The following is a 72,089-nucleotide window of genomic DNA, read 5'->3' on the forward strand; positions in this document are numbered from 1 at the left end:
TCAAACTCTCTGCCATGGTCACTCCTGATTCTCTTGATGACACAGTCTTTTTCTCTTTGAAGTCTTAGACTCAACTCCTTGAATACTTCAAAGGTGTCTGATTTCTCTCTGATAAAGTTGACCCAGGTAAATCTGGAGAAATCATCCACAACAACATAGGCATACCTCTTTCCTCCAAGGCTTTCAACTTGCATAGGCCCCATCAAGTCCATGTGAAGTAGTTCCAGCACCCTGGAAGTGGTCTGATGTTGAAGCTTCTGGTGGGACATCTTGACTTGCTTTCCAATCTGACATTCACCACAGATTCTGCCCTCTTCTATTTTCAGATTGGGAATGCCTCTAACAGCACCTTTGTCAATGATTTTCTTCATGCCTCTTAAGTGCAGATGTCCAAATCTTTGATGCCATATTTTGACTTCATCTTCTTTGGAGAATAGACATGTGGAGGAGTAACTGGTTTCTTGAGGTGTCCATAGGTAACAGTTGTCCTTTGATCTGCTGCCCTTCATTAGAACTTCACTCTTCTCATTTGTCACCAAGCATTCTGACTTTGTGAAGTTTACATTGAATCCTTCATCACACAACTGACTAATGCTGATCAAGTTCGCAGTCAGTCCCTTCACCAGCAGTACTTTGTTCAGACTAGGAAGTCCATCATGGACTAGCTTTCCCATTCCAGTGATCTTTCCTTTAGAGCCATCTCCAAATGTCACATAGCTAGTGGAGCAAGGTTCAATGTTCACCAGGAATTCTTTAACTCCTGTCATGTGTCTGGAACAGCCGCTATCTAGGTACCAATCTTCCTTAGCTGATGCTCTAAGTGAAGTATGAACAACAAGACTAACAATCTTGTGTTTTGGAACCCACATCATCTTCCTTCCGCTGCTGCTACTTTGAGTTCCATGATGTGGATGGCCATGTAGATGATAGCAAAAGGGCTTTATGTGACCATACTTGCCACAGTAGTGACACCTCCACTTCTTTCTTTTGCTCTTTTTCTGCTGCGTTCCATGATGTCGAGACCGATGTTGTGACATCGTGGCTCCAGTGCTGTTTTTGGCAGGAACAAATTCTGTCATGGTTATTCTGCCAGCAGATTTATGATTAAACCCAAGTCCTCTCTGGTTTCCAACATTCTTCCCAAGCTGTAGCACCTCATCAAGCATATCTGAGCCTTTATTCAGCATCTTGATTGATTTTGTCATGTTTTCCAGTTTAGAGTTCAGAAAACCAACTTCTCCTTTAAGCTCAGAGATCTCCTCTTCATGTGCCTCCTTCTCAGCCTCCAGATTTGCAATGACCTTCTTCAGTTGTGCTTCTTGCTGAAGAATCTTCTCACTTTTGATGCATAGTTTTCTATAGGATATAGCAAGCTCATCAAAAGTGATTTCAATATCACTTGAATCTTCATCAGATTCAAATCTCCCAGTGAGTGCATTCACATCTCTGTCAGAATCACTTTCTTGTTCACTCTCTGTATCATCAGACCGACATACAGAAAGTCCTTTCCTCTGCTTCTTGAGATGGGTGGGACATTCAGCTTTGATGTGCCCATAGCCTTCACACCCATGGCATTGAATTCCTTTGCTGTGACTGGAATTTTCATCTGACTTTTTGTGGTATTCACTACCTTTCCTGATGTCGAAAGGGATGTTCCGGACATGTGGTTTCTGCCTCCTGTCCATTCTGTTCAGCACTTTGTTGAACTGTTTTCCAAGGAGCACAACTGCGTTAGTCAGACCTTCATCAGTATCCAGGTCATACTCATCTTCTTCTCCTTCATCATTGGACACGAACGCCAGGTTCTTGCTCTTCTTTTCAGTCCTATCCGAGAGTCCTAGCTCAAAGGTTTGAAGGGAACCAATGAGTTCATCTACTCTCATGTTGCAAATGTCTTGGGCCTCCTCTATTGCAGTGACTTTCATGTCAAATCTCTTAGGCAAAGATCTGAGGATCTTTCTCACCAGCTTTTCATCTGTCATCCTTTCTCCCAAGGCAGTGCAAGCATTGGCAATCTCAAGAATGTTCATGTGGAAGTCATGAATACACTCTTCCTCCTTCATCTTCAGATTTTCGAATTTTGTAGCCAATAGTTGCAATCTGGACATCTTCACTTTGGAGGTTCCTTCATGAGTGGTTTTCAGGATCTCCCATGCATCCTTGGCCACTGTGCATTTGTTGATCAGTCTGAAGATATTCTTGTCAACTCCATTGAATAGGGCATTCAAGGCTTTGGAGTTTCCAAGTGCCAATTCGTCTTCTTCTTTTGTCCAGTCTTCTTCTGGCTTCAATTCATTAGTGGGCTTTCCTTCTGTGTCCAACATCTTGGGATGTTCCCAGCCTTTGATGACAGCTTTCCAGGTTCTGCTATCCAGTGATTTGAGGAAGGCCACCATCCTTGCTTTCCAGTATTCATAGTTGGTTCCATCCAGAATTGGTGGTCTGTTCACTGGTCCTCCTTCTTTCTCCATGTTCATCAGAATTTATCTCCCTAGATCTCACTCAGTGATTTAGAGTGCCCGCTCTGATACCAATTGAAATTCTGATACCAATGACAGATGTCGTACCGGATGTCACGACATCACGCTTCAGAACATGCAGATTATATTTGACAGTATGAACAGATTAAACAAGTAAATAACACAAGAGAATTGTTAACCCAGTTCGGTGCAACGTCACCTACATCTGGGGGCTACCAAGCCAGGGAGGACATCCACTAAAATAGTGTTAGTTCGAAGATCTAACAGCCACTGTTTACAACCTTCTCACCTAACCACTACCCATGCAACCTCTACCTAAGAGCCACTCTTAGATATGAGAACCCCTCTCACTCCCTCTCAATCACTCTCCCGTGTTTACAAATAAATCAAAGACACACCAGAGATTGCTCTCTGAACAATAGAGATCAACTCTACACACTCAGGTCCAACACTTGATGTTAGGGTAACATCAAGGTGGCTCACAAAACACTCAAGTCCCAAAACTCACAAAATAACTCTTCAATCTCAGACTTGGTACAAAACTCGTGCAGCCTTCATGTTTATATAGCAGTGTGCGTATCTGGGCTGCAACAACTTGCGCTGGATAAGATCTATCATTCTCCTGAAAATCTGCACTTAAAGATCTAAAAGATACAGTTTGATCTTTTAGTTTTTATCTTTAATCTTTAATCCCTGAACGAACTATTCAAGTTTGTAATTCGAACTTTAATTATCTTTTAATTCGTTCCTAAAGATAGATCGCCTAAATCTGTTGCTAACTGCACATTAATCTGTTAAAGATATAACAGATTTATGTGTCCATTATTTTCGGGCAGGATGTCCTGGACATCGTATCCGACATCGTGGATCCTGCAGCTTCAATTCTTCATTTGACATTTTATCTTGCCTTGTGCATTGTGCAGCCCAATCTGATTCCTTGACATAACGTTGGACATTATGTGCAGCAACTCCAGCTTTCCTTCATTGTCTAAGTGCTTATGTTTTAACAAAATTTTAGCAACCTTATAAAATGATAAGAAGATAGCACATAAAATTTCAAAAAAAATTCAAAGTCTAACTATGGAAGCTAAAAATGGTAGGTTGAGAAAGGCATCCTCCTATAGGCAAAAGTGCCAAAATTAATTAAAGTGCGCTAAGCAGTCCATAATTGCGCTAAGTGCATGAGCACGAACAAGGCCACCTATTTAAGCCTGAAATCAGATTTTGTGAAAGGAGTTTGGGCTGAGAGCTGAAGCTTTGCATGTCTAGTGATTCTAGAGAGAGAAAGGTCCAAGTTCCAGAGAGTTTTGAGAGATTTTGTTGTGTGAAGATCTGCAGAGACTAGAGCTTGAACCAGGAGCTGCTTTGAGAACTTAAGATGAGTTTATGAGTGATTGTGACATCCTAGAGGTGAAGGAGACATCCTCACCACTTTTATTTTTGCAATCTTTCATCTTGTTCTTCTCTTTGTTGTAAGGAAGGCTTCCTGGTTATGGAAAGCTAAATCCTCTGTTGAATCTTCCCTGTAGGTACCTGATGTAAATATATTTCTATCTATTTAATGATGTTTTGTGTGTTCTTTGTGCTATTTGCTTTTCACTCCAGTATGCTTTTACCTTGATCACGTAGATGCATGCTTTGTTAGGGTCATTCAACATGCAAACTGGTCTGATTCTAAAGTCCTTGATAGTAATGGGCTAAGTTGTTGTACTATCACGAGGAATTGGGGTGCGATAATTTAGTTGTGTATGTGTGTCTTAATGCGGTCCTGGTTGAGTTTAGACCAACAAGAGGAATCTGCGGATGACGCTTGATCAGGATTAGGCTAAACTATCATAAGGAATCGGGATTTAGCATCTCAAGAGACACCATAGGAACACATGAGCATTGTTAGATAGAGAATATCTTTTTTGCATCAGGCACCTATTAGGAAGGCCAACGTGTTTTCTACTTGTTTTTACACATCATTTCTCTCGCGTGATTTTCTTTCTTTTTGCATAGATAGTTTATACACCTGTTCATATTCACACTTATCTTTACACACCAGACACCTATTTGCAGAAATAGCTTACCAAATAACACAAGTTCCCCGAGACTTTGATACTTGGTTCTTACCATTTTATACTACTTGTGCGATCCGGTGCACTTGTCGGAAGTGAACACCCGTTTGTAGTGTTATAAGTATTTTTTATTAAGTATAGGTAATAAATACTTAGTACTTCCATTTTGTGTGTTTAATAATCATTTTCTCTCAATTTCAGGTTATTTAGACAAGCTTTGAAAAGTTTTGTTTTTCACCTTCTCGCTAAACCAATCTGCTGGCTTAGCGAGCGTCCGCTAAGCGCAACACTCATGGGCTAAGCGCGAGGAAGACTCTGGAAGAAGATGAGTTGTACAGGTTCGCTAAGCGCACCGCTTCATCTCACTAAGTGCACCACTTCATTCCATCTGCTAAGCGAGAAAGGCACGTGCTAAGCCAAAATTCATTAATGTGCGCTAAGCGGTCATACCCGAATCAAATAAACATGAAAATGCAGTAACTAGGAAGTGATCCTAGGTCGTTTCCCAACGAGCAATGATAAACCAAATGTTCACAATATACTTGCAGTAACAGTAACGATTGGGGGGGGGTTGTTTGTTTTGTGACTTAGAGAACAGAACAAGTAAACTGGAATACGAAACTAATAATATTAAAAACTGATTGTTTCCTCTGATTCAGAAGCCATTCTCTTGTCCCGAGTTATGGAGAATTCGTCCCTAACAGTTAACCACTTAATCCAACCCTATTTCTATTTACTAAGCGAAAATCAACTTAGGGTTGTCAATACGTGATTAGGCAACACATACACCAGTTAGCCCTTCGTCCATTAAGCATGAACGCAAGTTAGGCTCAAAGGCAATTCATCGAACACGAAGCGTGCACAGATTAATGTTAACGAATTTGGGTTAACTGGTGAAGGGAAAACTGCCAGGAAGCCACATTATAAACGAAACCTCAAAGAGAGTTGAGCTTCATCCTTAAAAGGAAACAACACCTGAATATTTAGCCTTCCATAGATTCAAACAGAAAACGTAAATGAAACTAAAAGCAGAAACATAAACTAAGCAGAAACGTAAACGAAGCAGAAATGTAAATGAAGCAGAAACGTAAATGAAGGCAGAACAAGTAAACTGGAATACGAAACTAATAATATTAAAAACGGGTTGTTTCCTCTGATTCAAAAGCCATTCTCTTGTCCCGGGTTATGGAGAATTCGTCCCTAACAGTTGACCACTTAATCCAACCCTATTTCAATTTACTAAGCGAAAATCAACTTAGGATTGTCAATACGTGATTAGGCAACACATACACCAGTTAGCCCTTCGTCCATTAAGCATGAACACAAGTTAGGCTCAGAGGCAATTAATTGAACACGAAGCGTGCACAGATTAGTGTTAACGAATTTGGGTTAACTGGTGAAGGGAAAACTGCCAGGAAGCCACATTATAAACGAAACCTCAAAGAGAGTTGAGCTTCGTCCTCAAAAGGAAACAACACCAGAATATTTAGTCTTCCATAGATTCAAACAGAAAACATAAATGAAACTAAAAGCAGAAACGTAAACGAAGCAGAAACGTAAATGAAGGCAGAAGAAGAAACAAGAACGAAATTGTAATTAAAAGCAGAAAATGGAAAATTGCATTACGTGAACAGTAGCATTAGAACAGAAAAACGTAAAAACCATAAACCCTATGCTCTGAATAATAGTCTAACAAAATAGCCTTCCACAAATCCCAAGGCTGCTATTTAAAAAGAGTCACTCAAAGTCACTGGGCCCTATTACAATATTCTGGCCCAAAACGAAATAAACAATGAACCACATAAAATAAAATTGCAATCTCCTAATTAGAAATTAACTAAGGTAAGCGCTGCTTTATTTGCCCTCTTCAAGTCCACAACCAAAATCCAGATTAAGCCCAATGTTTCATTAATTCCTCAAATTTGATTAAAACATCAAATTAGCTAAATGAGCCCAAATAATAGAACTGCCTAATTAATTTGACAATTAAGACTAATCAGTAATTAAAATGGGGCAAAAAGGGTTTAAGAAATAGAAGAAAATGATGGCACATCACGGTCCATAATTGCGCTAAGTGCACGAGCACGAACAAGGCCACCTAAGCCTGAAATCCGATTTTGTGAAAGGAGTTTGGGCTGAGAGCGGAAGCTTTTCATGTCTAGTGATTCTAGAGAGGGAAAGGTCCAAGTTCCATAGAGTTTTGAGAGATTTTGTTGTGTGAAGATCTGCAGAGACTAGAGCTTGAACCAGGAGCTGGTTTGAGAACTTGAGATGAGTTTTTGAGTGATTGTGACATCCTAGAGGTGAAGGAGACATCCTCACCACTTGTATTTTTGCAATCTTTCATCTTGTTCTTCTCTATGTTGTAAGGAAGGCTTCCTGGTTATGGAAAGCTATATCCTCTGTTGAATCTTCCCTAGGTACCTGATGTAAATATATTTCTATCTATTTAATGATGTTATGTGTGTTATTTGTGCTATCTGCTTTTCACTCCAATATGCTTTTACCTTGATCACGTAGATGCATGCTTTGTTAGGGTCATTCAACAGTGGAAACTGGTCTGATTCTACAGCCCTTGATAGTACAGGGCTAAGTTGTCGTACTATCACGAGGAATCGGCGTGCGATAATTTAGTTGTGTATGTGTGTCTTAATGCGGTCCTGGTTGGGTTTAGTCCAACAAGAGGAATCTGCGGATGACACTTGATCAGGATTAGGCTAAACTATCATAAGGAATCGGGATTTAGCATCTCAAGAGACACCATAGGAACACATGAGCATTGTTAGATAAGGAATATCTTTTTAGCATCAGGCACCTATTAGGAAGGCCAATGTGCTTTCTACTTGTTTTTATACATCATTTCTCTCGCTTGATTTTGTTTCTTTTTGCATAGATAGTTTATACACCTATTCATATTCACACGTATCTTTACACACCAAACACCTATTTGCAAAAATAGCTTACCAAATAACACAAGTTCCCCGAGAGTTTGATACTCGGTTCTTACCATTTTATACTACTTGTGCGATCCGGTGCACTTGCCGGAAGTGAACACACGTTTGTAGTGTTATAAGTATTTTCTATTAAGTATAGGTAATAAATACTTAGTGATGCAATCCTACCCCGCAAGGGTATTGGATATAAGACTCCAAGTAAATTGGGCCAGAGATGCAAGAGAAGGCCCTAGGGTTCTTATGAGTCTTAGGGTAGATTTTGGGCCCATGGGCTAAGTATGAGCCCACTTATCTTTGTAAATATTAGATTAAGGTTTCATTATTTTTGGGCTTTGTATTTAGGGATCCATAATGTAGGTAGGGTACCTTAGAAATATAGGATTTTCCAGCCCTTGTATTTTAGGGCACCTAGACTAGTTTTTGTATAAGGGGTAGTTTTGAAATTTCACATGCACTAAGTGAATATTTGATGTGTGTGGTTGGAAATAAATTTAATTGAATTGGTAGAAGCCCAATCCAATTAAATTTTAGAGGGGGAGGTGAGCATTTGCTAACTACACCTCATTGCCACATCATATAGTCACACTTTGTACATGTCCTTCATGCTTTACATGCCTCATGACACCTAAGCACACTTAGTGGAGAATCTTGGAATTGATCTTGGATTAGTGGGCTGAACCATAACTAAAATTCACTAATCATAATTAGTGAAATTTTGGCTACACAAATTCAATTTCAAATTCAAGTGAAATTTGAATTGAAATTCAAATTTCCCTCCAATTTTTGTGACACTTAGGCTATAAATAGAGGTCATGTGTGTGCATTTTTTTCAACTTTGATCATTTGAATATTAACTTCAGATTTCAGAGCTCTTTTAGAGCACAAAATTTCGTGCTTTTCTCTCCTCTCCCTTCATTCATTCCCTTCTTCCTCCAAGCTCTTATCCATGGCCTCCTATGGTGGTGAGCTTCTTCTAGACTCATCTTCTCCTTGAAGTGGCATCTCCTCCCTCTCTTCCTTCTCCATTCCGCTGCCATTTATCTTCCAAGAAGCAAAGGAATCCATTGATGGAGAAGATCCTAGGCCTACAAGCTCCAATGGAGCTTACATCACTTAGTACTTCCATTTTGTGTGTTTAATAATCATTTTCTCTCAATTTCAGGTTATTTAGACAAGCTTTGAAAAGTTTTGTTTTTCACCTTCTCGCTAAACCAATCTGCTGGCTTAGCGAGCGTCCGCTAAGCGCAACACCCATGGGCTAAGCACGAGGAAGACTCTGAAGAAGATGAGTTGTACAGGTTCGCTAAGCGCACCGCTTCATCTCGCTAAGCGCACCGCTTCATTCCATCCGCTAAGTGAGAAAGGCACGTGCTAAGCCAAAATTCATTAATCTGCGCTAAGCGGTCCATAATTGCGCTAAGTGCACGAGCACGAACAAGGCCACCTATTTAAGCCTGAAATCAGATTTTGTGAAAGGAGTTTGGGCTGAGAGCTGAAGCTTTGCATGTCTAGTGATTCTAGAGAGAGAAAGGTCCAAGTTCCATAGAGTTTTGAGAGATTTTGCTGTGTGAAGATCTGTGGAGACTAGAGCTGGAATCAGGAGCTAGTTTGAGAGCTTGAGATGAGTTTATGAGTGATTGTGACATCCTAGAGGTGAAGGAGACATCCTCACCACTTGTATTTTTGCAATCTTTCATCTTGTTCTTCTCTTTGTTGTAAGGAAGGCTTCCTGGTTATGGAAAGCTAAATCCTCTGTTGAGTATTCCCTGTAGGTACTTGATGTAAATATATTTCTATCTATTTAATGATGTTTTGTGTGTTCTTTGTGCTATCTGCTTTTCACTCCAGTATGTTTTTACCTTGATCACATTGATGCATGCTTTGTTAGGGTCATTCAACAGTGGAAACTGGTCTGATTCTAAAGTCCTTGATAGTGCAGAGCTAAGTTGTCATACTTTCACGAGGAATCGGGGTGCGATAATTTAGTTGTGCATGTGTGTCTTAATGCAGTCCTGGTTGAGTTTAGTCCAACAAGAGGAATCTGCGGATGACGCTTAATCAGGATTAGGCTAAACTATCATAAGGAATCGGGATTTAGCATCTCAAGAGACACCATAGGAACACATGAGCATTGTTAGATAGAGAATATCTTTTTTGCATCAGGCACCTATTAGGAAGGCCAACGTGTTTTCTACTTGTTTTTACACATCATTTCTCTCGTGTGATTTTCTTTCTTTTGTACAGATAGTTTATACACCTGTTCATATTCACACTTATATATACACACCAGACACCTATTTGTTGAAATAGCTTACCAAATAACACAAGTTTCCCAAGAGTTTTATACTTGGTTCTTACCATTTTATACTACTTGTGTGATCCGGAACACTTGTCGGAAGTGAACACTTGCACCAGCAAGGACTGAGCCGATACCAGCTTAACCATAACCTCCAGTAGTGGATCCACCTCCTTCTCCTGAGTTTGAAATATTGTCTCCTCCACCAGCTCCACCTCTGATAATCGTCTTCAATGAATCTTCTGATGAAGGTGCTGCCCCTCCTGATTCACCATCTTGCAACATAGATGATGGTTCTGACTTTTCTGATTGGATGAACTGCTGATCTTTCTGATTTCTCATCTGAGGAAGTTGTGGCTCTCACCGATTCTCTAGTTTGTACACTGATGTCCTTTTCGGATTATTATTATTATTATTATTATTATTATTATTATTATTATGGTTTTAGTATAGTATTTCCTTTATGTCTACATACACTGCTAGTTTTATTTATAATTAGTTGATTTTCTCATCCTGAAGCATTTTGAACAGTTTAACTTGATTTTTAATGATACGGCAATGAAGCACTTTTATTGATTTGTGAAAATGGTTGTATGCTTTTATTTTGAATTGAATGCATGATTGTGATGTAGTTTGTGTTCCTTTTCAGGAGTTTGAACAAGTGTGTATGTTAGACAAAGAAAGAACAAGAATCTGAACTTGCAATTAGAATTGTTAGTCAGTAGATAGATTGATTGAGAAAGAAAAGCTTGAACCAAAACCGGTGAGAATGTGATCTTACACTGTGAGTGAACGACTAGCTGTGAGTAATAATCTTTGCATGAATCTCTGAATTTTGGAATGAAATGTACAAATGAGGACATGATGAAGGCCATGATTGTGCATATACAAGCCTTTTAACCAAAAAGCTTACCTTGAATGATAATTGTATCCTTTGCACCCTTTATGAGCTGAATGATATTGTCAAAAATTTGAACCCTGAACTTAAATAATTATCTCCAGATACCTTGCTTAGATTCTAGGAGAGCATATGGTTCAAGGCAAATTTACCCCAAATTTGGGGGAGTAAAGTTAATAGGGATGTAAAGAAAAGGGTAAAGCATCAGCACACACAACAAATAAGTTGTATGTTAAAAAACATTGTGCTGTTATAATAAGGTCAGAAGCAAAGTAATAGGAAAAGATAGTGAGAAAGATACTTGTATGGAAAAGATCACTTGGATAAGTTTAGGATTTGTGCTCTCTTAGAATCTAAATCTTTGAATCCTAGAAAAACCAATGAATTTTTGTAGTCAAGCCTCACTACAAGCCTGGGAAAATCCTTCTGATTCTATTTATACATTTCTGAATTTATGGCACGAGATGAAATTCAAAGATTGGATCTCTTGTTAGTTGTTATTAATGAATAGCTTAAACACTTGTGCTTGAGTGAAACAGTAGCCGTGAGACTGTGGTTTAAGCTACTTTCCTTAATATCCATCTTATGATTAACTTCATCTAATGGTACAGCTTACATTTTATTCTTCTCTTTGAATAACTGCATATTTTGTGAAAGACAAGTGATGAGTACATAATGCTTCATTTTTCTTATCATGCAATCAGTAATTTTTGCTGCTTACACCTTTGTACATGATCCCTGCATGTTATTGTCCCTTGAGGACAAGTGAGCTATTCTCTTTTTGCTTGAGGACAAGCAAAACTGTAAATTTGGAGGAGTTGTTAGTCTATGAATACGACTAACTTTTGTGTATAAAACCTAAATTGTATCAAACTTCCCCAGTTTATGGTTATTTTGTAGTGTTATAAGTACTCTCTATTAAGTATAGGTAATAAATACTTAATACTTCCATTTTGTGTGTTTAATAATCATTTTCTCTCAATTTCAAGTTAATTAGGCGACTTTGAAAAGTGTTGTTTTTCACCTTCTCGCTAAGCCAATCTGCTGGCTTAGCGAGCGTCCGCTAAGCGCAACACTCATTTGCTAAGCGCGAGGAAGAATCTGGAAGAAGATGAGCTGTACAGGTTCACTGAGCGCACCGCTTCATCTCACTAAGCGCACCACTTCAGTCCATCCACTGAGCGAGAAAAGCATGTGCTAAGCCGAAATTCACTAATGTGCACTAAGCGGTTTAGAATTGCGCTAAGCACATGAGCACGAACAAGGCCACCTATTTAAGCCTGAAATCAGATTTTGTGAAGGAGTTTGGGCTGAGAGCTGAAGCTTTGCATGTCTAGTGATTCTAGAGAGAGAAAGGTCCAAGTTCCAGAGAGTTTTGAGAGATTTTGCTGTGTGAAGATCTACAGAGACCAGAGCTTGAAGCGGAAGTCGTTTTGAGAGCTTGAGATGAATTTGTGAGTGGTTGTGAGATCCTAGAGGTAAAGGAGACATCCTTACCACTTGTATTTTTGCAATCTTTCATCTTGTTCTTCTCTTTTTTGTAAAGGAGGCTTCCTAGTTATGGAAAGCTGAAATCCTCTGTTGGATGTTCCTTGTAGGTACTTGATGTAAATATCTTTCTATCTATTTAATGATGTTTTGTGTGTTCTCTATGCTATCAGCTTTTCATTCTAGTATGCCTTTACCTTTATCACGTAGATGCATGCTTTGTTAGGGTCATCCAATAGTGGAAACTGGTCTGATTCTGATGACCTTGATAGGACAGGGCTAAGTTGTCGTACTATCATGAGGAATCGGGGTGTGATAATTTAGTTGTAGTATGTTTGTCTTAATGCAGTCCTGGTTGATTTTAGTCCAACAAGAGGAATCTGAGGATGATGCTTGATAAGGATCAGGCTAAACTATCATGAGGAATCGGGGTTTAGCATCTCAGGAGACACCATAGGAACACATGAGCATTGTTAGATAAAAAATATCCTTTTAGCATCAGGCACCTATTAGGAAGACCAATGCGTTTTCTACTAGTTTTTACACATCATTTCTCTCGCGTGATTTTCCTTTTTGCATAGATAGATTACATACATGTTCATATTCACACTTAGATTTTCACACCAGACACCTATTCACTGAAATAGCTTACCAAGTAACACAAGTTCCTCGAGAGTTCGATACTCGGTTCTTACCGTTTTATACTACTTGTGCGATCCTGTGCACTTGCCGGAAACAAACAGGGTGCTATAAAGCGGATTCTTTCCTTTTGATTACAATGATTATAGTTCTGATTTCAAGGAAAGAATGCAATGAGCAATGCCACCAAATGTGAAAAGAAAAATAAGCATGGATGTATGTGAATGATGCATTGTTGAAGTATTACGAATTTTACACAGGACATAGGGTTGAATCAATTCAGATTAAAACAACATTGTTCCTTACATCTTGTCAGAGTCAAAGTGAAACTGGAAATAAAACATGGATATCAATAGTCCTTAATTTTGTAAATTATTTAGCTCAATCATGTATTGGCAGTAGATAAAGAAGTGATGTAACTCGATCCACCTTCTACCCCAACTTTTGCAAGCTGGTTACTTCCATACTTAACCTTGACTTGATGAAAACCCATTTTTAAGAGCATGTGCTTGGTTCAACCCCATAATCCAAGGAATGGCGATTTTGATCGCCAATACTTTGACAACATATCATAGAGTTGAATGACTATGGCATACTTATGCTATGCATGTGTCGCAACGTGCCCTTTTGCGGGCGAGCGAGGCGAGGCTCACGGGTGCACTTTCCAAAGGAGGAAAGATGCGCGGAGTCGCCACCAACGTTTATTTGTGGAAAACGTCAGGAAAACCGAAGGAAACCGGTCAAAATGAAAATTCTAAGTTCGGGAGTTGTATTTACGTTTGAGGAAGGTATTAGCACCTTTCACGTTTGTCTCAAAGGACAATAGCCTATTTTTTAGAATTGTGGAAATTGTATTGCCTTAACTTTTATTTCTTTTTATTTTTTGAGGTCGACAAAAGCGGGGCTTTTGCTCCTACGTACCCTCCTTTGGAGAGGAAATCAGACCTACGTAGTTCTTTCTTAAGAGTGAATCAAGCGATTCTTTTTACTTGAAAGGTGATCATTTTAAGGCGTTGGACCTTAAAAACGATCCATTTACTTGATAAGGAAAACTGAGATAATAAACTTTCGAATCCTTTTTTAGTGATTTTTTGTGGATGAGCTTGACTTGGCAAATTGATTATAGCCTTAGTTTCGCTTTAGTTATTAGTCAATTCAATTAAGAATGAGAAATCCCAAAGAGAAAACGTCCGATTGATTTTTTCACTTCATTTTACCTAAAGATATTTTTTATTATTATATTATTATTTTACCTCTTTTTTTATTTCCAACGTGGTTAAGGCACGACCGAACGGTCGGAATTCATTTTAACCGAAATTAACGGATGATACAATTCAAATGATCGGTGGAAATTTATTTTATTTTTTTATTAGGCGAGAAATGACTTAAATAAATGATTGAAGCACGTCGAAAGGGGGTATAGAAAGCGAATGAAAATGAGAATAAAAATACATGAAACAAAATGTGAACCACCACGGGTACATAGAATGAATTGAAAAGCTCGGTTTGGGGTACTGACCAGTTAAAGACTGAAGAAAATGAAGAACGAACGATAAATGTCGAAGAACGGTTGAAAATCTTCGCGTAATTACTCACGGAAACGTTACGGAAAAGTTACGAAAGCGCCTTGGCTTGGATTTTTTTCACGAAAACAATTTTCCTCAGCAATTTCGAGAGAATAAGAAGTGCCAAGAAGGCTGACCCCTTCTCCCTTCATTCCTCCCCCTATTTATAGCAAAATAGGGGAGGAGCTTGCCACCCAGCTTGCCCAGGCGAGCAAGGTTGCTTCCTCCAGAAGCAACAGCCTTCTGGAGGAAGAATCTAGAAGGTCCAAGTGGGCCTGATTGCTATTTGTACCCCCTTTTTTTCTAAATGCACCCCCCTTTACCTTTTTTTGGTAATTCTTTTTCCATAACGTTACGAAACTTTACGAATTTCGTAACGATACTTATTTTCCTTCCACAAGGTTACGAATCCTTACGGATTATGTATTTACTCTTTTTTTAGCTTTCGAAGAAGTTACGAAAACTCACGGATTGCGAAAAATACCTCTTTTCGATTTCCGTCACATTACGGAATTTTCACGGATCGCGTAAGCCTGCTTCCTTTTGATTTTCGGCACGTCTCGGGACTTCACATATTGTGCAACAAAGGGTGCCAAGTATCTTGAAGCGGCCAATCAAAGGTTGTATATCATCAAATAATAATCCCCAGACGAAATTAGGGTATGACAACATGTAATTATGAGATCGACATGAGATGCCCTAAGAACCATCATTTTCCTAGTTAACCATGCATTAGGTACCATGTTCACATGATTTTCAATCATTTTTAAGAGGAATGAGTGTATAATCCCAACATGGTTGGTTTATAGCCATCATCATGGTACCCAACACATGTAACTAAGAATATGGTGTAAACTTTCATGACTTTCTTTTGTTCTTTGTTTTGTTTTTGTTTTGTTTTTTCTTTTTTTTGCAGAGGAAAATGCAAGGATTATGCATGAGTGAACATAACATGCGAACAATAAAAATAGAATGTATGCAATTGGCAGAATAAAAGCATGCTAAATGAAGATGTATGACAATGCAATGACTTATGCAAATGCAATGTATGAATATGATAAATGATAAATGTAGGAATGATATGTCCATTACGATGCCATGAAGAAATGCATGATGCAATCAAGGAACATGCTAGAGTGAGTTTGCTATGTGCCCCCTAATTCAGGAACCTAATGGAAAGGATCTAAAAGTCCACTTCTTGTGATAATCCCCAAGGTCGGTTTCATGTAACTTTATTGGCTTCTAGAGATGTCATCCTCTTAGGTAATACATTGTGGCGATAGGGACTATTAGTGACAATGCATCACTAAAAGAGGAAAACTCTAGATGAGGCTTCAATGTTATCAAGCGAGTCGGAGACCCAACATGACCACAGATCGACCTCCACTCCTTATGGCTCACATAGACCCAGGTATAGGGCCTAATATCTCAACATGTGTGCAAGGTGTAGGTGCCATGTGTGCATAGAAAAATATTTCTAACTATGAATGTAATCGATAGACAAACACACACCAAACACAACAACATAACAAAGGTTATATACAAATATGGACAAAACAAAAGATAAAAGGGGAGAGGGAACATAAATAAAGAAGAAGTCATGATAAAAAAACATTGCACACTGATTGAATGGCCTAACTCTCTAACAAGTCCCCAGTGGAGTCGCCAACTGTCGCAACCTACCCTTCAGCGGGAGGGTGAGGCGAGATAAAAAAAGTGTGTCTTCTCAAGAAGAAAACGCGTAGAGTCGCCACCAACGTTTATTCAAGGAAAACGTTAGAAAAACCAAAAAGACGAAGGTTTGCAAATTTTGAAAATGAGGGTTCGGGAGTTTTTAACGCATAGGGAAGGTATTAGCACCCTCACACGCCCGTCACAAGGGACGACATCCTTTAATCGAGTGTGCAAAACATGACTTCAAAATTATGTATTTTCCCTTTCAATATTTTTTTTTGGATCGACAAGGGTGTTGCCCTTGTTCCTACGTATCCTCAGGTGCAATAAGGAATTCACACCTATGTAGTTCTTTAAGTCTGAAAGTTTGTGTGTTACATTGATTTTATGTTTTTTTGAAAGATCAATTTTAATTGCGAACAAAAGTCATTTAAGGCGTTGGACCTTGAAACGATGTTTTAAATTTTGAAAAGCAGAGAGAATCGTTAAGGCGTTGGGCCTTGAAATGACCTCAAGTGATGTTTGATGAAAAGAAAATAGTTATGAGTTGGTTTTATCGTGATTTTTGTTTACTAACCTTCAATCTTTTTTAAAGATAACTTGCGACATTAATGATCGGTTAAACACTACCATAAAAATAGTCTTTTACGACGCAGGTTTTACAATGGTTCTAACAAAATCGATGTCGTCAGTAAACCGGTGGCATTTTTGTAAATAACTACAAAATTTTTAAAGACGGGCTTATCATAAACGTCTTTGGAAACACATTATGACATCGGTTATTGAAGAACCAACGTAGAATGTGAGAGTGTTGGATCAAGTGGCCTCGGAATAATTAAGAAGAGGGGGTTGAATTAATTATTAATGTGCCTTGACTAATTAAAACTTATCCTTCTTAATGTTACTAAATTCAATTATGCTTTTACTACAAAGTTAGGAAAGTAAAGAACAAAAATAGAAACTTAACCAAAAGTAAAAGCGATAATTACAGTGCACAGCAGAAATTAAAGAGTGTAGGGAAGAAGAAGACACACACAAGAATTTTATACTAGTTCGGAAACAACCCGTGCCTACATCCAGTCCCCAAGAAACCTACGGTCCTTGAGATTTCTTTCAACCTTGTAAAAACCTTTACAAGCAAATATCCACAAGAGATGTACCCTCCCTTGTTCTCTTTGAACAACAAAGTGGATGTACCCTCCACTTGAACTAATCCACAAGAGATGTACCCTCTCTTGTTCTCAGTTACAACAACCCAAGTAGATGTACCCTCCACTTGTACCACAAAGGATGTACCCTCCAATGTGTTAAGCCAAAGGATTCTCAGGCGATTAGTCCTTTGAATCTTTGTTAAGGGGAAACAAAAGATATCTCAGGCGGTTAGTCCTTTGAAATCTTTTGTTTAAGGGAAAGGGAAGAATCAAAAGAATTCTCAAACAATGTCCTTTTGAATTCTTTGAAAAGGGAGAAGGGAGACATAAAAGAATTCAGGCGGTTAGTCCTTTGTTCTTTTGGAAAAGGGAGAAGAAAGACACAAAAAGAATTCAGGTGATTAGTCCTTGTTGAATTCATTTTGGCAAAGGGAAAAGAGAATGAAAAGATATAGCACACTTTTGTTTTCTGCAAAAGAACAAGGTTTGGAAAATAGAAAACTTAGAAAGCTTTTTGACAAAGGAAGAAGATGAAGAAAGATAAGTAGGAAAGGTTTCAAGATTTCTCAAAAGGTGTTCAAAGAGGTTCAAAAGTTACAAAATTTATTTGAATGCAAGTCAAGGTCTTGCTTTTATAGACTCTTCATGTCTGGTCAAGAAAACCATTGGAAGAGTTATAACCTCGAGAAAAATCTTGAGAAAACCATTGGAAGAGTTACATCTCTTGACTTTTTATTCAAAACTTGTCACTAGTAATCGATTACGATAGCCATGTAATCGATTACACAAATCATTTTATGAAAAGATGTGACTCTTCACACTTGAATTTGAATTTCAACATTCAGATACACTGGTAATTGATTACCAATATATTGTAATCGATTACACCATTTAAAAAACATTTGGAACGTTGCAAATTAAGTTAAAAGCTTTTGAAATCAAACTTTACCACTGGTAATCGATTACAGGTAATTGGTAATCGATTACCAGAGAGTAAATACTCTAGTAACTTAGAAAAATTTGGGAAAACTTTTCTTGTAAAACAAAGTTGTGCTATGTTTGGTTTTTGAAAAATCTTTTTCAATACTTCCCATGTGAAGTCTTGACTTGTTGCTTTTTGGTTTCTTCTATTGAATCTTGAATTCATCTTCTCTTGAATCTTGATTCTTCTTGATGTCTTTTCTTTAATCTTGATCTTGAACTTGTTGACTCAATCTTGAAATCATTCTTTTGGGCTTTTTGTCATCATCAAAACTACTTGAATCATACTTGATTCATCAACATGAAGCTTGATTCTACAATCTCTCCCTTTTTGATGATGACAACCCTGAAATCAAGAAACACATACACATTCTTTTTCCTAGTCGATCACTCACTTAATTCTCCATATTCTCCCCCTTTATTTTTGAGTTTAAGCTTTACTTGAAATTTAGTTATTTAACTATATGAGTTCTTGATTTAATCCCTATTTTCTCTCCCTCTTTGGCATCAACAAAAAGCCAAAGTACATAAGAAATATAAAACATACATAAATGACTAATCATACAAGAGAATAGAAAACAATTAAACAAGATAATTTAACCATTCATCAAACTTAGAAAGATAAGAAATATAGAAACCATACATAAATGACATACACAAGAATAGAAAGCAATCAAACAAGATAACTTAACCATTCATCAATCTTAGAAAGATAATACTTCATAGAATGTCATATAATCCAGAAAAGTCATTCATAATAACCAAATAAAACTACTAATGCAGGAAGAAAAATACTAGTAAGTGTTTTTAAGACATAGCCAAATACACGGCTTGAAATCAAAATACTAATAATATTAAAAATAATAAAATCTAAGATGATGGTGGTGGTGATGGCAGATCAAAGCATGTGCGGATGTAACTGACATCTCCTTCAACCTTGGTGATTCTTGAGTCCATCTCGTCGAATCGCATGTCCACTTGTAGTTCCAAAGCATCAAACCTTTCACCTACATAGGTTTGAAGACCATCAAACCTGTCCAAAATTCTCTGAAGGAGAGAGGAATCCTCTTCAACTGGTAAGTGTCCTTCATCATCAATGGGTTGAGCACCCTTTTTTACCCAAGAGCCATCATGTTCTTTGCGGTAACCAAAAGATGCAATCTCAGCAGCACCAATCAAAAAGGATCTCTTGATTGGAACATAAGGTTCAGAATCAAGAGGGATGTTAAAGTGTCGAAGGAAAAGAGTGACTAGGTGTGGATATGGCAAAGGAGCATTTAAACGCAATGCCTTATGCATGCGATATCGGACTAAGTGTGCCCAATCAATTTGTCGGCCAATATGAAAAGCCCACATGACAATAAGATCTTCTTCAAAAACCTGTGCAAGGTTTGAAGATCTTGGAAGTAGAATACGCACAATGAGATAGTGAAGGATGCAGCTTTCAAAAGCCAATGAACTAGCAAGCAGCCTTCCGGTCATATCCGCTTGGTTGGTGCAAACCAACCGGTGGGCATCATGCACAGAGAAATCAAATTTCCAATCATCATTCAGTGCACCTTCAAATGGTACACCTTCACTAGATAATTGGGTCAAGTCATAGAATAGGGATTGCTCAATGACCATTTTTATCCCAAAAACCTCAAAAATCAAAGTGTTTTCTTGAATTTCGAGGTTAGAATAAAAGGCTTTAACTAATTTAGAATAAACAGGCAATTTCAAAGACATAAAAGGAATGAGATTTGAATTTTGAAATGCCTGAATGCATTCAAAATTCTCATTGGAGAATAAATCCATGTCTATGAACTTAGGATCGATAATGGAACGAGAGGAGAAAAGATTTGTGTACCGTATTCGTTGTTTTTCTGATGAGAACAACAAAAAAAAGAAAATGGAGGAGGGAATTTGTATTTCTTGAGCCTCGGAATGTCGTTGGCTTCGACTTAAAGAACCCTTGCGCTTCTTTGATGGTTCTGCCATTTGAGGGAGTTATTTGAAATTTCAATTGGTTGAAGTGAAAGAGAATGAAAAAAAGATGAAGTTTGGGCTTTGTGGGACTTGATTTGGACAATAAATGAGCAAGATATGGCAGAAACAAGAATTGGGAACGAGGGTTCACGAGAGAAAATGAGGAGTTGCAGATTTCTAATTTTGAATTTTGAATATATAGGGGCAGGGACGCGTTGTAATCGATTACAGCATTTGGTAATCGATTACACCCTTCTTAACTGTCTGTAATCAATTGCACTATTGTAGTAATCGATTACCAGAGAGCATTTCAACCAAAACTAAATGTTGAAAGACTCTTAAGGGAAAAAGGATTTGAATGAAAGTCAAAATACTTTTAAAAAATAAATATATATAACATTAAATTTTTGAAAACACTTTATGAAAGAACCTTAAGCAAGTAATTCATATATCACATTCAAAATCATGCATAATCATTTTTTTAAAATTAGTTATTGTATATATTCAATTATCAAAATAATCAACACAAGTATTGAAGAATAAATATCATAGACATTATCAAACATTTAAAAAGAAACCTCATGCTTTGAGAAAGAAAATTAACTCAATCAAAACATATAAACACATACTCACAATTTCAATCAATCAAGACAAACAAATAAAATTTTGTTAGTCATCATAATCAAATTAATTGAAAGGAAAATTTTAACCAAATTAATTTTAAAAGAGAATGGTTTTGATATTACCTATTTCATGATTAAAGTGTCTGGATCTTCAAAGATGGAAGTCATACTTTTACTTTTTGCTTAATCTTCTTGAGAGATGTTCTCATCACTCTCATAGTCCTTGGTTAGAAGGTTGATCTCCTTCTCTGAACCATTGGATGAGTCATTGTCATCCCATGCAATGTAAGCCTTCTTGGTCCTTCTTTCTTCATACCTTTTCTTATCACTCTTCTTCCATAGTTGAAGTTTTAACGCCTCTCAATTCTTCTCTTCTAGACAAATTTTTGAAACTTCTTCACAAAGAGTGAGAAGTCTTCTTCATCTTCTGATTCTTCTTCTTCATTTTCTTCTTGCATTGATGAGGAGGCTTTAAGTGCTATGCTTCTTTTCTTTTTGTCAGTTTCTTCATTTTGATTAAGTCGTTGAAGTTCCATTTCATGTTCCTGCAATTTTCCAAACAAAATGGCAAGAGACATAGAAGAAAGATCTTTACTTTCAAAAATGGCAGTTACCTTGGGCTGCCACTCCCTACTTAAGCATCTTAAAACTTTATTAATTAAATCTTCATTAGGGAAGATTTTTCCTAAGGAGGCAAGATGGTTGACTATGTGTGTGAATCTTTTCTGCATACTTTGGATGTTTTCATTAGGGTTCATCCTAAACAATTCATATTCATGTGTAAGGGTATTGACTCAAGATCTTTTCACATCAGTGGTGCCTTCATGTGTAAGTTGGAGAGTATCCCACATCTCCTTGGCATTTGTGCAGTTTGACACTCTAAAATACTCATCTATTCCTAGGGCTGAAGTGATAATGTTTTTGGCTTTAAGATCATACTGGATTCTTCTTCTATCCTCTTCAGTCCACTTATCTCTAGATTTTTTTTGTTGTGGTGCCAGTGCTTATATCTACTACGGTGGGTATGTAAGGTCCTATTTCTATTGCTTCCCAAATATTTAAATCTACGGCTTCAATGAAAATCTGCTTATGGGTTTTCCAATAATGGTAACCCTCACCATTAAAGATAGGTGGCCTATGGATGGAATTTCCTTCAAGAAATAGAGAATTTGAAGAGGCCATGAATCTTGAAGTGGTTAAACTTTCTATAAGGCACCTACTTTGATACCACTTGTTGGATCAAGTGGCCTTAGAATAAATAAGAAAGGGGGTTGAATTAATTATTAATGTGCCTTGACTAATTAAAACTTATCCTTCTTAATGTTACTAGATTCAATTAGGCTTTTACTACAAAGTTAAGAAAGTAAAGAACAGAAATAGAAACTTAACCAAAAGTAAAAGCGATAATTACAGTGCACAGCGGAAATTAAAGAGTGTAGGCAAGAAGAAGACAAACACAAGAATTTTATACTGATTCGGTAACAACTCATGCCTACATCCAGTTCCCAAGCAACCTGCGGTCCTTGAGATTTCTTTCAACCTTGTAAAAACCTTTACAAGCAAAGATCCACAAGAGATGAACCCTCTCTTGTTCTCTTTGAACAACCAAGTGGATGTACCCTCCACTTAAACTGATCCACAAGAGATGTACCCTCTCTTGTTCTCAGTTACAACAACCCAAGTAGATGTACCCTCTACTTGTACCACAAAGGATGTACCCTCCAATGTGTTAAGACAAAGGATTCTCTGGCGATTAGTCCTTTGAATGTTTGTAAAGGGGAAACAAAAGATATCTCAGGGGGTTAATCCTTTGAAATTTTTTGTTTAAGGGAAAGGGAAGAATCAAAAGAATTCTCAGACAGTATCCTTTTGAATTCTTTGAAAAGGGAGAAGGGAGACACAAAAGAATTCAGGCGAGGGGAGAAGAGAAACACAAAAAGAATTCAGGCGATTAGTCCTTGGTGAATTCTTTTTGGCAAAGGGAGAAGAGAATGAAAAGATATAGCACACTTTTGTTTTCTACAAAAGAACAAGGTTTGGAAAACAGAAAACTTAGAAAGCTTTTTTATGGCGTCCCTAAATAATGATTGGTTTAATAGTAATAAATTAAATAACAGAAACCATGGGAAATTTTTTTTTCTTTTTCTCTCTCTTTTTTTTTTGCACTGTTGTTCATTTCACGATAATTAAATTCAAAAGGAAAATTATCACTATAGAGTCATGAATGGCCAGTTCACAACTCTATTCGGATTCATTTCTTTCTGATCACTCATAACCTCTAAACTATTTTGCTCTTTCAAAAATATACCAGCCATCATTTTAGGTCATCACGTGAAAAATAATAAGATGTGGTCGGTAAACTCTTTTCAAATAAAGTTTGTTAACACTTCCTTTTCAAATAACAAGATTAAACATAATTATATTTATCATCTAAAACTGTCCAAAATATGGGAGTTTGCAAAATAACATAGTGAAATCCAGAGCAAAGGTAACAACTGTGGTGGCTTCAGCCACAATATATACAACCATCAAAATTTCTATACAATAGGTCTACCCACCAAAAAATCAAAAGAGTAAACCTAACAGTCTGAACTAGATACACCCACCCACAAAAAGTATGTACGCCTAGTCTAAGGAGCCGTTTGCTATGATGAAGAGTCATCACTATTCGCTGTCCCTCCAGGGCCGCTCTCCACTGTAGAGTCTGCCTCAGATGTTGACATAACATCCTCTGGAGAATCAACATCAGGGAGTGGGTCCTCATCATCCTCTGGGAAGTCAAGAGCATCCACAGCAGGTTCAGGAGGTAACTCCTCTGGGTACATAACCCCAACCTCTCCACACATGCATGAGATAGGAACGAATGTGTGGCACCCGAATCATCGAGTACATCTAGCAGTTTATCAGCAATCAAACCCTTACCCTGTATCAAATCGTCGGAGGCAGCAGCTTCTGATCCACTCATAGCAAATACCCGGGAGGGTACCTTTGGTCTTCCACCACTAGTGTTGTTGTTGCTAACATTACCGCTCCTTGTGGGATTAGTAGACCCACGATTGATTGTGTTAGAATTGACAGTTACCGTCGGTCTCCCAGTCATCCTACACTCTCGAGCATAATGGCCTACCTTACCACAAATATAGCAACGATTCTCCTGTGTCTGCTGGAGTTGTGGGCAATTTCTCCTAAGATGCGGTCCTCCGCACTGAAAGCACTGTACCCCAGTCCCCCTTGACTGGCTCATGTTGGACGTAGCCATAGGTTGTTTCCCCTTGTTGCTAGCATATGGCTTCATCCTCTTAGTATTGTTTCCTCTAAAAGGGTGGCTTCTTTGTAGTCCTCCAAAGCCTCTAGCTTGCCTCTCTTTCATCTTGTCCTCAAATATTCGGCACTTTGTCACCAGTTGATTGAAATCTGTGATTTGCATGTAGCTAACTTCCTATTGAATCTCCAGTCGAAGCCCATTCTCAAACTAAGCACATAAGTCTTCTTCGTTCCGAGCATCTCGGTATTGAGGCCAGTACTATAGAAGTTCATTAAATTTGGTCGTGTATTCTCCAACGGACATGTTTTCCTACTTCAAATCCAGAAATTCCCTCGCCTTTCGCTTCCTGAGATCTTGTAGAAAATAGTTGTCTAGGAATTTGTCCTTGAAGGCATTCCAAGGAATCACGCCTCCAGGTGCTGCTAATGCAGGTTTCACGAACTTCCACCAGTTCTCAGCTTCTCCTTGGAGCATGAACGTCGCACAAGGGACCTTATGCTCCTCGAGGCAACCCGTCGCCTCGAAAATCTTCTCAGTCTTAGCTAACCATAACCTAGCACCTTCTGGATCATAGTCCCCACTGAACTTCAGCGGGTGGTTCTTACGGAAAGCCATGAGTCCTCGATACTCTGCCGGTTCCACATCACGTTCCTGCACTAGAGTTTCCAGCACAGCTGTGATGCGATCTAGGACATCACGATTCTGATCCTTACCACGTCCTGCCATACCTAACCTGTAGGGAAGCTATTAGTATCCAAGAAATTCTACTGAGAGAGTGTACCATATAGGTTATGACAGTTACAACAATATCTCTATATATATATATATATGTATGTACAACAATTCTACTAAATCAATTGCACTTTCCTGCTTAAGACAAGAAGGTAGAATTACACACAATTTGTGACTTAACGTCACTCCCTGAAACCTAGTTCCAAGTTTCAGAGATACATAGCATTCACACAGTAAGACCATGGACAGGTTCACTAGAATTCAACTTTTGCTTTGATACCACCAATTGTGGCGTCCCTAAATAATGACTGGTTTAATAGTAATAAATTAAATAGCAAAAACCATGGGAAATTTTTTTTTCTTTTTCTCTCTCTTTTTTTTCGCACTGTTATTCATTTCACGAAAATTAAATTCAAAAGGAAAATTATCACTATAGAGTCCTGAATGGCCAGTTCATAACTCTATTCGAATTCATTTCTTTCTGATCACTCATAACCTCTAAACTATTTTGCTCTTTCAAAAATATACCAGCCATCATTTTAGGTCGTCACGTGAAAAATAATAAGATGCGGTCGGTAAACTCTTTTCAAATAAAGTTTGTTAACACTTCCTTTTCAAATAACAAGATTAAACATAATTATATTTATCATCTAAAATTGTCCAAAATATGGGAGTTTGCAAAATAACATAGTGAAATCCAGAGCAAAGGTAACAACTGTGGTGGCTTCAGCCACAATATATACAACCATCAAAATTTCTATACAATAGGTCTACCCACCCAAAAATCAAAAGAGTAAACCTAGCAGTCTGAACTAGATACACCCACCCACAAAAAGTATGTACGCCTAGTCTAAGGAGCCGTCTGCTATGATGAAGAGTCATCACTATTCGTTGTCCCTCCAGGGTCGCTCTCCACTGTAGAGTCTGCCTCAGATGCTGACATAACATCCTCTGGAGAATCAACATCAAGGAGTGGGTCCTCATCATCCTCTGGGAAGTCAAGAGCATCCACAGCAGGTTCGGGAGGTAACTCCTCTGGGTCCTCTTCAATATCCTCTTAAGAGGATGACACCTTTATCACTTGAACTGGCTCCACTAGTCGATATGGAGTAGGTGTAGGTAGTATCCACTCCACAGGCTGCTGAAGTGTGCATGCGGGTTCCTTCGGATGTACTAATGAAGTAGCAGTGAGTCGAATTGTGCCACGGAATCGGCACCTCTCATTGCCTTCGAGGGTCTCCTAAACACCCTCTAGGAACTCCATCACAACACCATCATGGATCTACTGCGCTGCCATCGCGATCTACAAGAGATGAAAGAAAGAGGGTAGACTATTTCACAAGAAATCTAACTACAGATAACAATACAATGCGTCCTATAACGGCTACGCATAGTCAAAATGTCTTTCTCAAGGGATTTCCTCTCTGGTAATCGATTACCAAAGTATGTAATCGATTACCAGTGCCCAAAAACAAATTACACAGCCTTTGCACATTGAAAATTAAAAACTGCATTGTGTAATCGATTACACATAAGTGGTAATCAATTACCAGTGCCCTATCACCCTGTGTAATCGATTACACCCAGTTGGTAATTGATTACAAGTGCCCTATCACCCTGTGTAATCGATTACACACCCTTGGTAATCGATTACCAAAGGCCATTTAGCATCATGTCTCCATTTTTAACCCCTGTAATCGATTACCCACGAATGGTAATCGATTACCATAGGCTAATTTCCAGATACCACCCAAGATACATAGCTGGCCAGCCGCCACACAAGCCTCCTTGCTTTGTGGACTTTGTTCTTTTATTGGTTGACTGTCAGGAGCTCGCCTGTTTAGGCACGTCACAGGTTCTCACTGACTGACTATGCCCGGGTTGGGTCGAGATTAGCCAAGCTTGGTTTTTGGCAATAGCACCCCACCTGACGTCCCTAAGGTCTCCTGACCCCCGCGACATATCTCCAAGTACCACTCTGTGGTCAACAAACAAAAGTAGGAAGACTGACTCTTCCACGCTTTCTCACATCAAGCTTAGTGGATTATGGGGCACCCGTCATATGTGGTACTAGGTGGCGATCGGGCGATGGCGCAAATCAACTCTCCCATTTCCACAAGTCAGGCACAAGCATACCATCCCCAGTTGCCCACCTTTAACTTCAGCTCACGCACTCCTACGTAGCCCTTATCCTCGTTCCTCTCAGCACCGGGTCCCCATCAACCCCTCCAAGCTTTCACAATATCCAAACAATTTGATCTCATTTACCATGAAACTACCCTAAACCAAGAAAACAGAGTAAAGGCAAAAAACTTTGTCCAAAACTCATTCAAATACCACAGCTTTCCTTACTCATATACCCCAGTAACATTCTCTTTGTTCCGATTTGTTAACCATTGGATTGACTTGAAAATTTTAATGGAGGTTCCTAGTACATAAATCTACATTTTGACCGTTGGGATCTGCTAGATAATGCCTGGAACCCAAGATGTACTGCTCTTCCCATGACTAGCAATGCACAACCATTTTCTGCACTATGTTAAAAAAACTGTTGCACAATTTTGACAGCATTTTTCTGCATAATATGGCAGATTTCGAAATCCAATTTGCCCACATCCAATTTTGCTCAAATTGGATCCTACAAGTCCTAAATCATGTATAAATCATATTTAAACCAAAAACAAACTTCAGACCAAGGCAAATCAAAATCTAGGTATCCAAAACCCATCAATTTAGTGAATTTTCAAGGTTTGAGAAGTGAAAATGAGAATTGGGTAATTTTGGGGTAAACTCTCATCTCAATCAAGTCTATAACATTGATTTAGACTTGCTCAAACTGGTTTTAAGGTGAAAACCCCACCCATTCAAAATTTGACCCCTCAACACCCAATTTACCCTAGAAATGGCTCTTGCTTTCACCTTTGTCACTCATTTTTCTCATTTGCTCTGCCCAAGCTCTCCTACAAGTCCTAATTGACATTCTAAACTAGAATCAACCCACTTTAGACTCCAATTTCCACTAACCCCAAATTTGGCTTTTCAAACCCTCAAAATCTCACACTTTTCCACTCACATCACTACCATTCTCACATTTAACCCTAAGTTAACTCTCCCCATCATCTCTACCAGTTTTCTATCAACATTTTCAGCATTCATATATCACAAGGCATCATCATAAAACCCTAAATCAGAATGGGTAATTTGGCTCACATCAAACATGTCAAGTTTAGCATGATTTCAACAAAATCCTTCACAAATAATTACTCTAAGGCAATAACCTAGTAGAACTACCCATCATAACTCCCAAAAACCAACACCCACGAATTTCACGTGAGAAGAAGTCCACCCATACCTGAAATTCGAAGCCCCACAATGTAGAGGTGTGCTTCAAGACTCCGAAAATGGCTTCTCCTTTCAATTTGGGGTAGAAAGGAAGAGTAATTTGGAGCTTAAATGGACAACAATGGTGGAGAAGAAGGAAGAAGAAAAGCAACGTGGAAGGAGAGGAAGAAGCTTCTGAAATTTGCTGAAAGAAGAGAGAGAATTTGGCTTTTTTTTAAAAAAAATATTTTCTTTTCTTTTTCCTTTTCTTTTCTAAAAGCACTTGCCACATGTCCTCTTTTAAGTGGAGCAAAAGGGCCCACCTTTTTCCCTTGATTTGACTTCATACTCAGCCACAAAGGAGAAAAAATTGACCTTTTGGATGCTGAAATCCTGCCTTGGTTTGCATGCCGCGTCTCTGGTTCCAGTTCCTCGCGTTTCTCTGCACTTGTCGGGGTCCGTTTTCGAAAGTAGGCAATATATATATATATATATATATATATATATATATATATATATATCAAAATGCACAGAATGAGACCCTGAGCGTGATTCAGAGGTTGGTTTTGTTAAATTTTTAGTTGTACGCAAAACAATAATTTTTAGACCAATTAATTGAGGATTAATCTATACCTGTCCAGTTATGGATTACTCTTCGCTAATTAGTCTAACCCGCGTATTTCTCTCCCAATGTACATACTTCTACCAAGAATATACATATATATACACTAAATAATACATACATACATACATATATATATATATATATATATATATATATATATATTTAAAATGTAACGCTTACAAAATTCCGGATAGAAATTCTAGGATGTCACATTTTTGACAAAGGAAGAAGATGAAGAAAGATAAGTAGGAAAGGTTTCATGATTTCTCAAAAGGTGTTCAAAGAGGTTCAAAAGTTATAAAAGTTATTTGAATGCAAGTCAAGGTCTTACTTTTATAGACTCTTCATGTCTGGTCAAGAAAACCATTGGAAGAGTTATAACCTTGAGAAAAATCTTGAGAAAACCATTGGAAGAGTTACATCTATTGACTTTTTATTCAAAACTTGTCACTGGTAATCGATTACCATAGCCATGTAATCGATTACACAAAGCTTTTGATGAAAAGATGTGACTCTTCTCACTTGAATTTGAATTTCAACGTTCAGATACACTGGTAATCGATTACCAATATATTGTAATCGATTACACCATTTAAAAAACATTTGGAACGTTGCAAATTCAGTTAAAAGCTTTTGAAATCAAACTTTACCACTGGTAATCAATTATAGGTAATTGGTAATCGATTACCAGAAAGTAAATACTCTGGTAACTTAGAAAAATTTGGGAAAACTTTTCTTGTAAAACAAAATTGTGCTATGTTTGGTTTTTGAAAAATCTTTTTCAATACTTCGCTTGTGAAGTCTTGACTTGTTGCTTTTTGGTTTCTTCTCTTGAATCTTGAATTCATCTTCTCTTGAATCTTGATTCTTCTTGATGTCTTTTCTTTAATCTTGAACTTGTTGACTCAATCTTGACATCATTCTTTTGGGCTTTTTGTCATCATCAAAACTACTTGAATCATACTTGATTCATCATCATGAAGCTTGCTTCTACAGGGACTACAGTGTCTTTGGGAATGCGAACGGGCTCTCTTTCGCTCCTTTTTTTATTTTAACCTCTCCATTAGTTTTAGAAAACCCTAAATTCCTCCCCCAACCATAAATTCTTGCTCTCTCTCTCTTTGTTCGTGCCTCCATCGTTGTGGAGACCCCCACAGAGGTGTCGACAAGTACACTCGTTCTAGCGCACCCTCACTTTCACCCTCATTTTACCCTTCTCATACACCCTTTCTTTGTGCTCTGGCTCAAAAAATCTCTTCATTTTGTGTTTCCTCACCATTGCGACCCTCACCTGCACATTCGCAATCCCTCACTGGCATAGTCACTTCGCAATCCCTTATTAACAAATCATTAGGGTTTTTTGTTGTGCAAGTGAAAGTGAGAGTGAGAGAGAACAATGGAAGGCATAACAGAGGGAGTGAACAACATCATGAATCCCCTCTTCCAAGACGTTGGATTTGATCTTTGTTTTCTGAAGCATGAGTTTCCTCTCCCTCGCCTTTTTCCCACATTACTTCATCCATATAGGTTCGCGCTGATATGCTTTTCTTTTTCCTCTTTCGTTGTGTAAATATTGCACAATAATGTGTGCAAGCTAATGTTGTAGCTTTGATTTGGATTTTAGTGTTTTAATGCTATCTTTACCTCAAATTGGTTTTCTGCATTTGTTTCTTTGTCATTGTAGTTCTCGAGAGACAACCTTTTAATTTTGTTCTTCATAGAATGCGTACCGATATTGTACTGGAGTGACAGTAAATTGTTTAATGCAACTTATTTTAACCCTAATTCCTTATGTTTTTTTACGGAGAAGAAGAATATTGTTATGATCATTCTATTTATGTGTTGTTGTTGGTCTTGTTTTTTTTGGATGAATTGTTGTTAAGTATATTTTGGTTAAATGTTTCTCCTGCAGTGGAAGTATTAACTTGTTTGGATTGAGTTTGTGCTTATTAAAATTCTTAGTTGTTGCAGTGTAGGTGTTATTGATCGAGGGGGTAAGGAGTGTTGAAAACGAGCATGTAGTGGAAAAGGCCTAGTATGTGTGTTGGTATTCTCTGATCCTTTCCTTTTGTTTCTTGTTGTTTAGCAATCGGTGAGGCTGTTAAGTTCGACAACACCAATTGTTACTGTCCCAGGGCATGAACAATTACTGGTAATAAATTTTTAAAACTCATAACAGTCATGGAATATTACATTCCCAAGTTCACATTCCAAGAATAAAATTTTAATCGTTGAAACAAACACAACCTTGGCTGTTGAGCATTCAAGTGCAAAATAATTCATGATCATTTGCTTGATGACTGATTTTTTGATTTCATAATATTATGAAACTCATAAAAAATGGTTCTGAATTTTTGTGTTGTATCTAACAAATAAAGTCAAATGATGTCTTAATTCATCGAATCCCTGTACTAATTCAATTGCACTTTTATGCCCCCTCCCCCTTTGTATGCTTCTAGAGATTTTGGGTGGCAGCAGAGATATCCTCGTTTCTGTGGAAGAGTAGTTGTCTTTTCAATCCTTGTGTTGCTTCTCTATCCATTTCTTTGGGCTTGGACTGTAATTGGTACCCTGTGGTTCAGCAGTGCCAAGAACTGTGTATGTTTTATTCTTGTTTTACCTTCAGTGTACTATTGTTAACAAACTTTTGATGCATAATGCAATTAATTACTTGCAGTTGCCTGAATTTCACACAAAATAGGACTTTCTCATCTGGTTACTTTTTAGCTACTTTGGACTCCTTTACAAATCAAATCGAATAGAATATCTTAAAATCACTTTTTACTTAATATATTCAAATACAAAAGTTATTTCATCAAATAAATTGTTAAAACAATTTTTCATAGATAATCTAAAGATAAAGATTATTTTGGAGAATATAAAGCTTCTTTTTTAAGGATAAAGTATGGTGTTAATTTTACTTATTAGTTTGTTCGAAACTCGTTGGATCTTACTGTTAAAGCTGCTTATTATATCTACTGATTTAGTGTTTATGCAGGCATTCATACTTGTAATCTTTTTTAAAAGGGAAAGTAGGTTTTTTTTTCTCATCAATTCCATGCATCTGGTCTAATATGGCTTCAGCTTTTTCTGAATTGCTAACATTTGTTATTAGAAGGATGAGAAGGCCTCTGCTTGTCCTTTTGTGTCTGAGCGGTCCAAATTGGCTTATTCTAAGGATGAGAACAGGTCTTTAGTCAATTTTGCATGTAATTGTAATGTGTCTATGGTACATTTAAAGAGACATGTAGACAGTAGCATTGACAGCTATACCTTGTCCGTTGTACTTAGATGTTATGAATTACAATTTTTTAATTTGAGTTCATTATATTGTGCAGTGAAAACATTCTGTTAGAGCATACTTGTGTTGAAATTATACATTTAGATACTTGTGTTGAAGAAGCTTCTTTGCTCTTTCTTCTGTGGTGACTTAGATACAAGAAGCTTCTATGCTAGTGGCTTGTATGAATTCTTTTATTTCTTTCTTATTTTTTGTTTTCTATGTCTACAATGAGGTTAATCTTTGATATATGCTTTTGAGTATCTGAAACTTGTTGGAAACAATTTTCTCTTGCTTGTATTTATTAATTTCCACTTGTGCATTTTTTAGCCTTTTCTCAAGTCTCTGTTAAGATTAAAATTGCATTCTATTTCACATCTATGCACTTGTGGTGCAGATATTTGAAACGCGGAGTGAATGAAAAGGGTAGAGTAGCTAATGATGTTGAGACAGAACAGCAACTGGTTAATTCTTGGGGTATTATTTTGATATTATTAGATCAAACACCTTTAGCAGCAAAGCTACAAATGTGTTGGGACAACTGGGAAAAGTGGCTGCATATGTACTGAAGTTGACTGGCATCTTCTATTGTCCAGTGACATCAAATGTGAGGCTAGATGGATTTTCGCATTATTCCTACACCCAGTAAGTAGCATAACACATTTTGCCTCAATGTTATTTATTTATTTTTTTGTCATGGACTTACAGTGTTTTATTTTGCCTCAAATGTAAAGGCAGCGCAACTTACAGTGTTGCGTCAATTAAATTGAATGAAATTAATTACAATTAAAGTATTAAACGGGATTGTTTGTTTGACAGAGGAAAAAGAAATCGAGGAAGTATAGGACGGACCAGGGGCTATACGCGGAGCTGAGCGAGGCGATGGAGTGTTTGGAGCACATATGCTATGATGGGTGTACCCACGTTGAACCGTACGATGCTGCGGAGGTGAAGAGGGAGAGGACTCCGTGTGGAAGAATCGCCACGTGCCAGGCTCTTCAGGTTCTGATCCGCCACTTTGCCACGTGCGAGAAGAAGGTGCGCGGCGGCTGCGTGCGGTGCAAGCGAATGTTGCAGCTCTTTCGACTCCATTCCTATCTTTGTCACCACACCGATTCATCCTGCAAGGTTCCTTTTTTGCCGGTAATTTCCAATTTTAAATTGAAATCTACACTCGTGTGAGTTGTGACTTTCTTTGCGCGTAGTATAATATTAGTAATAAATTAAAAAAAAGGGAAAAAAAGAAAGGAAAAAAAAAGTCACGTGGAATATTATATTATATATAATTATGGTTTTTATGACTTTAGAATCATGCGATTTGTCAAAGATATTTGGCGACTAGACTATATTAAGGAAAAGTATTTGGTCCCGACTATATTAAGGAAAAGTAATTGTAATTAATTTCATTCAATTTTTAAAATGTAATAATTGATAACACATGTTATTAAATTTATTAATAAGTATATATATTTTTATTAATTATTATATATTTATTAAACCCTTTTAAGTGAAGATTACTATTAAAAAAAGCTTTTGAGGAAGAGGGGGGCTGAAGCCCCTGTAATTCTCCCGCAAGATAGGTAATTATATTGAAGAAAAAAATAACTTGTAAAATTATTAAACTATTAGCGTACACGTTATAAAAAAATTAAACTATTAGCATAAAAATTCTGAAGTATTGAGTCATACATAATTATTTGAAATAATTTTATAAAAGACATGATTTTTTACACAAAAGGTAGTGTTTTCCTTAAATTTTATTTAAGGTTAAATTAAAAATAAGTTTTAAAATTAAAGCTAAAAGTATCTGGCAACTTAACAATCTCTTTAGGTCTTTAGAGGTCTTTAGAGGTCTCGGGGGAGTTGACTTGCGTTGGGAATGATGTATTGATATTTATAAGTGTAAAAATGTTTGGCGTTGAAAGCTGATTGAAATTGAAAGAAAGAGAACAAAAACAATGACCTCTCTTATAGCATAATATCATAGGCATTTCTCTACCAAGTTTCAGTTAGTAGATAGTCAGATTTTTAGTTAAAAATGTTGTTTGAGTTCAACTTCTGTTCATGTGCATGGAAAAAAATTTGTTTGAAGAGATAAATTTTACTTAGATGATATTTATAGAATAATTTTCGACTATTGGTTGAGAATATCTTATATGAAAATAAAAATAAAATTTCTTTTATAGTTTTGGAAAATGTAGACTCCTAACTAGCCCCTTCTTGTTTACTCATTAACTTCAATCAATGTAACTATTAATATCACTAGTACTTTTTTTTTCTTTTCGAATTTCACTATAATTATAAATTTATTGGGGTATGAGATTCGATAAACAGTTGACCATTAAAACACTTTCCTATTAATTAATGTTTATATGTTGATTAGAAATGTATAATTCTTAGTATTTTATTAAAATTTCGTATTCATGCTTTATTTCTTAGGAAACACGTAGCTAATTAATTAAGATTTTTGCTTCATTTCTTTGATAAATATAAATAAATTTGTTGACTTGTTGAAGACCATGAAAAGTATTTTGCTTTTCTTAAACATCTGTCACAATTTCTTGAAAATTATATGGCGAAAATATAGTTACTTAAAGTTTCCTATTTCTTGATGGGTTTTTTATTCTTATGGGGGTGTATTGGATTGGGATTTTGAGAGAATATTTTGACAAAAACAATCTTGAAGATTTTAAAAGATTATGTGGGATTGTATTGATTTTGTGGGATTTTAAAAGATTTTTTTTAAAAGACTTTTTACAATCAGGATTTTTAACCCAAGATTTTAATGGATTTCTAACACAGATTTTTAAGATTTCAAAGTACTTTATGGATTTTTAAGATTTTGAAAGATTAATACATTTTAAACAAAAAAATAACGGAAGTTACAAAAGTGAATGAAAAAGATGATAAATAAATTATAATGTTTGAATAAAGAAAATAAAAACGATAGAAATTTTAAACCTTTTAATAACAAAGTTATTATTGCCTAAAAAAATAATAACAAAGTGATTCTCACTTCATGTTCGCCTAATTATTAGCATTTCTCCACATATCTGAACCTATATTAGTCCTCTATATATTAGCATTTTCTCGTTCCTGCTCTTGTGTTTGAACAATGGGTTCATGATCATTGTCTTCGTAATTTGGTAACACTGAAGATGAAGATGAAGACTCGTCAGTAGGTTCCACTGGAAATTCATCAGAACGACATTCTTTGCGAAGACAATTATGAAGTGCTGCACATGCCAACACAAGCTCTGCTTGTGTTTTAAATAGAAATGGAGGTGCTGACTTAAAAATTGTGAACCGCGATTTAAAAATACCAAATATCCTCTCAATCACATTCCTTAAGGATGCATGCCGAAGATTAAATAATTCCTTTTCATTTTCAGGGTCATTACCGTGACCTGCAAAATCTTGTAGATGATATCGTACACCTCGATATGGGGCTAAAAATTTGCGTCGATTAGGAAATCCACAATCCACCAGATAATACATACCTTGGGGCACTTTAAGTCCATTCTTCCTTGCCAAAGCTGATGGGAACCTCTGAATCTAAAGGGGGGTGGGATGGTGGACTTGGTTGGTTTGGTGATGGAGGCTGATATGCTGGTTCATAGTTATTTGGTGTTATGAATGTATCACTATTAGGATCATATGAAAATTCTTCTATCCCAACAGTTCTATTTTCTGGCTCAAAAGTTGTTGCATTAGTATCATCTGGATCGACTGATATAGAATTATTCCCGCTAGAAACTCCACCCCCAACAACGATCTTCAAATACTCATAATCAACCATACTTTTTCCTCGAAGTTTGCTGTGACTTGGGTGAGACTAAAAAAAAAATCATTGTTAATATACTACAAATATTATAATTTACTAAATTTATAACTATTAATATATTTTAAAGATTATGAACTTAGCTCACCTTTAAGTAATCTTTCCATACATCCTCATGAGCAGTGAAAGTTTTTCCAATTGGGTCCCATCCAAAGCCAGAGTTGTTGCGCATAAGGGTTGACATCATGTTATACTGGTTTCGAAACCACTTCATCCGACTCAAATAATGACTATAAGTTTTAGGGAATTTAGTTTTTGCATTGAGTTGAGGAAGTATTATTCGTTCTACATTTTGTTTGCTGAGTGACCCATTGGCATCACGCAATCCCCTATTCATAGCATCCACCAAGAGGTGCAACAACTCATTGGTATCCTCCATAGTCCAAGATACATAATTATCTTTGTCTCTACTCTTTCCTTTGTTATTTTCTTGTGAATCCCCCATTTGATCGCTAATATATATATAAGAAACTAGTTATTTGACAAAAATAGTTATTGTTTCCTAATTGTCAAAAGTATAGTGACTATATCCCGAATAATATACAATTCAATAGAAAAACCAATAAAAAACTACCTAATAATAAAATAAGGGTCATGCTAACATGCGCACTTAGGGCACATGTTAAGGATACTTCCAATAGTAACTATGTCTTAAAAACAACAATTTTTTACTTTTAAAAAAGTAAATTGCACAACTTTCAATACAAAATTTCTATACATAATACACTAACAAGTGTCTTAAGGGCACATGTTAGCATTTTCCATAAAAATAATACTCATATATCATAAAATCATTTAAAAAAAACTATTAACAAAATAACAATAATAATAACACAATAACAATTAAAAAATTATTAACACAATAATAATAATAATAACACGCTGTCAAAAAAATAATAATAACACATTAATAATTAACATTTTAATAATAACACAAGAAAATAATAATAATAATAATGGACGTTGTAAAAAAACAAGTTGAAGAAATAGAAAAAAAAGAGTTTTTTATTTTGATTTGCATATACAGTACTAAAAAAAAAGCAATATGAAATCTTGATGCATATCAATTGCCATTCTTTTGATGCATATTCATTGCCTGGACGTTGAAAACAATATGAATACGAAATCTTGAAGCATATACAACACCCTTTTCTTTTGATTTGCGTAATATATATGAACAATATTGACTATCGATTGCCATTAAAAAAATAGGTAAAATTGATTGAAAAGTTGTAAGAGAATGAACCTGGTAGTGGTTTGTGTCTTGTTCGGCAGGAGAAGAAAAAGTCTTTGGAAGATTATGAAAAGTCTCAAGGGTTTGGGTGAGATTGTTGGAGGAGTATTTTATGTGTATTTCTAACTAAAAAGTCTCTCAAAATCCATTCCACAAAAGAATCCATCAAAATCTATTTACTTTTGAATACCAAAAGACATTTTAAAAGTGGTAAGAAATCTCAATTGAATACCAACAGATTTTGTTGCCCTGAAAAAAAAATCTTTATTGTCTTAATTGAATACCACAAGATTTGTTTATATTTTATAAAAGTCTTGATTGAATACCACAAGACTTTTTAATCATAAAAAAGTCTTTTAAAATCCTTTGAAATCTTAATCCAATACACCCCCCTTAGACATTTCATATAAATTTGTGTTAGTGTGTGGCATGTTTTTATCTTGAATATTTGACTTAAATTTAAATTCAACATTTCATATAAAATAAAGCACATATATAATTTAAATATAATTATTTAAATTCTCTTTGAATATTAATTTTGCAGTCAATGCACTAAAGAAGGGGCTAAGTTGTTTTGTGTTTCACAAAAATAATTTTATTTATTTATACAAATGGAGGGCCTTTTGAGATTACTTCTTCTGCATGGAACAATTAGTTGAATCAATCTTGAATAAGGTCGTGGAGGAGTTTGAGCAATGCATTGCCAGCCAGGGTGAACAGGTACAATACTTGTTACCTTAGTAATGTATAATGTCATTAGTTTTTAGGTGATGGTGGATAAGTTGTGCTTTATATCACTCCATTCATAGAAATGAAAAAAAAAATTGTGTGTTAAATAAGAAAGAAAAAAAAACAAAAAATATTAACCCAGAGACTGTTTTAAAATTGTGTATCTATGTTATAGAATAGACATGCAAAACATGTATTTCATTTGTTATATTGTCTAAAAATTTGGGCTTAGATCCCAATTAGTGTTTCTTAGTTCATATTCTTGACTTTTCTCAATGGTTAAGATGTTTGTGGTTGATTTGTCAATGTAGAGTTTATAAACCTTGTCTCGTCAGAATCCAGTGAAGTCTGTAATAGAGAGGATAAACGGACAATTGCACCTGAGCATGTATTGAAGGCTCTATAGGTATTTGTCCATCCTTTGCATCTCTAAAGCTCTGCATGTGGATGTTGCCCACTTTGTATCTTGACTCTTGGGTTTTAGGCCTTGAATTAATTATGGGTTTCTTATTCTTAGACATTTCATATAATATTCTTAGACATTTCAACTAAATTTGTGTTAGTGTGTAGCACACCATGCTTTAAGGTTTTTAATTTGTTTGGCGTGTACAATTAATATTGACATTTAATTTGTTTGGCATGTAAAATTAATATTGACATTTAATTTGTGCATACCATCTTTGGATATATAAAAATGCTTTCTAAAACGGTTATTTCAAATAACCGTCTTAGAAAGTGTACATTCTAGGACAGTCATTTCTTAATAACCGTCTTAGAATATACACAATAAAAGACTTTCTAAGACGGTTATTTGAAAAAGTCATCTTAGAATGTACACTTTTTAAGATGGTTCTTCAAATAACCGTTTTAGAAAGTCTTACATTGTATACATTTTAAGACGCTGGCTTAGAATGTACACTTTCTAAGACGCTTTTGAGTTAATAACCGTCTTAAAAATCTCAACTTTTTTACAACGATTATTATAAGAACCGTTGTGAAACAATATCGAGTTTTAACGATGTTATATACAACGACGATTCAAAATCATCGTTAAAAGGTCTTTTTAACCGTCGTTAAAAGCCATTTTTTTAGTAGTGAAAACTTACTTCACAAAAGAAAAAGAGATTACCGATGATAGAAGAAGGAGATGAAGATGCACAAAACAACAAAGAAGACCCCTAAGGGTGCATATATCATGTTCAAATCCTTAAAAGCAAACACTAACCAGATGACAAACGAAGAACACCGAACGAAGAACGATGTAAAAGTCGATTACAGTTGCAATTCGATAGTGTCTCGGCCTCATTTTTCTCTTCTTTCTTCTTCTTCTCTCTGATTTCTCTCAATTTCTCTCAATGCTGGACCTTGGAACCATTTACTCAGCCTCCCTCACGCCTATTTATAGCAAAAAATGGCTTTAGGGGGACATGGCAACTTGCCTAGGCAAGCTGGAGCTCACTCAGGCAAGTTATTGCTTCAACCTGAAGTAACCTTGCTCGCCCAGGCGAGCTGGTTACTTCACCCCTAAGCTATTTGGGGGCCCAAGCAAGCCAGAGGCTAGCCTGGGTGAGCCAGGGTTCAGAAAACCCCCTAAAATGACCTTTTTGCCCCTCCCTTTTAGTATCTTTCGCTTTCTTGATCAAAACATTGAATGATCATTTATTTCGCATTGCAACTAGCATTCCACACCGTAAGTCGACTAGCAAGGATCAAAAGATCAACAAATGATAGTTGATGTTAGGACCTCATGGAATCAGACTGTGTGGTATGATACCAAGGGTGCAAGTCCTTTAAACTCTAAACGTGTGCCTGCTTCACAACAAAAGGATTCCATTCAAGTGTTGTGTCCAACCAAAGTATACCACTTTGATGATCCAAATGCTTGCTTTGTGAAAAACCATAAGGATAATTTCCTAGAACTCTAAAGAAGCTACCCATAATCTTCAGTCATCATGTCTTTGACATCAGAAAGATGGCTATGGAGAAACTAGAAGCCCGCGTCCAACACCTTCATAGATTGCAACAAGCTAATAAGGCCAAGTATGAAGCACCTTGGAAAATCAGGCTAGAAAAGGAAGCAAAGCAGAAGGTTGATGCAAAATCTAGACGCAAAGCTACTGTCAAGCAAAAGGCCGAAGCATAAGCTGAGAAGGCAAGACCCATCATGGTGATTTCTAAACCAATTGCTACAATTGCTCAAGCACCAGAAGTGGCTGAGTCCACTCTAGTCACAGGTCTTGAGAAACAAATAGATAAGGTTGATGAGGCTCTAACTGAACCAACCTCAAATGAAGCCACATCCAAAGACACGACTATTGTCACTATCTACACCACTAACTGCACCACTAACTCTGGACCCACTCCAATTAACTTTGCTCCTCCAGAAATCGTAACTAAGAGTGAAGTTAATGAGATGATTGGGCTAGCTATGGACAATTTTGCTTAGAAGTAAAAGGCTGAGAATGAAGAGTTTTGACGCACTATGCAACAAGCTATAGCTACTTAGTTTAGTAGCCTTGGTGAAAATCTCATTCTGAATCTCCAATAGGCTCAGATGCATCTGTAATGCTACTGATGCCCCAATACTGCTTCCACCCGTCTAACCTCAACCACCAGTAAGTGTTCCATTCCCACTTCCAAACCATACCTAAACACCAACACTTAGCCTTGACCCTCCACCACAAACAGTCATTCTCTAAATGCTTCCACCACCACCCACTCACTTTAATATTCCACCACCACTCCTCACTCAAAATCAGCAATGATATCCTTTATCACTTTTTTCACATTCAAACCCACTATATTTTTGCTAATGACAAAAAGGGGAGAAGTTTATGAAATAATTTTTTATGTAAACACCAGTCAATTAATAAAACAAGGTGTTTTAAAAGAGTCTGATATATTTGTTGATGTAGCTCTATGTGGATCTTGTAGACCTTGGATATTCTTCATCAATGGAGTCCTTTGTTTCTTGAAGATCAATGGCAGCGAAATGGAGAAGAAGAAAGATGATTGGAGACGCCACTTCAAGGAGAAGATGAGTCAAGAACAAGCTCACCACCATAGGAAGCCATGGATAAGAGCTTGAAGGTAGAAGAAGATGAGTAGAGGGAGAAGGAGAAAAGGAGCACAAAATTTTATGCCTCAAATGAGGTTTGAACTTTGAAGTGTAATTCTCAAACCCTCATCCAACAACTCCTTTACTTGAGGAATAACCTCAAGCTCAAGAGGTATGGCAGTGCTAAGGGATATTTCCCTCGATAGGAGAAGGTAGAAAGATTGTTTAAGAATGAGTGCTCTTTTAATATCACATTTTGTTGCAAAATGATTTTCCTTCTTAACAATCTTCTTGGAGGAATCCTTTTCCTCTTTTTCCTTCCCCTTGGCCTTTGGAGACAAGGCCTTACTATCCTTCTTTTTCTTTTGTTTTTCTAGTTTTTCTTCCTCATTCCTCTTATCTTTCATAGCTAGTTGATCTTTGGCCACCTGTGAAGGTGTTTGAGGATGCAACACAAATTTAGTGCTAAGATGGATGAGGGTAATCTCATGAGTTAGGACATTGTAAATGATCTTCCTATCAAATTGTCATGGCCTTCCTAAAAGAATATGTCTTGCCTCCATGGGAACCATATCATAATTAACTTCATCCTTATATGTCCCAATGGAGAAAGGTACCTTTACTTGTTGATTAACTATCATTTCCCCTTGCTCATTGAGCCATTGAAGTTTATAAGATTTTGGGTGGGGGATGATAGTGAGGTTCAACTTGGAAACTAATATTGTGCTACAACAATTGCAAAAGATCCACTATCCACAATGAGAGAACAAGTTTTATCTAAAATTTTACATCTTGTATGAAAGATGTTCTCTCTTTGGGATTGAGAAAGATCACAAGATTGACCTCCAAGGAGCCTTCTAACCATTAGGAGATCACCTTCTTCATGGGGGTAGACTTCCTCTCTAGACTCTTCACCCCTTACTTCATCTTCACTTCCACTAGAGGAAGAGGAAGAAGTAGTCTCCTCTTGACTACTATAAATGTCTTGACCCCTCATAATCATGGTTTTCTTTGTGGGGCATTGAGAGGCAATGTAACCTCTCCCAAGACATTTGAAGCATTTAATGTTGCTAGTCCTTACTTGGGAACAAGTCTTATGGATGGGTTTCTCTATTGTCTTACCCTTATCTTCCTTGGGTTTTGAAGGTGCAGCCTCCAAAATTCCTTGGGCTTGGTCCTTCCTTGGATAAGAGTGAAAGCCATAAGATTTTGAAGAAGGGTTTCTTTTAAGTTGTTGCTCCACTCATATACAAAATTGGACTAGCTCATCTAGGTCCCTATATGGAAGAAGTTCAACCTTATCTCTCACTTCTATATTAAGTGATGGAAGCTTGCTTGTGGAGCTTCTATGGAGGCTAGATCTTTGAGCTTCAATGAGGTCCTTTAATGGTGGTTTTCCACCATGGAGATGCAGCGGAAGACAAAGGAGAAGAGGTGAGAGGAGGTATCATCCACTAGGGAATAAGCCGTGGAAGAAGGAGCTTCACCACCAAGATGAGCCTTGGATAAGAAGCTTGGAGAGGATGCTTCAATGGAGGAAAAGAAAGAGGGAGAGAAAGAGAGAGGGGGGAGCACGAAATTGAAGGAATAAAAAAGAGGGAGAGAAGTGCAACTTTGAAGTATGTCTCACAAGACTCTCATTCATCAAAGTTACAACAAGTGTTACACATGCTTCTATTTATAGAGTAGGTAGCTTCCTTGAGAAGCTTTCTTGAGAAAACTTCCTTGAGAAGCTTATTTGAGAAAACTTCCTTGAGAAGCTAGAGCTTAGCTACACACACCCCTCTAATAACTAAGCTCACCTCCTTGAGAAGATTCCTAAAGAAGCTAGAGCTTAGCTACACACACCCCATATAATAGTTAAGCTCACCCCCACGCCAAAATACATGAAAATATATAAAAAAAAGTCCCTATTACAAAGACTACTCAAAATGCCCTGAAATACAAGACTAAAACCGTATACTACTAGAATGACCAAAATACAAGGCCCAAAAGAAGGAAAAACCAACTCCAACATTTACAAAGAAGAGTGAATCCAACCTTGACCCATGGGCTCAAAAATCTACCCTAAGGTTAATGAGAACCCTAGGGCCTTCTTTAGTAGCTCTAGCCCAATCCTCTTTGAGTCTTCTATCCAATACCCTTGGAGGGTAGGATTGCATCATCCCATCCACCTTGGAAAGGATTTGACCTCAAATCCCGAGGTTCTTCATACTCTGGGCTCCTTCCCTCGACACCTATAAAATAATAAAAACATATGTATTAGTGGTTTTTGGGTATGTTAGTGTAGGTTAAGGTCTGAAAACCCCTTTCATGGAGATCTTCCCATGAGGGAACATGGTTCCTCACCAACTCAATGAGTGGTGCTACAAGTATAGAAAAATATGGGACAAACCTTTTGTAAAAGTTTGTTAAGTCATGGCAGCCCCAGATTTCCCTTATACTTGGTGGAGTAGGCCATTCAGGAATGACCTTTATTCTCTTAGGGTCCGTGGGAACCCCTTGATCACTATTTAAAAAATTAAGGAAAGTAATGCAATAAAGTGTACCTTTTTCTGTATTTTCATGTTGATTATTCCTACAAAAAAATACGACAAACCTAAGGTGTCCCATATGAGCACCTAAGTTTGTATGAAAACCAAAAATAAGAACATACCTACCTAATGAGTCCCTATGTACATGAATCATGAAAATGTTAGGTGCATGACTGATTTTACGAAAGAGGGTTTCAACACTCAACACATTCATTATATCACTTATTTTAGGAATTTGGTGCCTAATAATACCTATTTTGGGCACCAACAAAGCACAAGGATTTAAGCTCTTACGAACCAAACCCTCATCCAACAACTCCTTTACATGAGGAATAACCTCAAGCCCAAGAGGTGTGACAGTGCTAACAAGTGTCTTTTTACAAAGGAGAAGATGTGGAGGTTGTCCAAGAGGGGAAGTTTCTTTAATATTTGTCTTTATTTCAAAATGACTTTCCTTCTTAGCTAACCTCTTGGAGGAGACACTTACCTCCTTACACTCCTCCTTAACCATTAAAGGTTGTCTTTCTTCTTGGGGGTAGATTTCTTCACTAGATTCTTCCCCTTTTACTTCTTCACTTTCACTAGAGGAAGGTGAAGTAGTAGCCTCATCTTGGCTACTATAAATGTCTTGGCCCCTCATAATCATGGTTTTCTTAGTGGGGCATTGAGAAATAATGTGCCCTCTTCCAAGACATTTAAAGCACTTTATGGAGCTAGTTTTCTCTTGCATACTAGCCTTAAGGGGTTGATTCTCTATTTTCTTCCCCTTATCATCTTTGGGCTTAGAAGGTGTCACCCCTAAGATGCCTTGACCTTGGTCTTTCTTTAGATAAGAGTAAGAGCCATAAGATTTTGAAGTAGACTTCCTTTTAAGTTGTTGCTCTACCCTTATTTCCCAATCTAAGTTAGCCTCTACATTGTCCTTCCCATGGAAGTATGGGAGGTTAATGTTAGCCTCTTGAGGCTTTCTTTCCTTTTCTCTCCTATGGGAGTGAGGTCTAAGATGTGACCTATGCCTTCCTTCATAATAGTCACGAAGTTCTTCACTTAGGCTCTTGCAAGAGTTATGACTACTATAGGAGACATATTTTTCTCTTTTCATTTCTTTCATTATTTTTCTTCTTTCTTCCTCTCTTATTTTCTTTCTTTCATCTTGACTTATTTCTTCCACTCTTTTTTTTCCTTTTTTTTCTCTCTTGTTTTTCTTTCCATAACTTGAGGGAACTCAACTCATCTAAGATTCTAGATAAAGGGTCTTTATGACAAGTACCCTTGCCATTAACACTAGATGAATGATGACTCATATGGTTCCTAAGTTGTGGTTCTTTCTTGTTGGAGGTTTGAAAACAAAAGGTAAAAGAAACTATGGTTGAAACTAGCCAAAATAAACACTAAAAGAGGTGTGAAAGATAAGGTAAAAACTAATTGGGAAAAGGAAAGCTATCTAGGCGGTTTGACAATGGAAGGTAAAGGAAATAAGCTATGAAAGTAAGCAAGAAATGTAAACTAGGTGAATCCTAAGAGTGTTTGGATGACCACATTCAAGGTTCTCAACAAAACACTCACTATCCTGAGGAAAAATTGCCTAAAATTATTACACACAAATGGAAGTTTGGTAACCTATTGAAGGCTCCCAACACACTTCCAATTAAAGGTCTTTTAGTTACAAAACTTGAAAGCAATGAAGGTAAGTAAATTGCAAATTACAAAATTACAAAACGGTCCTCAATTTTGGTGGTTGTTCTCTTTTTGGTGATTCACTCAATTTGGAATGCTTCTTAGTCCAATAGCTCTTAAGGTGGTTGGCCCCTTTCTTCTTGACGCAAATTCTTCAAGGGATGGCACCAATCCTCCTTCCAATTCCCTATATGGCAACCTACAAACAAGGAAACAAAGAGACAAACAATAACCAAAGATAAAAAAAATGAAATGAAAGCTAAACCAATGGATTTTTAACAAGACAATTTTTCAAGGACTATTCAACAATTAAAGCAATGAAAAGGACATAGAAGCAAGCTAGGACTCAAAGAGAAACTTAGAATGGCTCTTGAGTAGAGTAAAAAAAAACTATAAAAAAAAGACTCAACCAACCTCTAGCTTTGGCACTTGTTTTCACAGTAATTTTCAATTGAAATTTAGGAACTAAGATTGGTATAAGATAGGAACCAATTATAGAATAAATTTTGAGCCAAAACAACAAGCACACTTCCCTTTCACTTTTTTTTTTTGGATACTGATTTTTCTTCCAACTTGTGTGATTTTTATTATTTTTTCCTTTTATCCAAACCACTTGTTTCTTTTTTTATAAATTTTTTTCAGATGTCTAGAAAATTCAGTAAAAATTTCAGCTCAAAATTCAAAGTAACCAATTCTCAGTAATTTTTACAAGTTTCTATGTCCAAGCTGCCAGCACCAACGATTTTTTTTTAAGCATGGTATATTGATTGCCTTGGGCCTACTTTCAACCTTCCTATGTATGTTGAACTCACTAGGATTGTTTACCAAAGTTTTAGGAGTTCAATATTCACTTAGGATCAACATTTTAGCCAGCAATTCAATCACCAAAACTCAAATTCACAATAGACACAATCAAAAGGAAACCTAAAAGTTCAAGAAAAGGTTCACAATCAAAGACTCTTTAAGAATTTTGCATGAACATGTTAAGGACTAATTAACATGAAAGATTTGACTCAAATCAAATAATAGGCTAAAAGAATTTCATACACTCATGAACAAATGAGTTAGACAAAGAAACAAGAAAATAAAATTCAGCACAACATAAGAAATCTTATGTGACAAGTTTCATGACTAGACATGACTTCTATGACAAAACTACAATAGGTGAACAAGTCACTCTAGATTTTTGAGGTTTTCTTCTACTTTAATATTTTTTTAAGAATTTTATGGTTTAGGTTTCAGCCACAAAAAATAACAAGACAAAACTCAAAGGAACCTAATCTCAACACAATTCATGGTTCAAGAACAAGAACAAGAAATTTGAACCATAGAAAATCAAATCTAGCTTATATAGCAAGTTTAATCGGTGGAAACTCTAAAGAATCATGTTAAAAACATTTAGCACAAGACATGTGAGGAGATACATGGAGAAAAAAAATTAAGAAACAACAATGGAAGAGAAGGTAAAGCAAAAAAAATAATGGAGGTTTAAGGAGCACCTACTTGAAGCTCTTGTGCTCTGATTACCACTAGATGGAAGCTTGCTTGTGGAGCTTCTATGGAGGCTAGATCTTTGAGCTTCAATGAGGTTCTTTAATGGTGGTTTTCCACCATGGAGATGCAGCGGAAGACAAAGGAGAAGAGGTGAGAGGAGGCGTCATCCACTAGGGAATAAGCCATGGAAGAAAGAGCTTCACCACCAAGATGAGTCTTGGATAAGAAGCTTGGAGAGGATGCTTCAATGGAGGAAAAGAAAGAGGGAGAGAAAGAGAGAGGGGGGAGCACAAAATTGAAGGAATAAAAAAGAGGGAGAGAAGTGGAACTTTGAAGTATGTCTCACAAGACTCTCATTCATCAAAGTTACAACAAGTGTTACACATGCTTCTATTTATAGAGTAGGTATCTTCCTTGAGAAGCTTTCTTGAGAAAACTTCCTTGAGAAGCTTCTTTGAGAAAACTTCCTTGAGAAGCTAGAGCTTAGCTACACACACCCCTCTAATAACTAAGCTCACCTCCTTGAGAAGATTCCTAAAGAAGCTAGAGCTTAGCTACACACCCCCCCTATAATAGCTAAGCTCACCCCCACGCCAAAATACATGAAAATATAAAAAAAAAAGTCCCTGTTACAAAGACTACTCAAAATGCCCTGAAATACAAGGCTAAAATCCTATACTACTAGAATGGCCAAAATATAAGGCCCAAAAGAAGGAAAAACCAATTCTAACATTTACAAAGAAGAGTGAATCCAACCTTGACCCATGGGCTCAAAAATCTACCCTAAGGTTAATGAGAACCCTAGGGCCTTCTTTAGTAGCTCTAGCCCAATCCTCTTTGAGTCTTCTATCCAATACCCTTGGGGGGTAGGATTGCATCATTAATCCCACTAAGGAACCTAGCTATGCTTGTTCTTTCATCCACCCTAAGTCCAACTCTTAAAAGGAGTAATTCCATTTGTTGTCTATATTCTTCAACACTCATACTCCCTTGTCTAAGCCTTTGGATCTTGTCCATAAGCTCTCTTTCATAGTAGGAGGGAATGTGCCTCTTCCTAAGGGCACTCTTAAGATCATTCCAATACTCTAATAGAGGATCCCATGAATCTTTTGTTCCCTAACAAGGGAAGTCCACCAATAGAGGGCATACCCTTAAAAGCTAACGGTAGCCAATGAAACTTTTCTCTCTTAGCTAATATGATGGCAAGCAAAGAGTTGTTCAACCTTCATTTCCCAATCTAAGTAGGCCTCAACATTATCTTTTCCATGGAAATATGGGAGGCTAATGTTAACCTCTTGAGGCCTTTTATCCTTTTCTATTCTTTGGGAATGATGTTTAGTATGTGAACCATGGCGCCCTCTATAATAGTCGCTAAGTTCTTCACATAAACTCTTGCAAGAGTCATGACTACTATAGGAGGCATATTTTTTCTCTTTTCATTTCTTTCATTATTTTTCTTCTTTCATCCTCTCTTATTTGTTCTCTCTCATCTTGACTTATTTCAACCCTCTTTTTTCCTTTTTCTTTTGTTTTTAGTTTTTCTTTCCATAACTTGAGGGAACTCAACTCATCTAAGATTCTAGATAGAGGATCCTTATGACTAGTACCCTCACCATTAACACTAGATGAATGATGACTCATATTGGTTCCTAAGTTGTGGTTCTTTCTTGTTGGGGGTTTGTAAAAGGTAAAAGCTAGGGTTCAAAAGAAATCAAGATAAGCGTGATAAGTAAGAAGAAAGTATTATGTAATTACAAGATAAACTAGGCATGACTAGTAAAGAAAATAAGCTATGAAAGTAAGCAAGAAATTAAAGTGCAAGAAATGTAAACTAGGCGGATGCTAGGAGTGTTTGGATGACCACATTTAAGGTTCCCAATAAAACACTCACTATCCTAAGGGAAAATTTCCTAAAACTATTACACACAAATGGAAGTTTGGTAACCTATTGGAGGCTCCCAACACACTTCGAATGAAAGGTCTTTTTGTTACAAAACTTGAAAGCAATGAAGGTAAGTAAATTGCCAATTACAAAATTACAAAACGGTCCTTAATTTTGGTGGTTGTTCTCTCTTTGGTGATTCACTCAATTTGGAGTACTTCTTAGTCCAATAGCTCTTAAGGTGGTTGGCCCCTTGCTTCTTGACTCAAATTCTTCAAGGGATGGCACCAATCCTCCTTTCCAATTCCCTATTTGGCAACTCACAAACAAGGAAACAAAGAGAAACAATAACCAAAGAACAAAAAATGAAATGAAAGCTAAACCAATAGAGTTTTAACAAGAAAAATTTTCAAGGATTATTCAACAATTAAAGCAATGAAAAGCACATGAAAGCAAGCTAGGACTCAAAGAGAAACCTAGAATAGCTCTAGAGTAGAGTAAAAAAACTATAAAAAAATACTCAAGAAAACTCTAGTTTTGTCACTTGTTTTCACACTACTTTTCAATTGAAATTTCATAACTAAGATTGATATAAAATAGGCACCAATTATAGAAAAAAATTTGAGCCAAACAACAAGCACACTTCCCTTTCACTTCTTTTTTTCTGGACACTAATTTTCCCGCCAAAGTTTATGATTTTTCTTATTTCTTTTCATTTATCCAAATAACTTGGTTCTTTTTTCCTAATTTTGGTCCATATGTCTAGAAAATTCAGTAAAAATTTCAGCTCAAAATTCATAGTGATCAATTCCCAGTAATTTTTACAAGTTCGTATGTTCAAGCTGCCAGCACCAGCAATTTCAACCTAGAAATCAAGAATAGTATTTATGTTGCTTAAGGCTTCGGTAGTTACAATTTATGTTTGCTTATGCTTAATTATCTTGAATAACACAATTCAAGAGAGCTTAAGACTTATTTTGATTCACAAATCCAGCCACAACTCAACACCACAACTCAACTTCTTCATAGGTATCATGTAGGAAACTTAGAAAACAAAAAAAAAGTTCAACAACAAGACTACTTCTAGGAATTGATTTAGAACATGTTATGAACTAAATAACAAGCATGAATTAGACTCAAAATTCAAAAGATAGGCTAAGAATAACAAGAATACATGAACAAATGTATCTAGAATTCAACCAACCAAAATCAAAATTCAACCCAAACTTAGAACATAATGTGACAATTATTATGACTAAACATGACTCTAAAACAACATAGATTATGTGATTTACACTTAGATTTTTGTGTCTTTTTTTCTAATCAATATTTTGGAAGAAAATTTAGATCTAAAGGTTCAGCACCAGAAGATTATGAGTGAAAAATGATATAACCTAAAATCAACACAAAAACATGATTCAAGAGTAGATCTATAAAATTCGAACCATAGAAATGCAAGAACAAGTGTAGATCTAAGATTTAATCGATTTATTTTTTTGAATCTACTCTAAACAGAACCAAACCACAAGAAAATGGAGGATATACATGGAGAATAAGATGAAGAACAAGGAATTAAAGTGAATTGACCGAACAAAAAGATAGAGGAAGCAAAAGAGCATCACCTAGACAAAGATGCTCTTGATACCACATGATGTAGCTCCATGTGGAGCTTGTAGGCCATGGATCTTCTTCATCAATGGAGTCCTTCGCTTCTTGAAGCTCAATGGTAGCATAATGGAGAAGGAGGAAAGGTGATTGGAGGTGCCACTTCAAGGAGAAGATGAGTCAAGAACAAGCTCACCACCATAGAAAGCCATGGATAAGACTTTAAGGTAGAAGAAGATGAGTGTAGGGAGAAGGAAAGGAGCACGAAATTTTATGCCTCAAATGAGGTCTTAACTTTGAAGTTTAATTTTCAAATCATCAAACTTGAAAAAAATGCACACATAATGCCTCTATTTATAGCCTAAGTGTCACACAAAATTGGAGGGAAATTTGAATTTCTATTCAAATTTCACTTGAATTTGAATTTGAATTTGTGGAGCCAAAATTTCACTAATTATGATTAGTGAATTTTAGCTGTGATTCAGCCCACTAATCCAAGATCAAGCCCAAGATTCTCCACTAAGTGTGCTTAGGTGTGATGAGGCATGTAAAGCATGAAGGGCATGCACAAAGTGTGACTATATGATGTGGCAATGGGGTGTAGCAAGCAAATGTTCACCTCCTCATTAAGATGGTCCAAAATTTAATTGGATTGAGCTTCTCCCAATTTAATTAAATTTATCTCCCAACACACACACATCAAATAGTGCACTTAATGCATGTGAAATTACAAAACTACCCCTAATACAAAAACTAGTCTAGGTGCCCTAAAATACAAGGGTTGAAAATCCTACATTACTAGGGTACCCTCCCTACACTATGAATCCCTAAATACAAGGCCCAAAAATAATGAAACATTAATCTAATATATACAAAGATAAGTGAGCTCATACTTAGCCCATGGGCCTGAAATCTACCCTAAGGCTCATGAGAACCATAGGGCCTTCTCTTGCTTCTCTGGCTCAATCTTCTTGGAGTCTTCTATCCAATGCCCTTGGGGGGGAGGGGTAGGATTGCATCATTTGGGTTTACCGTTGCATCAACTTATGCATAAATATATTAGACTAAAGGGGAGCTGAAGGCTACGAAACATAGGATTTTGATCTTTTGTCAATCATACTGAAACTATTCTAATATATACTTACTATATTCACTACTAAAAATTTATATAGTTTGTCATCATCAAAAAGGGGGAGATTGTTAGACATTGAACGATCCGCCACTGGATGACCTAGGCATCTCTTAAGTTTTTTATAAAAACAAATATATAAAATTGTGTTAACCATTATGTTACATGTAAGTCAAATACGTTTGATGACTGAAGCAACACCAGGTGAGACTTATCTAATAATGGATACCTAGTCTACTGGAAGCAGGAAGTACTCGCCAAGTTCATTCAAACAACAATTAGAATAAGCATTTCATTTGAATTATTAATTTTATTCCACTTTATATGATTTTGTTTAAAAGGAACATATTTAGGAATCTATCTTTTATTTCCTTTTATATGTCTAATGGTCATATTGAGCTATGAATGACAAATATGGAAAGTCTTGTTCCTATCAGACAGTGGTCATCTTATTCAATTCCAAAGATACTTTCCATAATTACAAGATTCTCTCTTCCTATAAATACAACATCAAGGATTGAAGAACAACAACGAACAAGTGCAAAAAATAAGAGTCGTTAATCAAGAAACGAGAAAAAAGAAAAGCATTAGTTAAGAAATACATTGAGCTTAAAATAGTCCACTCTTTGTGATGTGCCATCATTTTCTTCTATTTTCTAAACCCTTTTTGCACCATTTTAATTACTGATTGGTCTTAATTGTCAATTAATTAGGCAGTTTTATTATTTGGTCTCATTTAGCTAATTTGATGTTTCTAATCTAATTTCAGGAATTTATGAAACATTGGGCTTAATCCGGATTTTGGTTGTGGACTTGAAAAGGGCAAATAAAGCAGTGCTTACCTTAGTTAATTTTTAATTAGGAAATTTCGCAATTTTATTTTATGTGGTTTAGTGTTTATTTCGTTTTGGGCCAGAGTATTGTAATAGGGCCCAGTGACTTTGAGTGACTCTTTTTAAATAGCAGCCTTGGGATTCGTGCAAGGCATTATGTTATGCTATTTTATTATTCAGAGCTTTTGTTTTAGGTTTTTACGTTTTTCTGTTCTAAGGCTACTGTTTTCGTTCTTAATGCAATTTTCCATTTTCTGCTTCTAATTACAATTTCGTTCTTGCTTCTTCTTCTACTTTCATTTACGTTTCTGTCTCATTTACGTTTCTGTTTCATTTACATTTCTGTTCATTTATGTTTCTGCTTCATGTTTCATTTGCGTTTTCTGTTTGAATTCATGGAAGGCTAGTTTTTCTGGTGTTGTTTCCTTTTGAGGATGAAGCCCAACTCTCTTTGAGGTTTCGTTCGTAATGTGGTTTCCTGGCAGTTTTCCCTTCACCAGTTATCCCAAATTCGTGAACATTAATCAGTGCACGCTTCGTGTTCGATTAATTGCCTCTGAGCCTAACTTGCGTTCATGCTTAATGGACGAAGGGCTAACTGGCGTATGTGGTGCCTAATCACGTATTGACAAGCCTAAGTTGATTTTCGCTTAGTAAATTGAAATAGGGTTGGATTAAGTGGTTGACTGTTAGGGACGAATTCTCCATAACCCAGGATAAGAGAATGGCTTCTGAATCAGAGGAAACAACCCGTTTTTAATATTAGTAGTTTCATATTCCAATTTACTTGTTCTGCTCTTTAATCACAAAATAAACAAACCCCCCCCCCCAATCGTTACTGTTACTACGCAAGTATATTATGAACATTTGGTTTGTCATTGCTCATTGGGAAACGACCTAGGATCACTTCCTAGTTACTGCATTTTCATGTTTATTTGATTCGGGTACGGCCTCGATCAAATTTGGCGCCGTTGCCGGGGAGCAGTGTCCAAAGGTTCATAATAGCTAGCTAGTGTTGTGTGTTTAATTCCTTCGTGTTTTATGTTTAATTGTTAGTATTGTGTTAGTATGTGTGTTAGTGTTGTTTAGTGTCCTGGTATTTTGTTTAGTGTGTGTTCTGTTTCAGTTTTCCTATTAAGCGCTTCCCCTGTTTCAGTTTTGGGTGTTTTTCTATGAATAGTGTTTTGCGACGGACTTAGCGACCACTTTTGCTTGCGGCAAAACAGAGTAGTAATAGAAATCAAGTAGAGACGGATTTTAGCGACCACCCATGCTGAATTATTTGAGATTTTTTGTTTTAGTAGCTAGAGTTGTTATTTTTGGCTGAATTTTTTTGTGGTAACTTCTTTTAATCTATATTTTGTGGGGAAAATAGCTAGAGCCTTTAGTTTGGTCAGATTTGAAAGTTCCAAAAAAGTAGCAAATTTTGTGTTTGTCGAAACTTCAAACGGCCATAACTTTTGCTCCGGTTATCAAAATCGCAATTATTATATATGTATTTGGGGTAGAAAAAACTTTCCTATGCCATGGCAGCCTTCCATGGGCCAGCTGAGGTCTCCATCGTCCAAAAATAGTGATTCTATCAAAAGTTTTTTTATTTTTCAAGTTTTATTCACTTATTTTTCTTAACCTACCATTTTTAGCTTCCATAGTTAGACTTTGAATTTTTGCCTGAAATTTTTGTGCTATCTTCTCATCATTTTATAAGGTTGCTCACAAAATTTCAAGTCATTTGGATATCATTTGAGGGTAGCTGTAGTTCAAACCTGCACCTTTATTTACATGACAAAGCAACTAGTTGTGCATGCTGAATGTAGTGTATGACTAGAGGCAATCCATCTGATTTACAACCCTTTGATCCTGAGATAGATAGGACATTTCATAGATTAGTTAGGCATCATTTTATACCTTTTGATCATCCTGAGCATTCTATTATTGGTGAATCTGTGCATTCTGTTATTGGTGATTTTGAACATCCTGATTTTGAGCATTACAATTTTGAGCATTCTGATTCTGAGCATTCTGATTTTGAACATTCTGAGAACATGGCCCAACCTCCCCGTGAGAGGACTCTAAGGGAAATGGCTGCACCTGATTTCACCTACGAAAGCTTGTGCATCCAATACCCTGATGAGGATGTCCCATATGTTCTTAAAACTGGACTGATGCATTTGCTTCCAAAGTTTCATGGCCTTGCAGGTGAAGACCCGCACAAACATTTGAAGGAATTTCATATTGTCTGCTCCACCATGAAACCCCCAGATGTCCAAGAGGATCATATATTTCTGAAGGCTTTTCCTCATTCTTTAGAGGGAGTGGCAAAGGACTGGTTGTATTACCTTGCTCCAAGGTCCATCACGAGCTGGGATGACCTGAAGAGAGTATTCTTAGAAAACATTTTCCCTGCTTCCAGGATCACAGTCATCAGGAAGGATATCTCAGGTATTAGACAACTCAGTGGAGAGAGCCTGTATGAATACTGGGAGAGATTTAAAAAACTATGTGCCAGTTGCCCTCACCATCAGGTTTCAGAGCAGCTGCTTCTCCAATATTTTTATGAAGGACTCAGTAATATGGAGAGAAGTATGATAGATGCTGCCAGTGGTGGAGCCCTTGGAGACATGACTCCTGCTGAAGCCAGAAATTTAATTGAGAAGATGGCTTCCAACTCCCAGCAGTTTAGCACCAGAAATGATGCTATAGTCATTAGAGGAGTGCATGAGGTAGCTACAAACTCAGCTGCATCATCTGAAACTAAGAAGCTTGAAGGCAAATTGGATGCATTGGTTAACTTGGTAACCCAGCTGGCCTTGAACCAGAAATTTGTACCTGTTGCAAGGGTCTGTGGTTTGTGCTCCTCTGCTGACCACCATACAGACCTTTGCCCTTCCATGCAGCAACCTGGAGCAATTGAGCAGCCCGAAGCTTATGCTGCTAATATTTACAATAGACCTCCTCAACCTCAGCAGCAAGATCAACCACAGCAAAATAATTATGACCTCTCCAGCAACAGATACAACCCTGGATGGAGGAATCACCCTAATCTCAAATGGTCTAGCCCTCAGCAACAACAACAGCAGCCTGCTCCTTCCTTCCAAAATGTTGCTGGCCCAAGCAGACCATACATTCCTCCACCAATCCAACAACAGCAACAGCCCCAGAAACAACCAACAATTAAGGCTCCTCCACAACCTTCCCTCGAAGAACTTGTGAGGCAAATGACTATGCAGAACATGCAGTTTCAACAAGAGACCAGAGCCTCCATTCAGAGCTTAACCAATCAGATGGGACAATTGGCTACACAATTGAATCAACAACAGTCCCCGAATTCTGACAAGCTGCCTTCCCAAGCTGTCCAAAATCCCAAAAATGTTAGTGCCATTTCATTGAGGTCGGGAAAGCAGTGTCAAGGACCTCAACCCGTAACACCTTCCTCATCTGCAAATGAACCTGCCAAACTTCACTCTACTCCAGAAAAAGGTAACGACAAAAATTTACCTAACAATTTCTGTGCAGGTGAATCTTCCACTGGTAATTCTGATTTGCAGAAGCAACACATTCGTCCTCTTCCATTCCCTCCAAGAGCAGTTTCCAACAAAAAAATGGAAGAGGCAGAGAAAGAGATCTTGGAAACATTCAGAAAAGTAGAGGTAAACATACCTCTGCTGGATGCAATAAAGCAAATTCCAAGATATGCCAAATTCTTGAAGGAGCTGTGCACTAATAAGAGGAAGCTTAAAGGAAGTGAATGAATTAGCATGGGCAGAAATGTCTCAGCACTGATTGGTAAATTTGTTCCCCAAATTCCTGAAAAATGTAAAGATCCAGGTACATTCAGCATACCTTGTATTATAGGGAATAGTAAGTTTGACAATGCCATGCTAGATTTAGGAGCTTCTGTTAGTGTTATGCCTCTGTCTATTTTTAATTCTCTATCTCTAGGTCCCTTGCAGTCAACTGATGTGGTAATTCATTTAGCTAATAGAAGTGTTGCCTACCCTGTTGGTTTCATAGAAGATGTCTTAGTTAGAGTTGGTGAACTGACTTTCCCTGTTGATTTTTATATTTTGAATATGGAATATGGATTTTCTCAAGGATCAGTTCCCATCATTCTAGGCAGACCCTTTATGAAAACTGCTAGAACTAAGATAGATGTTTATGCAGGCACACAATCCATGGAGTTTGGTGATATAACTGTTCATTTTAATATTCTGGATGCTATGAAATACCCATCTGAAGTTCTTTCTGTATTTCGTGCTGAAATAATTGACCATGTTGTTGATGAATACATGACTGATCTTTACTCTAATCTGCATACCTCTCACTCTTCATGCATTGAGTCTGAAATTGTACTTGATCATATGTCTGAATTTGATGCTGAAAGTGAATCTGAAAGTGATATTGATTGCATGTCTGGTGGTGGTGTTTTACCTCTTGAGATTGATTTTATAGAGTCAGATAGGACTAACCATGTTTCAGGAAGTACACATACCTCTGACCTGAGAAACCATCTCCTTCTACCACTACCCAGCCAACCACACTAGAATTGAAGCCTCTGCCATCAAATTTAAAATACGCTTACTTGGATGATAGCAAAAGTTTTCCAGTGATTATATCTGCCTTCCTTACTGATGAGCAAGAGGAGAAGTTGTTATCTGTTCTCAAGAAGCATAAGAAGGCTATAGGCTGGACCCTGGCGGACATTCCTGGTATTAGCCCATCCACATGTATGCATCGAATAAATTTAGAGGATGGAGCTAAATCAGTAAGACAGCCACAGAGAAGACTCAACTCGGTGATTCTTGATGTAGTGAAGAAGGAGATAACCAAGCTTTTGCAAGCTGGAATCATTTATCCTATCTCCGACAGCCAATGGGTGAGTCCCGTCCAGGTAGTCCCGAAGAAGACCGGCCTCACAGTGATAAAAAATGAGAAGAAGGAGCTGATTCCTACTCGGGTGCAGAACAGTTGGAGAGTCTGCATTGACTATAGGAGGGTGAACCAAGTTACCAAAAAGGACCATTTTCCCCTGCCATTCATTGACCAGATGCTTGAGCGCCTGGCAGGTAAATCTCACTACTGTTTCCTTGATGGTTTTTCTGGTTATATGCAAATTACTATTGCTCCTGAGGATCAGGAAAAGACCACATTCACCTGCCCCTTCGGCACTTTTGCCTATAGGAGGATGCCTTTCGGCCTGTGCAATGCCCGTGGTACCTTCCAGCGGTGCATGATTAGTATTTTCAGTGACTTCTTAGAAAATTGCATAGAGGTGTTCATGGATGATTTCACTGTGTATGGATCCTCTTTTGATGGTTGTCTGGATAGTTTGGAAAAAGTTTTGAATAGATGCATTGAAACTAACCTTGTTCTAAATTTTGAAAAATGTCATTTTATGGTTGAGCAAGGTATAGTTTTAGGCCACATTATTTCCAATAAGGGTATTGAAGTAGATCCTGCAAAAATTTCTGTTATTTCACAATTGCCTTACCCCTCTTGTGTCCGAGAGGTGCGATCTTTTCTTGGTCATGCAGGATTCTACAGGCGCTTTATAAGGGATTTTAGCAAAGTAGCCCTTCCACTTTCCAACTTGTTGCAAAAGGAGGTGGAGCTTGACTTTAATGACAGATGCAAAGAGGCTTTTGATTGCCTCAAAAGAGCGCTGACTACCACCCCCATCATCCAGGCACCCGATTGGACAGCCCCTTTTGAGCTTATGTGTGATGCATCAAATTATGCATTTGGGGCTGTCCTTGCTCAGAAAATTGATAAATTGCCCAGGGTGATATATTATGCTTCTAGGAATTTAGATGTTGCCCAAGCGAATTATACTACTACTGAGAAGGAGCTTCTAGCCATAGTTTTTGCTCTTGAAAAATTTCGATCTTATTTGCTTGGTACCCGCATCATTGTTTATACTGGCCATGCAACTCTAAAGTACTTGTTGAAGAAGGCTGATTCTAAGCCTAGGTTGATCCGATGGATGCTCTGGCTTCAAGAGTTTGACTTGGAGATCCGTGATAGGAGCGGAGCACAAAATTTAGCTGCTGATCATTTGAGTCGGATCGAACGTGTATCGGATGCGAATTCACCCATTCGGGATGATTTCCCGGATGATCATTTGTATATACTGTATAGTATTTCTGACTCTCTTTCTACTCCCTGGTTTGATAACATTGTCAATTATTTGGTTGCTTCTGTTTTTCCTCCCTTAGCATCTAAGGCCCAAAAAGATAAAATTAAAAGTGATGCTAAGAATTTTATTTGGAATGACCCCTACTTGTGGAAATTGTGCAGTGATTAGGTCATTAGACGATGCATTCCAGATCATGAGACTGACTCAGTCCTGCAGTTCTATCATTCTTCCGCACCGGGAGGTCATCTGGGTGTTCAAAGGACAGCTCGCAAAGTGCTTGATTGTGGTTTTTATTGGCCCACCATCTTTAAAGATGCGTGCAAGATCTGTAGCACTTGTGAGCAGTGTCAGAGAGCAGGAAATACACTTACATGGCGACAACAAATGCCTCAGCAACCTATGCTATTCTGTGAGGTGTTTGATGTCTGGGGTATAGATTTCATGGGCCCTTTTCCTGTCTCTTTTGGTTATGTTTACATTCTCCTTGCAGTTGACTATGTTTCAAAATGGGTGGAAGCCAAGCCCACTAGAACTAATGATGCTAAGGTTGTTGCAGATTTTGTCAGGTCTAATCTGTTTTGCAAGTTTGGAGTACCTAAAGCAATTATTAGTGATCAAGGAACCCATTTTTGCAACAGAACAATGCATGCCCTGCTTAAAAAGTATGGGGTGGTACACAGGGTATCCACACCATACCACCCCCAGACCAATGGACAGGCAGAAATTTCTAACAGGGAGATCAAGAGAATTTTAGAGAAGATTGTGCAGCCAAGCAGGAAAGATTGGAGTACCAGGCTTGATGATGCTCTCTGGGCACATCGGACTGCCTACAAAGCACCCATAGGAATGTCTCCTTATCAGGTTGTCTTTGGAAAGGCATGTCATCTTCCAGTAGAAATTGAGCACAAAGCATACTAGGCAGTGAAGACTTGCAACTTCTCTATGGATCAAGCTGGTGAGGAAAGAAAGTTGCAACTGAGTGAGTTACATGAAATCCGCCTAGAAGCCTACGAGAATGCCAAGTTCTACAAAGAAAAGACCAAGAAGTTCCATGATAGCATGATAGTTAAGAAGGACTTCATGGTTGGGCAAAAAGTGCTATTGTATAATTCTAGGCTTGGACTCATGAGTGGTAAGTTGAGGTCTAAGTGGATTTGTCCTTTTGTTGTTACTAATGTTTTTCCTTATGGTACAGTTGAGATCAAAAGCGACTCAACAAACAAGAGCTTCAAGGTCAACGGACATCGACTTAAGTCATTCCTCACGAACCCTTCTTTAGTGGACGTAGTGGTGGAAGAGACTTCCTTACTCCACCCTACTCTTCCTCCACCATGACTTAGGGAGTTCTTCTTTTCCTATCTCCTTCTTTGCTTTTATTACACTTGTCCAATTCTATTTGATGGTTTAATTGTTTTAATCTCTTTATTGTGCTACATTGAGGACAATGTGTTGTTTAAGTATGGGGGGGAGTGTTCTTTGGTTTTTGTTAGTTTTGTTGGTTTTGTTAATTTGTTAGTTGTGTTAATTTGTTAATGTTGATTAGTTTCGTCGAATTTTTAGTTTAATATTTTGGGTCAATTCTGTGTGCATGTACGACTTTGCATGTTTTTCTTTGAATCATAGGATATATTCAAGAAATGGGTAATTTTCTTTGAAAATAAAATTTTTTGACATTTTGTGACTTGAAATCCTTGATTCTCCTCTACATGTCATGATAGTTTTGAAAGCTCAATTTGAAAGTGATGAGTTTACCTTTGTGAGAATTTGAGCCATCCATCATCATAATCATTTGGTGTGTTTTGCCCCATTGATTGCGTGCACAATAGCCTTGGCTTGATTCTTGTTGATGCTTCCTAATTCACATGCATATTTGGATATGACTGAGGCAATTTTGTTCTTATAAGCTTCTAGCCAAATGGACTTACCTTGACTTAATTCCTTTGATAGCCCTTTTGAGCCTTGTTTCCCTTTCCTTGTTTTGAAGCTCACTACAAGCCTTAAGTGAAAAACCATGATATCACCATATCCTTAAGGAATTTTGGAGCTTTGGAATTGTTTTGGGAATAAGTGTGTGGGTTTTTGTTTCATTGGATAACATGTTTTGTTGGCCATGCTTCATGATATATTTTGAGCCATACTTGATATACATTGCATATTGGTTAAATGTTGGACATGCTGAATATGATGTTGTTTCTCAAAAGGCTACAGAGCAAAAAAAATATATATATTATAAAAAAAATCGAAAAAGAAAAACAGTAAAGTTGAGTGAATAAGAAAAGAATGATGAGACTCTTGGTTCTACTCTTTATGTTTAAATTTTATCTTTACTTCTTTTTATTTTCTTATGTTTTCTTAATATGCACTTATTCCCCATTGCTCCTCTATTCCTTTGGGATTCAGCCACTTATTCCATATTTTTTCCATACCATGTCTTTGGCCCCATTACAACCTTAAAAGACCTTTTGATCCTCATGTGCTTGTGTTTATGGGTTGATTGTCAATTTTAGAATCTTGCCAAGTTTATGTGGTGTTTGTTTTCATGGGTGCTTTAAGGGTAAATAGTAGCCTAGGCACTTGAGAGATAGAGTGTATATCTTGTGAGGCTTTATCACTTTTCATTCTTGAGCTGATTAACTATTTTGCCATGATTGGGTTGCTTGGATGATTTTCATGAATGTCTTAACTTTTCGGATCTCCTTATGTTAGATGTTACCCATTCCTTTCATTCCTTGATGTTCATTGAGAAATATGTGAATGTTTTCGTTTGCCTCTCTTTGATATCCTTGGATTTTGTTCTTTGTTTCATTTTGCCCAGGAGTGCAAAAGGCTAAGTATGGGGAATTTTGATGTGCCATCATTTTCTTCTATTTTCTAAACCCTTTTTGCACCATTTTAATTACTGATTGGTTTTAATTGTCAATTAATTAGGCAGTTTTATTATTTGGTCTCATTTAGCTCATTTGATGTTTTTAATCTAATTTCAGGAATTAATGAAACATTGGGCTTAATCCGGATTTTGGTTGTGGACTTGAAGAGGGCAAATAAAGCAGCGCTTACCTTAGTTAATTTTTAATTAGGAAATTTCACAATTTTATTTTATGTGGTTTAGTGTTTATTTCGTTTTGGGCCAGAGTATTGTAATAGGGCCCAGTGACTTTGAGTGACTCTTTTTAAATAGCGGCCTTGGGATTCATGCAAGGCATTCTGTTATGCTATTTTATTATTCAGAGCTTTTGTTTTAGGTTTTTACGTTTTTCTGTTCTAAGGCTACTGTTTTCGTTCTTAATGCAATTTTCCGTTTTCTGCTTCTAATTACAATTTTGTTCTTGCTTCTTCTTCTACTTTCATTTACGTTTCTGTCTCATTTACGTTTCTGTTTCATTTACATTTCTGTTCATTTACGTTTCTGTTCATTTACGTTTCTGCTTCATGTTTCATTTGCGTTTTCTGTTTGAATTCATGGAAGGCTAGTTTTTCTGGTGTTGTTTCCTTTTGAGGACGAAGCCCAACTCTCTTTGAGGTTTCGTTCGTAATGTGGTTTCCTGGCAGTTTTCCCTTCACCAGTTATCCCAAATTCGTGAACATTAATCAGTGCACGCTTCGTGTTCGATTAATTGCCTCTGAGCCTAACATGCGTTCATGCTTAATGGACGAAGGGCTAACTGGTGTATGTGGTGCCTAATCACGTATTGACAACCCTAAGTTGATTTTCGCTTAGTAAATTGAAATAGGGTTGGATTAAGTGGTTGACTGTTAGGGACGAATTCTCCATAACCCAGGATAAGAGAATGGCTTCTGAATCAGAGGAAACAACTCGTTTTTAATATTAGTAGTTTCATATTCCAGTTTACTTGTTCTGCTCTTTAATCACAAAACAAACAACCCCCCCCCCCAATCGTTACTGTTACTGCGCAAGTATATTATGAACATTTGGTTTGTCATTGCTCGTTGGGAAACGACCTAGGATCACTTCCTAGTTACTACATTTTCATGTTTATTTGATTCGGGTACGGCCTCGATCACTTTGTAATACACAAAGTACTTGTGAGAGATTATAAATTTATTGTAAATTCACTCATTGAGTATTGTAAAGAATCTTGGATTCTATATCAAACTATTGTTTGTTAAAGCTAGGAGTGGCGTAGTGAAAAAACAATAATTGGGTGTTCTTAGATTTAGGGAGAGTCTAAGAGTTGTGCTAGTAGTGGCCTTGAGAATACTTGTAAGCCAAAAGTGGTAGAAAAAAATACTTTGTAATTAAGTTTGATTAGTGGAACCCTTTACTGGTTGATAAAGGAGAACTGGATGTAGCTCAGGTTGAGTGAACCGGTATAAAATAAAGTATTTTTACTACTCTTCTTTAGCATATCAAAGTATTTCAAAGTCCATTATTGACACATTTTGCACACTAGGTTTTCACTAAAAATAAGTTTTATACATCATTGGACAATAGTCCACTTTTAGTCACTGGACGATGGTTTTTATCAACTTGTTTAATATAACATCTTTCCTTGTGAAAAGGTTTTATATTTTGACTAACACACTATTCAATCCCTTCTAGTGTGATTAATTGTATTTCAAAACCTCCTATAATGGTGTTAATAACCACGTGTAAGCCACTTTCCCCTGTTGATAAGTTATTAGCTGGGTCCGATTTGGCTTTTATCTGCTCTTGTTTATCGTCAACATATTTTTTTACCTTTAACACTATGATGGCTGCCTCAACTTCTCCCCAACCTCTGTCTCTGTCCCTATTGTTGTTAGGGCTATATATGTATTTTGTGAGGGCACCTTCTTGTATTAACTCTTCTATTCTTTCTTTAACTACAACATATTCCTCTGTGGTACGACCAAAGTTTTGATGATATCTAGATTGCTTTGATCTGTCAGCCAAGTTGAATGACCTGGCTGGAGGGGGCAAATATAGAATCTTGGCATTGAATGCTTCTTCCAATAAGCATGCTCAACTGACATTTAATGGTGTGTAGTGGTTGTACTTGTGCAGTGTGGTGCCATATTTTTTTAAAGATTTATCATGGATGGGCTTGGTTTTATCCTCGTTGCTAAATTCTCCCCTTTTTTGTTCTCTAGAATGTATCATGTTGCTCTTGCCTTTAACTTATCCAAGTCCTCGGGTTGTTTTTTGCAAAGATTATCGGCGAATGATCCTAGTTTCAACGCCATTACAATGGAATGTAGCATGACAACTGGGTCAAGGTCTTTAATCTTGATCGAGATGGCTGCATACATTTCCATGAACAACCTTAGAGATTCTTTGTTGGCCTGACCAAGATTGACCAACACTACAGACTTTGTGTGATGAGGATGAATGGTTGTGTATTGCGCTTTGATGCGCTGGGCGAGTGTTGTGAATGAATCGATTGACCTCAGAGGTAGGCATTTTTACCACATCAATGTTGGTCCTTTAAGGGAGGTGGGAAATACCTTGCCTAACATAGTGTTGTCATTAGAGTATAAGTTCACCTGAGTTGTGAATGAGTCTAGGTGTTTTTCTGATCCGATGTACTATCATATCTTTCAAAATTCAATGGCTTCCATGTCATGAGAAAAGGTATGTCCTTAATGCCATCAACAGATGGGTGTAAACAAATGACCTCGTCGTTGATGTTGAAAGACCTAAGTCTGGAGTGAATTGGTGTATCTTTTCTGGTGTTATGGGAAGAAATTTGAGTGTGAATTTCTTGGTGCCTTGTCTTGGCATGAGTAGGTGTTTGAAAAGATGAAGAGTATGGTGGAGTTGGTGGTAGAGGTGGATGGTGAATGGTAAGCCATGCTCTTAGGTTTGCATTCTTCTCCCTTAACTGGCACATGTCCACTTCATGTTTTTGTTTTAAGGCTTCTAAGTCAGCCTTTCTTTTCTTACATAATTTTTCTATTTGTGCTCAAATTTCTTACATTGTTGATGTTTCTGCTTTGGTGGAACGTGCAAATGAACTAGAACCACCTCTCCTAGTTGCTACCATTTTCTTGTGGCCAAAGGAGAAATTTTCCTTAGCCCCACGGTGGGCACCAAATGTTCTAGCTAAGTTCTAGATGAGTGGTTTATGTCTTTCCTTATCGAGCCTAAGTCAAGTCTCTGATCTTCTTGTACAATATATATATGGTGAAGTACTTGCAAATAGGACTCTGACGATGAAGTCAATTAATCCTAAGGTGTTTAGATTTTTTTTTGTATAAGTAAAATGTAACTTTCATTGTTTATAATGGGCTTATAAATAGGTCCTTAACCTCAGGGGGAGGTTATGTTATTAAGGACTGTTGATTAATTGCTCCTCTAAGTCACATCGTAGTCGTGGAGGTCGTATTGTACTATGTTGAGGATCTTGATTATTCAAGTACATACCGAGTTCATAAGTTGGATACATTTTGATTATCCATAGATGTTGTGATATTTTCTCTCAGGGGTCTTCTTGAGTTCATATAAGACATATTTCTTAAATTAGTTAAGAGAGCATAGTTTCGAGAAAGGATTCATTCAACCATTTGTTTAATATGCCCACTACTTGAAATTTTCTTCATTTGTAACTACTACTACTACAACGAGCGGTGACCTGTATAATTATTCTGATAAATTCATACCTATTAAGTCTAAGCAGTAAAATTTCTGCGTAATAACAATACTAAATTCATGAAGATACTTACATCACATGGAGTGATCCCACAAACATTTTCCAAATGCATGAGAGCGATATAGTCTCCTTGAAAAAGTTATATAAGATTCTTCTTCTTATAAATAATCTTTACAAAATGATTAGGTTGTTATTCTCCTATGTCCCCTGAGAAAATCATGTGCACAAATAATAAAATTTATTGAATATGTTAGACACTGGATGATCCATCACTGGATGACCACGACATCTCTTAAGATTTTGATGAAAACAAAAATATAAATTTGTGTTAACCATTATGTTGCATGTAAGTCAATAGGTTTGACAACTGGAAGTGACAACAGGTAAGACTTGCCCATGAATGGATACCTCGTCTACTAGAAGCATGAAGTACTCATCCAGTCCATCCAAAAACTAATTAAAATATGCACATTTATTTGAATTATCAATTTATGCCAGTTTATATGTTTTTGTTTAAAAGGAATAAATCTATGAATCAATCTTATAATTCATTTTACAAGTCTAATGACCATATTGAGTTATGAATGACAATTATGGTAAGTTTTGATCCTATCAGACAAAGACGAGCAATATTTGCTTATTCTAGGAAACTAGATCAAGCTACATGTTGAATCCTTGGCAAACGTACCAAAGTATCGTGCAAATAGTATAAAATGAAAAGCCTGAGTATCATATCCACATGGACTTGTTTGTATCAAGCTATTTGTGAAAATTCAACAACTAGGCAAAGGATAATTTATGTTTTAAGATAAGATGATTGAAAAAAAATAAAAATAGAACAATTAAAAGGTGAGCAAAAACACAAACAATTGGTGGACAAAAGGAGCCAAATGAAAATTAATTGAAATGTTTGGGATTTGGCTACATTAAGCTAACAATCTCAGTAGTTATAAAGGTTTTCTTTATCTAATGTTCACTCTAATGCTACTTTAACCGGCTATAATGCTCTAACCATGATCCCTTATGTAAGAGAGCCTAAGTTGATTAACTCAACTCTTAATCCCTTAGCAAGTCAAGCTAAACCACTTGGATTCAAGAACAAAGGTCTCATGTTTATGTGCAAGGAAGTATACTCATGCATATCTAGAAATAGTCATCAACTATGACAAAAACATATTTCTTTCCTCCCAGACTCAATGTTCTAGTTGGTCCAAACAAATCCATGTGCAGATGTTGTAACAATCTAGAAGTGGAAACAACATCTTTAGATTTAAAAGAGGTTTTGATTTGTTTCCCTTGTTGACATATTTCTTTGAATAGCATATGTAACGTCCCTAATGGTTGACTGCTCAATAGCTCATACTCAACGACACTTCACACGATGACACTTCACTCAATGTCCTTGTTGGTCAAAACTTTCCATAGGTAGCCCTTTCTGAGACCTTGACAATTTGCTTTGACTATTTTCAGGATTAATAATTGTCCCCACAAACCAACATGAGACTTTTTAGCATGCTTTGTCCTCACTCACACACTTTTTGAGAAACTTCCTAGAAGGTCACCCATCCCATAACTACTCCAATCCAAGCATGCTTAGTTGTGGAATTCTTAAGTGATAGTCTACCAAAAAGTATATGCATCTTGCTGGTATAGGTAGTACCAATTAATTCGTTTAAGTCATTATCAATTGTACAGTCTCATACCTGCACAACCTTTAGATTCCTCTTTTTCTTGCGTGATTCATCAGGGTATTACATGCCCACCAATTTCCGCCTAGTTCATCCACAAACCACACCGTACTATGAGAGAGGTTTGCTCTTATACCATTTGAATAACACCATAAGGGTATTACCATAACTAAGCTTAAGATTTCTAAAGACATGAAAATGAAAAGCATCCATACGACATCATCATCCAAAAGCTAACAAATAAACTTATAAAATTACAACTTGATTCCATGTATTATACAAAATACAACTCATTCATACCATCCCTGATTAAGCTCAACCACATCCTCTGTCTTGAAAACATATGCACATTTATGATGCATGATCACATAGGATGCACATGGTTTCACTTATCAAGTCACATGTAGAATCCTATCCCACATGGACTAGATTCTCTTAACATTTTAAATCTTACTCATGTACCATGGCATCCACATCTTATAGACATCAGAATAACATTACATGTCACACTCATTTCAATATACATAAAATCGTGTTCATAGTCAAAAGGAACAATGTTCCCAAACATAATTCAATCACAATCATCCTTAAGCACACTTGACTAAGAAATACACTATTCAATCCATCCAAATTCTATATCATTTTCCTATTATAGCAATCATCTATTAACACATATAATCCGTATATCATTTCTTAAGTTCTTGGGGTATTACCTCCTTTATTTACTTTTACTCTCCTATGATCTCTTTACGGTGTACATGATATATCTAGAGTTATACTAACTCAATAAAGCTTACTCCTATCTTGTTTGAAACATAAGGCAAATCATCTACAACTTATATATATATATATATATATATATATATATATATATATATATATATATATATATATATATATACCTTGAAAGCTATTTTAGTCGTTTACTATGCCTAAAGTTAGGAAGAACACGAGCTACTTGCACAATCCTGAAAGCTTAACCTTTGTTCACTAATTGTTCTATATATAGAGTTCCAAAAGACCAAATTAAGTGAAACCAATGTCATTTGTTAGCTAAAATATAGGCATACATTTCTTATGCAGACACTTAAGTCTAGTTAGATCACCTTTCTAACTCATTTTTCACATTATCACGTTTCTGGTTACTCTCTTCACGTATCTTGATTTCCATATCATTTTCCTAAACTAAGATAAAATATCTAGTTCCTAAGATAAGATAAAATACTTTCACAAAATGTGGAAGCAATGTCTTCCAAGGTTATTTTGATGATGCCAAAGAATCAAGAGTCAAGCAAAATCCAAAGATTCAAGAATTAAGCTTCAAGTTTCAAGATTCAAGACTCAAGATTCAAGATTCAAGAATCAAGACTAAAGAATCAAGATTCAAGAATAATCAAGATCAAGATTCAAGACTCAAGATTCAAGAATCAAGAGAAGACTCAATCAAGATAAGTACTAAAAAAAAGTTTTTCAAAACATTGAGTAGCACAAGAAGTTTTCACAAAATCATTACCAAAGAGTTTTACTCTCTAGTAATCGATTACCAGAAGGTAGTAATCGATTACCAGTAGTCAGCATTGTTTTCAAAAACTGATTTACAAAGTTGTAATCAATTACCATAATCATGTAATGGATTACCAGTGTTTTTAAAATGTTAGATTTCAAATTTCATGAGTCACAACTTGGGTTTAAACATTTTCAAATCATTTTAAACTTGTGTAATGGGGAATAAGTGGGAAGTAAGAAAAAGTAGTATCCCCCAAAATCAAAGTTAAAAATTAAGCATAAAAAGTAAACCCAAAACAAAATCAACCAAGTCCTCAAACCGATCCAAGTCCTCAAACCAAGACCTCATTTATTCAACTTCATTCTTTATTTTTTTTCATTTTTTTTAACGTGAACAGTATCAATTGAAAGCATTTGAAAAATAAAGCAACAATTAGGCAATATATGTATATACATCAAGCATGGCCAAAATACATCATCAAGCATGGCCAACAAAAACATATCATCCAATGAAACATACCCCTCCCCCCCCCCCCCCCCCCACACACACACACACACTTATTCCCAAAACAATTCCAAAGCTCCAAAATTTCTTAAGGGTAGGGTGAAATCATGGTTTTTCACTTAAGGCTTGTAATGAGCTTCAAAACAAAGAAAGGGGAACATGGGCTCAAAGAGGCTATCAAAGGAATTAATTCAAGGTAGGCTCATTTGGCTAGAGGCTTATAAGAACAAAATTCCTAAATCATCTCCCAACATGCATGTGAAGCAAGAAGTATCAACAAGAGTCAAGCCAAGGCTATTGTGCAAGCAATCAATGGGGCAAAACACACCGAATAAAATAGATGATGATGGCTCAAATTCTGACCAAGGGTAAATCTATCACTTTCAATTCGAACTTTCAAAACTAACTTGACATGTAAAGAAAAACAAGGATTTCAATTCACAAAATGCCAAGAAACTCCTATTTCAAAAACAATTACCCATTACCTGTACATAACCCAAAATTCAAAGAGAAACATGCAATGTTGTACACAAAACATAAAACCAAAATAACAAAATTAACCTAGAAAAACCTAATAAAATCAAACTAGAATACCCAACAAAATTAAAGAACAATCTAAATTAAAGAACAATCTCCCCCCTCCCCCCCCACACTTAAACAACACATTGTCCTCAATGTAGCACAATCATAAGATCAAGAACAAACAAAACAATCAATAAATTTGGACAAGTGCAATAAAAGTAAAGAAGTAGACAGAAAAAAGAAAACTCCCTAAGTCATGGCGGAAGAGAAGTAGGGTGAAGTAAGGAGGTCTCCTCCACCACTACATCCACTAATGAGGGATTTGTGAGGAATGGTTCCAGCCGGTGTCCATTGACCTTGAAGGTCTTATCTGTGGATTCACTTTTGATCTCAACTATATCATAAGGAAAAACATTAGTCACCACAAAAGGACCAATCCATTTTGACCTCAACTTACCACTCATGAGTCCGAGCCTAGAGTTATACAATAAAACTTTCTGTCCAACCACGAAGTCCTTCTTAGCTATCAAACTATCATGAAACTTCTTGCTCTTCTCCTTGTAGAATTTGGAATTCTCATAGGCTTCCAAACATATCTCATCTAGTTCACTTAGTTGCAACTTCCTTTCCTCTCCAGCCTGATCAATAGAGAAGTTGCAGGTCTTTACAGCCCAGTAGGCTTTGTGCTCTATCTCTATAGGAAGATGACATGCCTTGCCAAAGACAACCCGATAAGGAGACACTCCTATGGGTGCTTTGTAAGCATTCCTATGTGCCCAAAGAGCATCATCCATCCTGGTGCTCCAATCCTTTCTGTTCGGCTGCACAATCTTCTCCAAGATCCTTTTTATCTCCCTGTTTGAAATCTCAGTCTGCCCATTAGTTTGGGGGTGGTAAGGTGTGGAAATTCTGTGCACGACCCCATACTTTTTGAGCAAGGCATACATGGACCTGTTACAAAAATGGGTGCCTTGATCACTAACGATGGCTCTAGGGACTCCAAACCTACAAAAAAGATTAGATCTAACAAAATCCACAACAACCTTAGCATCGTTAGTTCTGGTGGGTTTGGCTTCCACCCATTTTGAAACATAATCAACAGCAAGGAGAATATAAACAAAACCAAAAGAGGCAGGGAAAGGCCCCATAAAATCTATACCCCAGACATCAAACACCTCATAGAATAACATGAGTTGTTGAGGCATTTGTTGTCTCAATGAAAGTGAGTCACCTGCTCTCTGACAAGGCTCACAAGTGCTACAGATTCTCCACGCATCCTTGAAGATGGTGGGCCAATAGAAACCGCAGTCAAGCACCTTGCAAGTTGTCCTCTGTATGCCAAGATGGCCACCTGGTGCGGAAGAATGACAGAATTGCAGGACCAAGTCGATCTCACGGTCTGGAATGCATCTCCTAATAACCTGGTCACTACACAACTTCCACAAATAGGGGTCATCCCAACTATAATGCTTAGCATCACTCTTAATTTTATCATTTTGAGCTTTAGATGCGAAGGGAGGAAAAACAGAAGCAACCAAATAATTCACAATATTAGCAAACCACGGAGTGGGGAAGGAATCAGAAATACTATACAGAATGTACAAATGGTCATCCGGAAAATCATCCCGAATGGGTGAGTCCTCAGACGCATGCTCAATCCTACTCAGATGGTCAGCCACGAGGTTTTGTGCACCGCTCCGGTCACAGATCTCCAAATCATACTCTTGGAGCCAAAGCATTCATCTGATCAATCTAGGCTTTGATTCAGCCTTCTTCAACAGATACTTCATAGCTGCATGGTCAATATAAACAGTAACACGAGTACCAAGCAAATATGAACGAAATTTTTCAAGAGAAAAACTATCGCTAGTAACTCCTTCTCTGTGGTAGTGTAATTTGCTTAAGCAGCATCCAAAGTTCTGGAAGTGTAGTAGATCACCCGAGGCAGCTTATCAATCTTTTGAGCAAGGACAGTCCCTAATGCATAATTGGATGCATCGCACATTATCTCAAATGGGGTTGTCCAATCAGGTGCTTGAATGATAAGGGTGGTAGTCACCACACGCTTGAGGCAATCAAAAGCCTCTTTGCACCGGTCATCAAAATCAAACTCCACCTCCCTTTGCAACAAATTGGATAATGGAAGGGCCACTTTGCTAAAATCTTTGATAAAGCGCCTATAAAACCCTGCATGACCAAGAAAAGAATTTACCTCTCACACACAAGAGGGGTAAGGCAATTGTGAAATAACATGTATTTTTGCAGGGTCTACCTCTATGCCCCTACTGGAAATGATATGCCCTAAAACTATACCTTGTTTTACCATGAAGTGACATTTTTCAAAATTCAGCACAAGGTTAGTTTCAACGCATCTATTAAGAACTCTATCCAGACTATCCAAACATGCATCAAAAAAGGATCCATAAACAGTAAAATCATCCATAAACACCTCTATGCAACTCTCTAAAAAATCACTAAAAATGCTAAGCATACACCGCTGGAAGGTACCAGGGAGGTTGCATAGGCCAAAGGGCATCCTCCTATAGGCAAAAGTGCCAAAGGGATAGGTGAATGTGGTCTTTTCTTGATCCTCAGGAGCAATATGAATTTGTAAATAACCAGAAAAACCATCAAGAAAGCAGTAATGAGACTTACCTGCCAAGCACTCAAGCATTTGATCAATGAAAGGCAGGGGAAAATGATCCTTTCTGGTTACCTGGTTCAGCCTCCTATAATCAATGCAAACTCGCCAACTGTTCTGCACTCTTGTGGGGATAAACTCATCCTTTTCATTCTTGATCACTGTGAGGCCTGTCTTCTTAGGAACCACTTGGACTGGACTCACCCACTGCCTGTTAGAAATGGGGTAGATGATTCCAGCCTGTAAGAGCTTGGTCACTTCCTTTTTTACCACATCTAGAATGACGGGGTTGAGCCGCCGCTGTGGCTGCCTCACTGGCTCAGCTCCATCCTCTAAAAGTATCCTATGCATGAAGGTAGATGGGCTAAGACCAGGAATGTCTGCTAAAGTCCATCCAATGGCCTTCTTGTGCTTCTTGAGCACTGGCAACAACTTCTCCTCTTGCTCAGCATCAAAGGAGGCAGAGATGATCACTGGGAATTTTT

At 37.0% G+C, this 72,089-nt stretch overlaps 2 protein-coding genes and 1 non-coding gene across 6 annotated transcripts; 1 reads left to right on the forward strand and 2 right to left on the reverse strand.

Moving 5' to 3' along the window:
- Positions 1-24,351: 24,351 nt before the first annotated feature.
- LOC106794358 (uncharacterized) lies at positions 24,352-24,768 on the reverse strand. The gene has a single exon (XM_014761612.1). The coding sequence runs from the start codon at positions 24,766-24,768 to the stop codon at positions 24,352-24,354; it is 417 nt and encodes a 138-aa protein (XP_014617098.1).
- Positions 24,769-31,866: 7,098 nt separating this feature from the next.
- Positions 31,867-52,275, forward strand: LOC102665230 (BTB/POZ and TAZ domain-containing protein 1). Of its 4 annotated transcripts, none has more exons than XR_415913.4 (6): positions 31,875-32,182; positions 32,398-32,645; positions 32,820-33,143; positions 37,620-37,795; positions 38,116-38,210; positions 51,953-52,275. XR_415913.4 is itself a non-coding variant. In XM_041004926.1 (3 exons), the coding sequence occupies exons 2-3, from the start codon at positions 32,883-32,885 to the stop codon at positions 37,629-37,631; spliced, it is 273 nt and encodes a 90-aa protein (XP_040860860.1). In that variant the 5' UTR covers positions 32,425-32,645; positions 32,820-32,882; the 3' UTR covers positions 37,632-37,646. The 4 variants fall into 4 exon arrangements, 1 of the variants encoding a protein (XP_040860860.1); XR_003262786.2 differs by having other exon boundaries at positions 31,876-32,182; positions 37,693-37,795; positions 51,953-51,970; XR_005886339.1 differs by lacking the exons at positions 37,620-37,795; positions 38,116-38,210; positions 51,953-52,275 and having other exon boundaries at positions 31,867-32,182; positions 32,820-33,380.
- Positions 52,276-54,436: 2,161 nt separating this feature from the next.
- On the reverse strand, positions 54,437-54,543 carry LOC112997983 (small nucleolar RNA R71). Its single transcript, XR_003263030.1, has one exon. It is a non-coding gene; the product is annotated as a small nucleolar RNA R71 (small nucleolar RNA).
- Between the last annotated feature and the right edge of the window lie 17,546 nt (positions 54,544-72,089).

Source organism: Glycine max, chromosome 9 (genome assembly GCF_000004515.6).
Source record: "Glycine max cultivar Williams 82 chromosome 9, Glycine_max_v4.0, whole genome shotgun sequence".
Classification (NCBI taxonomy): Eukaryota; Viridiplantae; Streptophyta; class Magnoliopsida; order Fabales; family Fabaceae; genus Glycine; species Glycine max.

Coding starts and splice junctions, on each gene's coding strand:
- LOC106794358 (XM_014761612.1), bottom strand. CDS start 24,768: ATGGCAGGACGTGGTAAGGATCAGAATCGTGATGTCCTAGATCGCATC.
- LOC102665230 (XM_041004926.1), top strand. CDS start 32,883: ATGGAGTGTTTGGAGCACATATGCTATGATGGGTGTACCCACGTTGAA.